A 72,089-nucleotide genomic window follows, 5' to 3' on the forward strand; every position below is an offset into this window, starting at 1 on the left:
GATAGAGTGCCCGATGAACTACAGATGGAGGTTCATGACATTGTACAGGAAACAGGGAGCAAGACCATCCCCAAGAAAAAGAAATGCAAAACAGCAAAATGGCTGTCTGAGGAGGCCTTACAAATAGCTGTGAAAAGAAGAGAAGCAAAAAGCAAAGGAGAAAAGGAAAGATATACCCATTTGAATGCAGAGTTCCAAAGAATAGCAAAGAGAGATAAGAAAACCGTCTTCAATGATCAATGCAAAGAAATAGAAGAAAACAATAGAGTGGGAAAAACTAGAGATCTCTCCAAGAAAATTAGAGATACCCAGGGAACATTTCTTGTAAAGATGGGCTCAATAAAGGAGAGAAATGGTAGGGAACTAACAGAAGCAGAAGATATTAAGAAGAGGTGGCAAGAATACACAGAAGAACTGAATAAAAAAAGACCTTCATGACCCAGATAATCATGAAGATGTGATCACTCACACTCACCTAGAGCCAGACATCCTGGAATGTGAAGTCAGGTGGGTCTTAGAAAGCATCACTATGAACTCAGCTAGTGGAGGCAATGGAATTCCAGTTGAGCTATTTCAAATCCTGAAAGATGATGCTGTGAAAGTGCTGCACTCAATATGTCAGCAAATTTGGAAAACTCAGCAGTGTCCACAGGACTGGAAAACATCAGCTTTCATTCCAATCCCAAAGAAAGGCAATGCCAAAGAATGCTCAAACTACCTCACGATTGTACTCATCTCACCTGTCAGTAAAGTAAAGCTCAAAATTCTCCAAACCAGGCTTCAGCAATATGTGAACTGTGAACTTCCAGATGTTCAAGCTGGATTTAGAAAAGGCAGAGGAATCATAGATCAAGTTGCCAACATCTGCTGGATCATCGAAAAAGCAAGAGAGTTCTAGAAAAACACCTATTTCTGCTTTATTGACTATGCCAAAGCCTTTGACTGTGTGGATCACAATAAACTGTGGAAAATTCTGAAAAAGATGGAAATACCAGACCACCTGACCTGCCTCTTGAGAAACCTGTATACAGTTCAGGAAGCAACAGTTAGATCTGGACATGGAACAACAGACTGGTTCAAAATAGGGAAAGAAATACATCAAGGCTGTATACTGTCACCTTGCTCATTTAACTTATATGCAGACTACCTCATGAGAAATGCTAGACTGGAAGAAGCACAAGCTGGAATCAAGATTGCTGGGAGAAATATCAATTGCTTCAAATATGCAGATGGCACCACCCTTATGGCAGAAAGTGAAGAAGCACTAAAGAGTCTCGTGATGAAAGTGAAAGAGGAGAGTGAAAAAGTTGGATTAAAGCTCAACATTCAGAAAACTAAGATCATGGCATCCGGTCCTATCACTTCATGGCAAATAGATGGGGAAACAGTAAAAACAGTGGCTGACTTTATTTTTCTGGGCTCCAAAATCACTGTGGGTAGTGATTGTAGCCATGAAATTAAAACACACTTGCTCCTTGGAAGGAAAGTTATGACCAACGTAGACAGCATATTAAAAAGCAGAGACATTACTTTGCCAACAAAGGTCCGTCTGGTCAACGCTATGGTTTTTCCAGTGGTCGTGTATGGATGTGAGAGTTGGACTCTAAAGAAAGCTGAGTGCCAAAGAATTGATGCTTTTGAGCTGTGGTGTTGGAGAAGACTCTTGAGAGTCCCTTGGACTGCAAGGAGCTCCAACTAGTCCATCCTAAACGACATCAGTTCTGGGTGTTCATTGGAAGGACTGATGTTGAAGCTGAAACTCCAGTACTTTGGTCACCTGATGCGGAGAGCTGAGTCATTTGAAAAGACCCCGATGCTGGGAAAGATTGAGGGCAGGAGGAGAAGGGGAAGACAGAGGATGAGATGGTTGGATGGCATCACCGACACAACGGACATGGGTTTGGGTAGACTCCAGAAGTTGGTGATGGACAGGGGTCCTGGTGTGCTGCAGTTCATGGGGTCACAAAGAGTTGGACATGACTGAGCAACTGAACTGAAATCACTGTAGGTTGTGACTGTAGCCATGAAATTAAAAGACAGTTGCTCCTTGAAAGATAAGTTATGACCAACCTAGACAGAATATTAAAAAAGCAGAGACATTACCAACAAAGGTCTGTCTAGTCAAAGGTATGGTTTTTCCAGTGGTCATATATAGATGTGAGAGTTTGAATCTAAAGAAAGCTGAGTGCTGAAGAATTGATGCTTTTGATCTGCGGTGTTGGAGAAGACTTTTGTGATTCCCTTGGCTTGCAAGGAGATCCAACCAGTCCATCCTAAAGGAAAGAATCCTGAATATTCATTGGAAGGACTGATGCTGAAGCTGAAATTCCAATACTTTGGCTACCTGATATGAAGAACTGACTTATTGAAAAGACCTTGATGGTGGGAAAGATTAACGGCAGGAGGAGAAGGGGACAACAGAGTGTGAGATGGTTGGATGGCATCACCGAATCAATGAACATGAGTTTGAGTAAACTCCGGGAGTTGGTGATAGACAGGAAAGCCTGGCATGCTGCAGTCCATGAGGTCACAAATAGTTGGACATGACTGAGTGACTGAACTGAACTGAACTGATATGAGTTCTGAACTTCATTTCAGCATCTGTGAATGGAGTTATGATCTATATAGCATTGCTTGGTCCACCGGGATTCATGTAGACACATTTGCCTGATTGTCTACCTTGACTGTAATAGACTATGAAAGTGAACTCCTCTAGCATCTCCAGACTCCAGATTCTTTTACTCTGCAGCCTAGGCAGGATTGCCTAAATCATAGGATATTTTGTTTCTACCGAAAGAATTCAAGTTATCATAGTGTGACCTGACAGTTAGCTGTGTACTCATAGAATGGAATGATAGACTCCTGAGACCCCAGCATAGCCCTGAGCTCATGCTTGGCAAATTATCTGTAAGGCAAGGCTTCTCTTTTCAAAATTACAGATTCTATAAGGTGAGTTCAGCTGAAACATGAGTCAATGTCATTGATATATTCTTATTGTACTGTAGAGATTTGATGTGATTTATTTATTTATTTTTATCTCTTTTTTTTCATTTATTTATATTAATTGGAGGCTAATTACTTTACAATATTGTAGTGGTTTTTGCCATACATTGACATGAATCAGCCATGGATTTACGTGTGCTCCCTATCCTGAACCCCCCTCCCACCTCCCTCCCCATCCCATCCTTCTGGGTCTTCCCAGTGCACCAGCCCCGAGCACCCTGTCTCATGCATCAAACCTGGACTGGCGATCTGTTTCACTCTTGATAATATACATGTTTTGATGCTGTTCTGTCAGATCATCCCACCCTCGCCTTCTCCCATAGAGTCCAAAAGTCTGTTCTATACATCTGTGTCTCTTTTTCTGTCTTGCATATAGTGTTATTGTTATCATCTTTCTAAATTCCATATATATGCATTAGTATACTGTATTGGTGTTTATCTTTCTGGCTTACTTCACTCTGTATAATGGGCTCCAGTTTCATCCATCTCATTAGAACTGATTCAAATGTATTCTTTTTAATGGTTGAGTAATATTCCATGGTGTATATGTACCACAGTTTCCTTATCCATTCGTCTGCTGATGGGCATCTAGGTTGCTTCCATGTCCTGGCTGTTATAAACAGTGCTGCAGTGAACATTGGGGTGCACGTGTCTCTTTCAGTTCTGGTTTCCTTGGTGTGTTTGCCCACGAGTGGGATTGCTGGGTCATATGGCAGTTCTATTTCCAGTTTTTTAAGGAATCTCCACACTGTTCTCCATAGTGGCTGTACTAGTTTGCATTCCCACCATCAGTGTAAGAGGGTTCCCTTTTCTCCACACCCTCTCCAGCATTTATCATTGGTAGACTTTTGGATAGCATTTACTGATGTGATTTAGAGTCAGATATAACTGAGTTCAAATCCTGGTTCTGGTTCTTAGCTGAGCAATCTGGATCAAGTTCACCTCCCTGAGTCTACGTTTTTTATTTCCTCAGCTCTGCAACAGGAGCATCAGTACCCACCTTGTAGTTTGTGACAATTAGTGAGTGGAGCACTGCGAGCCCAACATACATTAGTCTCCTTCCTCAACTCCATTTCCATATCTCCTGAAGATAAATACAACCAGGAGTTACCAGCTGAACTGACCAAACATCTCCACTCCCAGATCATTTTCATCATCATCATCATCACAGTGATAAACCAAAATGTCATTTGCACTTTGGAGTGGCTGGCACAGAGATCAGTACATGGGGATAATATGACACAACTTTCCTTTAAGAAAGGAATGTATTGTTTTGCTAGTTGGAAATATCATGGTTCTTTTGCAGCACTGGGCTGAAAAGTAACATTTTTTTTTTCCAAAATGTATTTTAAGTAACATTTTTTTTTCTCCCGAAACTTATTTTCCTGACCATGTGGGTACATTCTGTCAGGCAGGGCAGCTGCTGACAGCTGGGTAAGGGAAAGGGAGAAATTATGCAGACATTTGGCAGTGTAAATGTTAGAACAACTCAGCTGTACGTGCGTTCAGAGGAGTTCAGTAGCTTAGGTGAATGCAGATCCAGGAAATCAAGTGACAGCTTCCCTTAACCATTATGCTAATGGCAGGGTGTGAGGGGGTGTCTGTTAGAGCAAGCACTTGGGAGACAAGACTTCTGGGCTCAGATCCCACTCCCGACAACATCTCTCACTGTGATTCTGGGTGCGTTTCTGAACTTCACTGTACTTTAGTTCTATTTCTCCATCTACAATCCGAAGCTAATAATAGTTACCTCCACGGCAGGAGTGGTACAAAGATTAAAGAATTAATGAGCAGAACGTGCTGTGGAGAGAAGGAAGGCTATAGAAATGTGATCATTTCTACAAACCTCTGATTTGCACAGGGCAAGCTCAACAGCTTTTCTGAATCTTATAATGAACTTGTACATCCCCCATTTCTGCTCCTGTGAGATTCGGATGCTCTTGTCCAGGAAGTGATGAGCTCTTCCACGTCCCCCAAGTCTGTGTGCAGTGTGAAAATGATAAGGAGAGCCTGGGTCACCAAATGATGGAAATTGGAGGAAGATACAAGAGATGAAAAAGCCCTAGTTTTAAAATAAATAAATAGCTTAACCACCTTCACAATTTTGCAGTTTTATCTGAAAGAACAATAAGCAGTGATGAGTGGGAATACTTTCTAAAATGTCACAATGCAGATAATATAAAATAAATTAAATCTCATTTTAAAATTTATTCATGATGCATTATACAAAAAGCAGTATGTTGCTATTATATATAAATATATATATATGGAGAGAGAGAGAGAGAAAAACGTAGAATAAGACAGTTCCCCAACTGCAGTGTTTTGCAAGGCTTCCTGCCCCCAGCAGAGATCAGAGTTAAAAATAAATGAAGCAACACAGGAAATATCAGGTACAGATAAAAGCATCAGGCATTCAAATACAATCTAGGCTTGTGGAAACAAAGCCAAAGCCAAATAATCAACATATGAATACAGTTTTCGGAACCATATATGGAATAATTTTATCAAATAGTTGAGAATAAGAAGTAAACACATTACATCCATAATTCAAGATCCCTCTCAATCATTGGTCTTCACCTTGGGAAGTATGATACATTTTAAAAGCACTTTATAAGGACAAAGAAACTGAGGTTAGGGGATTTAATGATCTTGCTCAGAGTTACAAAGATAAAGTGATGAGCTGGGGTTTGAACCCAAGCCTCGGTATTTATGTTTCAGCTGCCTTTCCCCAACTTTCCACAGAGACCAGGACTTATAGCTTAAGACAAAGGAATTATCTGACACAGACTATATGTATCTGTTGTAAATGATTCAAAACATCTCTCCATTCACTTAATTGTCATTAAAGGATTTGACCAGCACCATCAATGTATCATGATCAGGACTAGCATAAAGAATTGAGCCAAAGTAAAGGAGTATCCACCTTTCTCTGAGCCAAGCATGCAGGACTAAGAATTGCAAAGGGAAAAGGGTCAGCATGAGCATCCCAAGCCAGCAGAACTGGGCTCTTACCTTAGAGGAGTGACTGCCTGAACTTCTCTGAGTGTAGTGTCTTTAGGACCAGAGATTTTGATCTCTCTCAGAAGAGGATTCCAGTTCATACTAACTCCATCTGAGATAGAGATACCAAGATATTATTGAAGGAAAGATACAAAACATATACTCTACTGATCATTGCCATTTCCTTATCAAAAAAAATGAGCAGTAAAAAGAAACTGCAGTGGGATGAAAGAAAGAAAACGGAGGGAACTTAGTTTACTCATGGCTAGAAACCCTTGGCTAGAAACCCTTCCTGCTCACATTCAGGCTGATTCATTGGTACCCTACTGTTTAGCAGATCTGACTAACCTCGTCCTGCTATCACTTTCAGCTGGAACTAGAGATTGAAACCCCCAAAAGGTAATAATAAAAGACATAAAAAGCACACACTGCCTGTGCTCACTTTTTCGTAGGCAGACTCTCTGTGCTCTATCTGCATAGCTTCCTGTGCTATTCAGGATCATCACAGAGGCATGTGAGCATGGAGGAATAAAGAGAATGAAATCTTTATGTATTTGGAACAGCCCTCACTGCCTCAAGTAATGAATGTGCATGACAATAATATTCCTTCTACATACATCTTACCAGTGTGTACCAGTTTGCAACACCATTTTCTCTCTTGAACTCATAGTGCTTCTTGACTCTTCTATTTACCTGATATGGAATCAGAGACTCTAAGATTCATATTTTTCTTCAGGGCTCTCTTAGTGTTGGCTGCTATAACAAATTATGGTAAACTGAGTGGCTTAAAAACAACAGAAATTTATTTCTCAAGTTTCCAGAGGCTGGAAATTAGAGATCAAGGAGTCAGAATGGTCCAGTGAGTATCCTGGACCAGAATGGATCCAGAATGGTGTGGTGAGTATCCTTTTGGAGTTGTATGTTCTGCCTTCTTTGTATATGCACATGGTTTCTGGCCTCTTATAAGGATGCTAATTCCATCCTTGAGGGCTGCATGGTCTTGACCTAATCACCTCCCAAAAGCCCTGCCTCCAAACAGTGTCACGTTGGAAAGTAGATTTCAGCATATGGATTTAAGGGAGAAACACACATTCAGTTTGTAAAAGTTGCTATTTCAATTTTTGAGTAGTTCTTTAACTTTTGCACTGTTATATAACTTGTATTTATACCTCATGATCCCAAAGCAAATTATGTGAACTTTATGTCAGAGTTTGTATCTTGTGTTTGTATCTTCTCTGTTTCTCCTCACTCTTCTGGGTGCCTGAATGCTATGTATCTTGAATATGGAATAGTTACATATTGATGTCAATCCATAATGATTCTACCTGATACTGAGGCCTGGTTTCTTGTGAAATTCTAATATCAATATTATTTGTCTTTGGTGTTCTTTAATCTTGCTGCCAAGTGACCATATTTCTTCACATAATTCTTCTAATGCAGTCCTGATTGTCAAGGTGCTGCCACCTGCTTGGAGCTGCAAGTTATTATGAAAACAATACAATCACCATCTAATATCTTTCTTATCAAAAATTATGAGTGATCTACTCATTTTTCTCTTCATTCCTTCCTTCCTTCTTTCCTTTATCAATAAATTATGTTTTGCTCATAAACAGTACAGTGCCACTACCATGTACTGGGCTAGCGTTAACTAGTTGGTCTGGGGAGTCAATCCTTCTTTAGTGAAGTTTATGTTCTAATGGCAGAGGCTCATACTACACGTGCAAAATATTTGTGAATAAGACTATTCCAGACGGGATGAGACCATGAGCAAGATAAGGAAACAGATAAGAGACTAAAGAGGGCTCAGATGACCCTCATCAAGGAGATGGCACTTAGTTGAGAAATGAATTACAAAAGATGTGCCATGTATTGATCTGAGGGAAAATTATCATCTAAATCTCAGGAAAAAAAAAGAAAAAGAAAAATAGCAGGTGTATCCAAAGTATTAATATAATTGATGAATGGGGTATTTTGTTAGAAATAAGTTGAAATAAAATAGGCAGAATCGTAGCATACAGACTTTGTAGGAGATGGCAAGGAGTTTTTACAATAGGACAAGAGAGGGCTGATAGAAAGGTTTAATGAAGGGGATGAGATGGCAGGATTATAGCTTTAAAACATGTCTCTGTCACCTATGTCCATGGGATCATTTTTTTTCTAAATTGCATTATAAGAACTAATGGGTAAATAGAAAATTCAGTTTATAGAAATTTTCTTTAAAGCCAGATTTGTTAACCTAATCTTTTGCAAAAAGAGAATATTTTCAAAGAAACCATTTAGCAAGCTTATAAGAGCCTGTATTGCAGATATATGCATCTGAAATACGTCTGCATTCTATGCATGCCTATGACTTTTTAAGTTTGCAGTTTGACTTTGAGCGTGTCACAAACTCTCTGGGCCTTAAAAATGAGGAAGTTTGAATGAGATGATTTCTAAGATCTCTTTCAGCTCTAATATTTTATGACCATGAAATTAGTACATTAGAAACTGATTAAAAAAATCTCAGAAGCTATAAAATATCTTTTCTTCAGTCTTGTGAGTGAAATGAATCAGAGATATTACTCCCTTTCACAATGATCAACATGTGTGCAGAATTTTATAGTCTGCTAGAGATACATCTTTTGTACCTGTTAGAATTATATAACACTGAGAAATAGGTGTAATTGTTATTTGTTTTACAAGTGAGAAAATGGATGTTGAGAGGAATTGTTGTAAAGAAGATAAACAACTAGTGGAAGAAGCAAGAACAAAACCAGAATTTCACTGTATAGATGAATCAAAAAAATTGTACTTTATGTTTCCTTATTGGATTTTGATGGCTATATAGGCTTCTATGGCAATCAGTTTTCTACCTAGTTACCAAACAAAGAAAAGGGGGTGGGGGGACTTCCCTGGTGGCTCAGTGGTAAAGAATCTGCCTGCGGTGCAGGAGACCTGCGGGAGATGTGGGTTCGATCCCTACATTGGGAAGCTCCCCTGGAGTAGGAAATGGCAACCCACTTCAGTATTCTTGCCTGGGAAATCCATGGACAGAGGAGGCTGGCAGTCTACAGTCCACAGTCCACGGGATCATAAAGAGTCAAACATGACAGAGCAAATAGATTACAGCAAACAAACACCTGGTTTATTTTTATACAAACAAAATACCTGGTTTATTTCTCTGCTCACTTATTAGCAGCTATTGAGAGGGAGCCTAAGGTTAGAAACTCAGCCCTTTCTTACAGTTCAAAACATGAGAAATTGTGAAATAATGATCAATCGCTTTATTACACCCACAATGTTGGTCAAGGTTTAACATACATGTTATATGTTGTTAAAGTAACTGAAGGCATTCTTTAGACAACTGCTGAAGTTTTCCTGTTTTCTGTGTAAAGAGATAATTCTGTGTGTAGGAAACAGATGTACATGTACCTGTTTTGAGGTTTTATTTTGCTTGAGGGTGCTCCTGGCTTGCGCCTCTCTCTGTATGCTGGTGTACACACACAGACTGAGCCCTCCGCCACCACCAGTGCAGACTTTGTAAGACCACACGATGACGTACCTGAGACACACTCACTGCCGGTTGAAACTGGAGGGTTTTTTTCATTTTACGTAATTTCCCTATCATCCCACCTTTCTTCCAGAGAGGATTTTTAAATTTTGATTGCATTTTTTAGCTGCACTTTGGATATTAATATGCTGTGTGCTAATGATCCTTTAAGTGCAAAGGTTTTAATCCTATGGATCACATATATCATTATACGTACAATAGATCTAAATCAGAAATCGAGCAAAGAAGCAGCCCACACATAAAATAATACAAGGTTTGGGTCCAAATTATGCTAGAATCATCGAAAAGAGTTTGGCGGTAGAAGCATTTCAAAGGCAAACCTGTTGAAATGATGTACTTTTGACAGCCCTTTCTGGAAGTTCAGCGGCTTCTTCCCCACCCTCTCTCCCTCTCCTCCCTTCATGTCAGACTAGGCCATGTTTGAAATTTTTGAGCCTACCACACTCATGCTGTCTTTATATATACACTCCTCTCTCCTGAGGAAAGATTTCAACTTCATGGCAAAACTGAAGAAAGCATGTCAGAGTGCTGTCGGAGAGAGAACCTTCTTTTCTACAACTGCTTTTGGATGCAAGCCAAAATTTCCCTTTCTGGCTTTTACTCTTGACACCATCTCCCCATGGAGTAGAAGGGATATTTTAGCAACTGGCAGGTTTTAGCAGGGCTCCTCAATGCCAGCACAAGCAGCCCAGAATTCAGAGTTCTGACTCCACCTTCACGTTGATATTAAATAAGCATGCCATTTAAAGACAACAACGGCAACTTTTGAGGCTATCTGGGGAGATTTTTTTTTAATTTTATTTTATAAAGGATTTTATATAAGACATCAAACAGTTATGAGGAACGTGGTTGTGCTTTTTATAGCACAAGAAAGGTTAACAGCAGAAATTTTTATAGATACTATAAGAATTTTCACGGGACTAAAAGGCTCATGGACTCTGAAGACAGATTTCACCTTCAGGAAGAGGACTCAAGTTCACCTGAGGAATCAGCAAGTTCTAAGCATTGGAGCCCTGGGCCATTTCCCTGTTGCTGGTTGGGCTCACCCTTTAAAAGCCACTTTGCAATTAATTTAAAGAGAATTGTTTCACGTGAAAAGATTTTTTAACAGCCCAGTATAAAGGGAACGGGTTTCTAGGAATGGCCAAATGATATGAATTTGGGTTGGAATTTGCTGGAAAGAAAATTGTTATTGTGTTTTGGCAATCATCAGTGGCCCAAGTGGAGATTAATCGACTGGGTGTGCAGAGGTGTGTTTCGCTAAAGAAGACTTTCTTTAGCTGGGGAACTCTGTGTGTTTCACTGTGGGCTACATATAGAAGAGAAACACTAGCTAGGTGAAATTCCCTTAAGCAGAAAGAACTAGTTGCAGAGGAGACAATTTCTAAAGAAAAGGATGAAGGTGTACTAAAAGTGAAAGGCAGGAAATGGAAACTAAGAAATGCCATATGAGATTAAAGATTAAGATCATTACAATCAAATTGTGTGCAGTTAATTGGATGTCTATTTCAATAAGCATATATTGTCAGAAGTTGATAATTATATGCTAATAGTATATCTTGAAAGGGCTTCCTAGGTCATGCAGTGATAAAGAATCTGCCTGCCAATGCAGGAAATTCAAGAGACATGGGTTCGATCCCTGGGTCATGAAGATCCCCCTGGAGTAGAAAATAGCAGCTATTCCAGAATTCTTCCCTGAAAAATCCCATGGACAGAAGAGCCTGGTGGCTACAGTCCATGGGGTCACAAAGAGTTGGGCATGACTGAGCACACACATATTCTCACACACACACACACACACATGCGCACACACACACACACACACACACACACAATATATATATCTTGAACTTAGCCTTCTGTCCAGAAATAATTCAATTATAAAGAATGCTTGGCCTAAACACAATGACCAAATGAGTACCCTGTGACTTTGGCCAAGATACAAGCAAAGAATTAGTTATTAATGCATTAACTAAGCTGAAATTATCATCTATTGTATCCTTAGCATTCTTATTCCCGAGGAGGGCTATCAGTATCTCTGAACTATATGTCTAGGAAGCTGATACAATTCTACCACCTTTCCTAGATCCAAGAACATCCAGACTGGAAACTAGATGGCTTGGATTGTTTTCTGGAAGGGAGAGAACTTGTGAGGAAGAGAAATATCCTGCACACCATATATAAAAGAAGCTCTCTGCACAGGAACTGCCTAGCAGTTTTGTCTTTATCAAAAATGTTCTTCAACCCCAAGGTTTTACCTTATATTTTTCAAAAACTCTTCAAGGATTTGGTTTCATTTCCAGCCAAGTCAGATCCCAGGAATTCACACTCAAATTTGGTTCTCTCTCTGTAAATTCCTCATAGTCTATGTGTAATCTGTCCCTGTGGATGTTGTAATGCAGCAACTTTTTTCATGTGAACCAGAAATTAACCTTTAGTACTTTGGTTTCAGCATAGAGATGCTGTTAGTCTTGGTAGCCATATCCCTCTCTTGCCCCATATTAAATGTATTATCTCTTCATACTTAGAATATTTTTATCAGTAATAATGATAAAAATAAAAAATTATACATGATTGTTCTACATCTTGAAAAATAGAAAAAGATTAAAAAGCACAAACAATACAAAAGTCTTTTTTTAATCTTTCTGTTAAAAATACAGAAAGATAACAATTCATAACTACTTTCCAGATACAACTATGCTAAAAATGTAATGTGCTTATTTCAAACTTTTTTCTATAGATGTATTTGTCTGTTTCTGTTTTCTATGTATGTCTTCATGCATGCATGTTAAGTCATTTCAGTCATGTCTAGCTCTTTGTGACTCTATGGACCATAGAACACCAGGATCTTCTGTCCATGGAGTTCTCCAGGCAAGAATACTGGAGTGGGTTCCCATGCCCTCCTCCAGGGGAATCTTCACAACCCAGGGATTAAACCCAAATCTCTCTTGTCTCCTGCATTGGCAGGTGGGTTCTTTACCACTAGCGCCACCTGGTAAGTCCATGGGGTCACATGTTTCTAGGTCAGAAAATTAAGATCATGGCATCCGGTCCCATCACTTCATGGCAAATAGACGGGGAAACAGTGGAAACAGTGACTGACTTTATTTTTCTGGGCTTCAAAATCACTGCAGATGGTGATTGCAGCCATGAAATTAAAAGATGCTTACTCCTTGGAAGGAAAATTATGACCAACCTAGACAGCATATTGAAAAGCAGAGACTACTTTGTCAACAAAGGTCCATCTAGTCAAGGCTATGGTTTTTCCAGAGGTCACATATGGATGTGAGATTTGGACTGTGAAGAAAGCTGAGCACCGAAAAATTGATGCTTTTGAACTGTGGTGTTGGAGAAGACTCTTGAGAGTCCCTTGGACTGCAAGGAGATCCAACCAGTCCATCCTAAAAGAGATCAGTCCTGGGTGTTCATTGGAAGGACTGATGCTGAAGCTGCAACTCCTATACTTTGGCCACCTGATGCAAAGAGCTGACTCACTGGAAAAGACCCTGATGCTGGGAAAGATTGAGGGCAGGAGGAGAAGGGGATGACAGAGGATGAGATGAGATGGTTGGATGGTGTCATCGACTCGATGGACATGGATTTGGGTGAACTCCGGGAGCTGGTGATGGACAGGGAGGCCTGTAGTGCTGCGGTTCATGGGGACACAAAGAGTTGGACATAACTGAGTGACTGAACTGAACTGAATTAGGTACGTATATATAATTAATCTAAATACATAGAACCTTATGTACATATATGTCCTTAATAAAATATAAACCAATAATATATCTAGTTATTAAAGTATAAGGACATATATTTTAACAAAAATACATTTATATGTGAAAATGAGTCTGTATCCTATTTTTAATTCAGAATTATTCCACATAAATATTTGTACACTAAATTTTCCTCCTATTTATTGCACATTAAAAATATCATTAAACATTATTATAATTTTATGTGTAATTCAATTTAATTTAACCAATTTTCCCTTTATTAGCACATAGTCTCCCCAGTCTTTACCTTTTGCTGGTACATATAATGCTAGGATAAACAAATCCTGTAAATGAATTCCACATACATGGTGTGTTTTGAATTGTTTTATTTTATTATTACTAATAAAGTTAAATATCTCAATTCAGCTTTCAGTTTATTTGAATTCTGTCAGGCTATTGTTTGTTCATGCCATTCATCTACTTCTCTATTGTTTTCTTTTTTTGAGATGTCTATACATGTCTTTCATTCATTACTTTTTATTTCTATTTATCAAAAAATTTATGTTAACATTTTCTTATTTATCATTTGTTTTTAATTCAGCTTATGATGTTTGTTGAATTTCAGAACTCTTCTATTTGTGATACAAACATATTGATTGTTTCTCACACTCCCAAATGGCTTTCTTCCATAAATTTTATGCTTAGAATAATCTTTTTCATCTTGGGAAACTATTGATCTTCTCTGATATTTTCTTCTAGCTTTCTACTGTTTTATTAAATAGAAAGGTTTAACACTTTGATATACCTAGTGTTTTCCTAATTCACATTCTCAATGACAGTTATGAAATAGAATAATCCATCTTTTTGCCATTGATTTGCATTGCTGCTTTCAGTTATATTGCTGTTATTGTTTCTGCTCAGTTTTTTTTGTTTGTTTTGTTTTTTCCTTCTGGGAGAAATCTTTCTCAACCAAAATATTTGTCAACCAAAGGTATGGGATATTGGTTCCTCTCTATCAGTGGGCAGGGGCTGAATCTTTTGGAATCCTCAGCGGGCTTCTGGTGCATGTTCCCAGCTCCTGTTCCATTCCTCTTCAGGGCAGATTGTCCTTCAGCGTTTCTCACTTTCTCCACTTTCTGGTTCACACTCCAAGGTATTTATAACTCTACACATTACAGGAAGCCTTGCTTCCAAGACTTCTCTTTCTCTAGCTCACTCGTCCGTTTCAGTGATATGTCTGCAAGTAGATAGCTCTTTCCCTTAGGGATGTCAATTGCAGCTGCCTGTATTTATCCTTGAAATCTTTCTCCAGCCTTTTCAATTCCCCTTGACTCCCCAGTTTACCGGTTAGTCAGGATCTTTATTTACAAGCCAAGGGCACCAGCAAGGAGAAAAACAGATATTGTTCTAATGTATTGACGCACACACACTCTAGCTCTTTTCATTGGTCATACCGTAAAGCCACATTAACCAGTGTGGTAGCCTTTAACTCTAAGTATCTATTTAGTTCAGTTTAGTCTGAACTAAGGTGAGTTTCAAGTTCATAATACACATTGGATTTATAAAAATGTAAAATATCTTACAAAAAGTTTGTATAATAGATTATATCCTGAAATAATGATTTGAATACCTTAAGTACAAGAGACCAAATATGTTTGTGTTTTGCCCAAAATTCATATGTTGAAAAATAATACTTAATGTGACACCATTTACAAGTGGGGCTTTTGGATGGTAATTAAGTCATGAAATGGAGCCTTCAAGACTAAGATTAGCTCTCATATAAAAGAGACCCCAAGAAACCTCCCTCATCTCATCTGCCATGTGAGAACACAGGGAAAATATGGCCATCAGTGAAACAGAAAATGAGCCCCCATCAGGCACTGAATCTTCCAGCAGCTTGATCTTGGACTTCCCAGCCTTTAGAACTATGAGAAATAAATTTATGTTGTCTATAAGCTACCCAGTCTAACAATTTGTTATAGCAACCTCAACCATGTCAATTAAGTTCATAAAATTTCTTTTTAAAAACTAGCATTCAGTTCAGTTCAGTCGCTGAGTCATGTCTGACTCTTTGAGACCTGAACAACTGCAGCATGCCAGGCCTCTCTGTCCATCACCAACTCCCAGAGCTTGCACAGACTCATGTCCATCAAGTTGGTGACGCCATCCAACCATCTCATCCTCTGTTGTTCCCCTCTCCTCCTGCCTTCAAACTTTCCCAGCTTCGGGGACTTTTCCAGTGAGTCAGTTCCTCGCATCAGGTGGCCAAAGTATTGGAGTTTCGGCATCAGTCCTTCCAATGAACACCCAGGACTGATTTCCTTTAGGATGGACTAGTTGAATCTCCTTGCAGTCCAAGGGACTCCCAAGAGTCTTCTTCAACACCACAGTTCAAAAACATCAATTCTTCAGTCCTCAGCTTTATTTATAGTCCAACTCTCACATCCATACATGACTACTGGAAAAACCATAGCTTTGACTAGACAGACCTTCATTGGCAAAGTAATGTCTCTGCTTTTTAATATGCTGTCTAGGTTGGTCATAGCTTTTCTTCCAAGGAGACAGTATCTTTTAATTTCATGCCTGTAGTCACCATCTGCAGTGATTTGGGAGCCCCCAAAAATAAAATCTGTCATTGTTACCATTGTTTCCCCATCTATTTGCCATGAAGTGATAGGGCTGGAAGTTTTTTTCATGTTGAATGTTAAGTCAGCTTTTTCTCTCTCTTCTTTCACTTTCATCAAGAGGTTCTTTAGTTCCTCTTTGCTTTCTGCCATAAGTGTGGTGTCATCTGCATATCTGAGGTTATTGATATTTCTCCTTGCAATCTTGATTCCAGCTTGTGTTTCATCCAGTTTGGCATTTCGCATGATGTACTGTGCATATAAGTTAAATAAGCAAGGTGACAATATATAGCCTTCATGTACTCCTTTCCCAATTTGGAACTAGTCCATTGTTCATGTCCAGCTTTAACTGCTGCTTCTTGACCTGCATATAAATTTCTCAGGAGGTATATCAAGTGGTCTGGTATTCCCATCTCTTCAAGAATTTTCAAAGGTTTGTTGTGATGCACACAGTCAAAGGCTTTGATATAGTCAATAAAGCAGATGTAGATGTTTTTCTGGAACTCTCTTGCTTTTTCGATGATCCAATAGATGCTGGCAATTTGATTTCTGGTTCCTCTGCCTTTTCTAAATATGGCTTAAACATCTGGATGTTCTTGATTCACATACTCTTGAAGCCTAGCTTGGAGAATTGTGAGCATTACTTTGCTAATGTGTAAGATGAATGCAATTGGGTGCTAGACTGAACATTGTTTGGCATTGTCTTTCTTTGGGATTGCATTATTTGTTTTTCTTTTTTTACTATTTAAGTATGACTACTACAAATTTTAAACCTTCATGTGATTCACATTTGTAGATTGCATTATATTTTTATTGGATGTTATTCTATAGCTGTTTCACTATTTTCATTTTTAGTAGCATGGCTATGTGTTTGCAGTTAAGAGAAATCTTCCCATGTTCTGGAAATAGGTTGATGGCCTATTTTCTGGTAATCTGGATATACTTCCTGAGATACAGGCGACTTTATTCCCTTCAAGTATGTTCTTAATGCTGCATTCTGTTGTTTTGGATAAACAAGGTAGCCGTGTTATTCTGCCTCTCCCTCTCTCTAACAAGGCTTTGTGTGTGTGTGTATATGTGTGCACACACACATGTGTGTGTGTATGTATGCACTCTTTTAGCATAATTTCAGCAGTGGATAGAGGTGTCTTTTAAAACATTTTCAATTGGATGCCAAGTAATCATGCAAAAATTTAGATTACTCAATATGACATTTACTCAAAGTATGTGTTCTCTCCCTATAGTATCACTAAGAAATGGATATAGCATGATCTTTGAAGCCATGGAGTCCTGTTATCAAGCATGGTGCCTTTAAACTTTGTCATCAATGCACAATTTACTTTATTTCTCTATCCTCTGTTAACCCAACTGCAACAGGGGTAATCACAGTTTTACTGAAGGGTTCCATTACTCTCATCACACCTGGTCTAGAGCTCTCCCTTCTTCTCTAATTTCATGCCTTTAGACCCTTTTGGCATAAGATGAGTTGTCAGCAAGCATGTTTTGGCTACATGATACCGATAATGGGGGGGGGGGGGAGAGGTGTGGTATCGAGTGATTCACTGAGGAGGAGTGCCCTGGTGACTGATAGACTAGGGCCTAATGCCAAATGCAACTGTCAGGATTTTACACGGTTTCATGCAATAGATTACAGAAAATAACAATTCAGCATGCCAACCTTGGCATCAGAAATGCCTACAGCCTGAGGGCGATATCAATCCCTTTAGGAGATATAAGGAATGGATTTGCCTTAAGCTTCTTTTTAAAAGAGCCCAAGAAATTTCAAAGCTTTCAATTTTCGCCAAATATAGCTAAGAAGCTATGAGTCTCTTACATGCCCTCATAAAAAAATATTTAGAATTTCAGCAAGACATTTGATAAATTATCATAAATGTGAGACCAATAAGTGCCTTAGACAAGAATGTCAGTCTCTTGCCAAAGGTGCAATGTGTACAGAGATGATTGCAGGGCAGCAGGTGGCAACCTGTCATGGCATGGGGCATTTTGGAATGAGGGAGGAAATAAGTACTGATGGATGAATGGTAAAATGTTCTGACTGGGTGGATAGCACCCTGGAAGGTCTAGTATCCTCCTTGCCCATTTGAAGCTGTATTTTGAGTTTTGCCAAGTTTGTTTGAAAATCTTTGAGTTGACCATTTTGAGTTTCTTATTAATATCCAACAAGTTCCAGGATGGAAAGAATGTGGGGTGGAAAGGAGATTGTTCTTTAACTTGGAATAAGGAAAAACTGAATCTTGTTGATTCTGAGCTCCAGAAACTTCTCTACTGATTAATACTTTAAAGGAGAACAAAGCTTCCAATATGGGATAGTGCTAGGATAACAGCAGGTATTTCTGTTTTCTAGTTTAGGCATATTTATGTTCTTTCTTGAGTTTCCATTGTATATGACCTCCTTCTCTCTGTTTTAGTTTTAGCCTTTTCAAGTTTCAAAGAATAGCAAGGTGGGATAAGAAAGCCTTCTTCAGTGATCAATGCAAAGAAATAGAGGAAAACAATAGTATGGGAAAGACTAGAGATCCCCTCAAGTCAAAGCTATGGTTTTTCCAGTAGTCATGTATGGATGTGAGAGTTGGACCATAAAGAAAGCTGAGCACCGACGAATTGATGCTGGGAAAGATCTAAGGCAGGAGAAGGGGACAACAGAGGATGAGATGGTTGGATGACATCACTGAGTCAATGGACATGAGTTTGAGTAAGCTCTGAAAGTTGGTAATGGACAGGAAAGCCTGGAGTGCTATATAGTTCATGGGGTCACAAAGAGTCAGACATGACTCAGCAACTGAACTGATCTTCCTAGAACTAATCTCATATCAGATACAAAGTCTGAAGCATTTACATGGAAAGATAACCAACCTAAGTAGCCGAAAGTATATGCACACAGAAGATTTTCATAGTGCAAAGTAATAGAATGTTAAGAACGTCATGGGGGTGAGTGGGTTTAAATATGCTACAAAACAGTCCAACATTACTTTGCATTATATAAATTACAAAGTTTCCTTTATATAATACACTCAAGGATTTGTAATATTTTTATACATATACATGCTCTTATATGTATGCACTCTTTACCAGGACAGTCCTCCACATAAAGTGGTTTATGCAATTGCCAGTTTTGTATGATTTAAGAGCCACTGACAATGGGTTTCTTTTCCCAAGTGACAGTCCTCACTAGTTTGTTACTGAGGTCGAAAAGTGTGCTTTGTTCAGAGAAGCAGCCCAACATAGTGGAAATAGCATGAGTTTTGAACTAAGCAGAAATGTCTGTGAAAACCATCTGTGTCATTCACTGCCTGGTTGGCCTTCTCCCTCAGTTACCTTTTCTATAAAGTGGGGAAAAAATAACTGATCAGGGAATGTCTTACAATTTGTTGAAACAATTCATTGGATATATTATGCCTACACTATGGGAGTAACTCAAAAAATGGGAGTTAACTGTACTGGTCACACTGGTAAATTGTAAGCAGCTCAGTATATGGTCCGTTATCCATATTTACCAAATGTGGATAATGGTTAGATGTTTTCGATTCCTTTAGCCTTCTGTGTTGCTGAGCCTGAGTGTGACCATGTGCAAAGGAGGGCAGAGAAAGGACATCAGTATAAATGTCGTTCCTGGGCCAGATGCAAGAAAGTCACCACAGAACTGGACACAGAACACTGGTCCCCAGAAATCAGGATGTATGCTATGGGCTTGACTTATGCATGTGCTCCTATCCTACCCTCAACAGAAGTCCTAATGTTTTCACCTATGACTGATATTGAGACAGGCTGTAAAGTAGATGATGATCAGGGTCATCAATCTTCTCTGTAGGTTCATCCCTACTCTTAAAATCTAGTCCACCCTAGTCACCCAGAATCTTTATATTTATTTCCCTTCCACCAGTCAAATCTGGTTTAGGAAAAAGTTTGGTATCTTTCTTTCCCCTTGGTATGAATGAAAATTTGCAGTTTACAGAAAACGCTCCATCCTAAGTCCAAAGAATTATACTCTTTTCGAAGAATTTTAGACACGTTGGACACACAGACTTTGTTGGGTTGCAGGAATCTTCTATATTAGCTCTCCATGCTGCTGAGTTCTTTTCACTCTATGTAGTGTATATGTGTAGTTTATATACCATAGTCATATATGGTATATATGCCTTTATTATTGATAAACTTCTAGCAGGTAACAATTTGTATCTATATTTTTTGTAGAATTTTGAAGGACAGTTTTGAGCAGGTGAGGAAGATGTGTATAAATGCAGATATGAGCCCATTTTACAGACAGACCAGAATGTTATAAAGATAGTTGCAAAATGATGAAATTGAACTTCTTTAGGGGCATTTTATTGTACTGAAACAAGGACAAGCATGAATTAAACAATACATATACTAAGGGTACATTTAAAAAGTTTCTATGTGTTCCCAAGAATATTTGGAGAAAAATTTCATGTTATATTTTATAGACATAAACAGAGGGCTTCCATGGGGTGCTAGTGGCAAAGAATCCTCTTGCCAGTGCAGAAGACCAGAAATGCAGGTTTGATCCATGGGTGCGGAGAACCTCTGGAGAAGGGCATGGCAATTCACTCTAGTATTCTTGCCAGGAGAATCTGTGGACAGGCGAGTTACAGTCCGTAGGGTTGCAGAGTCAGACACAACTAAAGCAACTTAGGACATACACACAGGCACAAGGAGCACACATTAAAAATATATAATTAGAGGAACAAAACCCAGGTAACAGACTTCTTGGGTATATATGTGTGTTAGAAAAAGAATAAAGGGAAAGAGATTGTGTAATATTGATTATTTGTTATCCTAAGGGAGTTAAGACCTAGGGCGGAGTTTGGGAAGAATTTAAGGCAAAGACTGAGAATATAAGGTGTAGGGCTTTAATTGTGGATAAAATGAGGTGCTTTGCATCTATATGTTCTTTAGGCTCCTGGACCTGCCACTTGCTAATCACTTCTACTGACCTGATCTCAATCAGCGTCGATATACCCAGTATTCATGATCACACAAGGCCTTTCTCTCTTTCAAGGAGATCCTTGAAAGTGTCAGCAATTCTCTGAGGACATTTGAATCTTTGAACAATTTTTCTTGGCTAATGAAGCATTCTTTGGAAAGATCAAGAGAGCCCTAGAGAAACCAAACCATATTGGATTTCCAGTTCCCATATTTTGGGAGCAAAACAGCCTACAACATCAGAGCCCAGGTGAGATAGCCTCTGGTTGCACACATCCAACTTTGTTCAAGATATCACCTGCCTTACTCTTGGACAAGAACATGCTTTCATCTCATGTAAATTGACATTAATTAGATTAATTTATTTCCCAAATATTCTCTTTTGAGGTCTATCCACTCTTAAAAGAAAATTTAAAAACAGTTTTCTCAAAGATACGAAAAGCTAGATAACTAAAAAGTCAAGTAATTTTACTAAATACAAAAAAAAAGTATCTTTCCATTCCAAATTCCTGCTCCTTCAAGATAATATTTTTATCTCTTTCACCTCTATCTTTTGGTGTTCATTTTCATGTTTTCAGGTACCATTTTTATTTTGTTATTTCTAAATCTTCCAGCTAAATACAGTGCCATCTAATCCTTCCTTTGAAAAATAAATTTAGCTCTGTTACATGCACCACCCTCTGTATATATACAGTAGTCTAGGCCATTCCCTTTCCACCTTCTCCCAATATAAATAAGGCATAGTTTTGAGATCACTAGGCAATATTTAGTTCATTATGACTATGTAAACATTATTCATAACTGATCCATATGGTATACTAGCTGTCTATTTTTTTAACACTGTCTCTTTTAAGTTTAATAGTTATATATATTTACTTGCTAGGATCTTTGTGTATCAATAAATAAAACATCCTTACATAATCTGACATTTGCAGAGATATCCTCTCTGTTGGTTCAAATTAATCAGATAGTCCTTTGTGCATCCTTCCATTCTTTTCATTTTCCTTCCTTCCTTTGTCTCTTTCTACTTGGCAAGAATCTGGACTCAATTCTCCATGCTTGCTATAAATCCTGGCCTCTCCCTTTGTGAGAACTCACATGTTTGAAAATGTCCTTATTTTCCCTTTTATACTTGATTGATAATTTATTCTAGCTTGAGAATCATTCTTTTCAGAATTTAATAACATTGTAACTTTCATATGTAATTACTGTGGTGCCTTTTGGTAGAAATTTTGAGGATTGTCATTTGGTCTACAATGTTGTGAAATTTTGTGATAGTATGCATTGATATGTGTCTTTTACATCTATCATGATTGGCATTCAGTGATTTCTTTTAATTCTTTCTAGAAATCTGTATTCTTTATTTCTGTGACATTTAAAGTTTTTTTTTAATATGATCTTTTTACCTTTGAGAGTATTTCTGATTTTTGACTTTGCTTTGTTTTAGACATTTGTGCTTCCGGATTTTGAATTTTTTATTTTGTTATGATATTTTAAAATTTAAGTTCTCTTTTTGGCCATTCTATGTTCCTTTTTAATAAACCTCTCTTTGTGTTTTATATATGCACTATCCATTTATTCATTGATTCAGTCAGTTCAGTTCAGTTGCTCAGTCGTGTCTGACTCTTTGCAGCCCCGTGGACTGCAGCATGCCAGGCTTCCCTGTTCATTACTAACTCCTGAGGCTTGCTCAAACTCATGTCCATCAAGTTGGTGATGCCATCCAACCATCTCCTCCTCTGTTGTCTCCTTCTCCTTCTGCCTTCAATCTTGCCCAGCATCAGGGTCTTTTCTAATAAGTCAGTTCTTCTCATCAGGTGGCCAAAGTATTGGAGCTTCAGCTTCAGCATCAGTCCTTCCAATGAATATTCAGGACTGATTTCCCTTAGGATGGACTGGTTTGATCTCCTTGCTGTTCAAGGGGCTCTCAAGAGTCTTCTTCAACACCACAGTTCAAAAGCATCAATTCTTTGGAGCTCAGCTTTCTTTATGGTCCAACTCTCAGAACCATACATGACTACTGGAAGAACCATAGCTTTGACTAGATGGACCTTTGTCAGCAAAGCAATGTCCCTGCTTTTTAATATGCTGTCTAGGTTGGTCATAGCTTTTCTTCCAAGGAGCAAGTGTCTATTAATTTCATGGCTGAGGTCACCATCTGCAGTGATTTTGGAGCCCAAGAAAATAAAGTCTGTCACTGTTTCCATTGTTTCCCCATCTATTTGCCATGAAGTGATGGGACCAGATGCCATGATATTTGTTTTTTGAATGTTGAGTTTTAGTCAGTCCTCACTAACTTCTCTGCTATCCAATCAGGGAGCTATTCATGGAAAAGCTGAATTTTAACCAAAGCCTTGATAGAATTGAAGAATGAGCCAGTCAAATAACTGGGGGAAGAAAATGCCAAGAAATAGACTTGTCAAAGTTCTTGAGATGAGCCTGTTTGAATGCTAGACAAGGTTATTTAAATCAACCCTACCATTACAAGGACTTCCTTGGTGGCTCAGATGGTAAGGTATCTGCCTCCAATGCAGGAGACCTAGGTTAAATTCCTGGGTCAAGAAGATCCCCTGGAGAAGGGAATGGCTACCCAATCCAGTTTTCTTGCCTAGAGGTTTCCTTGGACAGAAGAGCCTGATGGGCTTCAGTCTATGAGGTCACAAAGAGTCAGACATAACTGAGTGATTAACACCAGTACAAACAACAAAGCATACTGGATGAATATACTTTTAAATATTAAAAAACAGAAAGGAACTGGCTTTAGGGCAAAAGATTCTGATGTAGAAATGTCGTTTTCTACTAGAAACAACCAGAAGATTTTGGAGAACTGAAAGAATCCAGATCTAAAGCTGGAAATGTACAAGATGATCCAGGAACATCTTGTCAAATATAAAGTAAAGATGCTGCCAAAGAATCCCAGGTCATGTCAAAGGACTCAGGAACTGACATGATGAGGTTTGAGCATCAAAAAGAACAGTATTCATGATAGATTGTAGCAGACTGATGACATATAAGTGTGTCAGTTTTTAATGGTACTTAAAAAAAAAAAGCTTCATTGATTATCTTTGGAGAAATCTAGGAACCAACCTTTTATTGTGAAAATTAGTTTAAAAAGATAAAAATTAAGCACTTGTCATGACTTTCTTCATACAAATGTGTCTCAAGAATATCAAATATGCTGGAAAGTTTTACTTTAATAGAAAGAGTCCAGCTAATAAAATGAAGAAAACATGTAGAATTAGGTTATTTTGCAAACTTTAATGAAATAATGCAATTCAGTTCAGTTCAGTTCAGTTGCTCAGTTGTGTCTGACTCTTTGCGACCCCATGAACTGCAGCACACTAGGCCTCCCTGTCCATCACCAACTCCCGGAGTCTACCCAAACCCATGTCCATTGAGTTGGTGATGCCATCCAACCATCTCATCCTCTGTCGTCCCCTTCTCCTCCTGCCCTCAATTTTTCCCAACACCAGGGTCTTTTCAAATGAATCAGCTCTTTGCATCAGGTGGCCAAAGTATTGGAGTTTCAGCTTCAACATCAGTTGTTCCAATGAACACCCAGGACTGATCTCCTTTAGGATGGACTGGTTGGATCTCCTTGCAGTCCAAGGGACTCTCAAGAGTCTTCTCCAACACCACAGTTCAAAAGGATCAATTCTTCGGCACTCAAGTTCAGTGATTTTTCAAAGGTTAAAACATCACAAAAAGGTAGACACCCAAGCACTACATCCCTCCTGACAGAAGTATATATCATTACCTATAGAGAATTCTTGCTCAAATATTGAACTTGAGTTTTGCTAATTCTCTAAATTTAATTACTAATAAATAGGAATTACCAGGGTAGAGAAACATGTTTAATGATACCAATTGGATGTAATTGCAAAATCCATAGTGTGAAACACACTACTAAAATGAAACAATTTAATAAAAAATAAATTACAAGGTAAATAAAAAGAGGAGAGAGATAAATGAAGAGAAGCCTAGTTGATTAAGCAATTTAGTTGACAATCACGGTGCCACAATTTGAATCTCGATTTGAACAAACAATAAATAAAACATTAAAAAAAATAAGCAACCAGATAGATTTGAAATCTGATTTTTTGATTATTTAAAGAATAATTATTAATTTCTTGGTGTGATAATGCTATTGTGGTTAATCTTTTTTAAAGTACTTATCTTTCAGAGGTATGTCCTGATAATTATGTTATTATTCCAAGATCTTCAAAATAGTCTGGGGAATGAAGTGGGTGATCTTTTAGAAGTAAAATAAATGACTATAAGTTGACATTTTAAGCTGACTCATAGGTACACAGGCTCGGCTTCTCCGGTAGCTCAGCCATTAAAGAATCTGCCTGCAATGCGAGAGACCTGGGTTCAATCCCTGGTTCTGGAAGATCCCCTGGAGAAGTGAATGGCAACCCATTCCAGTATTCTTGCTTGGAGAACCCCTAGGCAGAAGAGCCTGGTAGGCTACAGTCCATGGGGTCACAAAGAGTCAATATGACTGAGTAACTAACACACTCAGACATGCTGCTGCTGCTGCTAAGTCGCTTCAGTCGTGTCTGACTCTGTGTGACCCCATAGATGTCAGCCCACCAGGCTCCCCGTCCCTGGGGTTCTCCAGGCAAGAGTCCTGGAGTGGGGTGCCATCACCTCCGACACACATACATAGGTACACAGAATTCATTAAACTATTCTTCCTACTTTAGTAAATGTCTTCAATTTTCATAAATATTATTTTTCTTTAAAAAGGGATTAGACATTTTTTTTTAACCTATGAAAATATCAGTGATAGTGTTTTAAGTTTTCTTCTCTTGGCAAGTTTTTTCTTCTATTTCCCTTTGTTGTTTCTATTTGAGAGTTTGTTTTGGAGGTTACCCATGCTACCTGGAGGAGCTTCCCTGGTGGCTCAGGGGTATAGAATCTGCCTGCGATGCAGGAGATGCAGGGGACCCAGGTTCCATGCCTGGGTCAGGAAAATCCCCTGAAGGAGGAAATGGCAACCCACTGCAGTAATCTTGTCTGGAAAATTCTAGAGACAGAGGAGCCTGGCTGGCTACTCTCCATAGGGTCACAAAGAGTCAGAAGCAACTGACCAGAGTACAGCACACCATGCTACTTGGAGACCCCAGGCTCTCTTTTCAGAGCTGAGCTATTGAGATTCTGTGTGGAATGGGGCCTACTCGTCCTGAGTTCCACTGTAAGGACCTTGGAAGGTTTTGAGCCCCAGAGTCTTTATAGATTTCTTATTGAATTTGCACATTCTCCCCTAAGAGTGTCTTTCAAACCCCTTCCCCTGGAAGAAGTGAATGAGATGGTTTAGAGAGGGTAGAAGCGGGTATAAACCTAGTTGCCAGTGTTCTGGAAGCTAGAAATGGACTTTAGTTTCTAGTATAGACTTTCAGCTACTTTTATTTTTAAGACTTTCTTTTTAGCAGTAACATATACTCTCTTAACTGGGTATAGTATTCCTAAATGTGAGATAAACAGCTTTCACCTCTCCCAAGATACTTTCTAGTCTTCTATTGGGAAATGGGAATGAGCAGTCTCTAAATATTATTTCTAGCAAAGAAAATGCTCATAGAATTTTTAGAATTTAAGGACCAGAAACATTTTCAGATATCATGAAGCAAGCCCTCTCATTATCTCTCTAACCACTATAATACCAGCTAAAATATAATAGCCAACTAACCAATATAAAACTAATATAGTAACCAACTAAGCAAGTGTAATAGTCATAGCCAGTGACCTGTGGTTAGCATTGTTAGCATAGTTTCCTACATTTTCATCCTTTCTATAGCTAGCCTATAAGGGCAGAGTTTTCCAGTGTTTCTTTTTCTTGATCCCCTCTCCCCAACCTAAAACACAAATCTGAGAAATTACTAGGTGCACGTTAAGTATTTATTAAATAATTATTTTTCCTTGAACCTGGAGTTAGCTGTCTTCTGAAGGTATTGTTCACACCACTGGCAGGATAGACCTCAAGGTTTGGCTCATTATCTGTAGTTGTGAAGCTCCCATATCTTTGGGTAGGAAGGAGTGCTTATTCATAATTATCCTTTCAAGCTCATCAGGCAGCTTTCAACTTGCCCTGAACCTCCATCTTCTTTTACTTCTTTATAATACTAAATCTTTTGCATCCTTGCTAATTTGTGGTGTTCATTACGTAAGTCACCAATTTTGTTTTGGCAGTGCATTCCTGCAATTCACTCAGGCACACCGTTCACCCTCTGTACACCATCAGCTGTCTTTCTCTCATCCCTGATCTATGATTTTGCATGAGGATTGGCTGCTGTCTAAAAGACAGAATGCCAGATTTTATAATATCTCTTGAAAGCAGCCCTCCCAATATGCCGCTTATCTCTTCACATATGTAATTTAATAATATGTTCCTTCTTTTTTATCCCTCTCACTGAAATGATACCTTTAGAACATCATTAATACCTCACATTTATATGGTACTTTGAGTTCTTCAAAGAGCTCGTTCATCTATTATCATGCTGTGCTTTATTTCATACAACATCCCAATGAGTGGGTAGAACAGACTATTGTTATTCTCATTCAGAGATACAAAAGTGCAGGTAAAGAAAGGTGAAATGATTTCCTGAAAGCTATGCAGATGGTTAGTAAATCTGGAATAAAAATTCCACTTTTCTGACTCCCAATGTCACCCTCTTTTCTTTATCTGCCTCTTCCAAACCTGTAATGTAGTTTGCTCATCTTCAGCATTTAGATTCCAATCTGGGGCTGAGTGGTGTGGCTGTTACCACCCCAGAGTCTACTGCCTGTTGCTTTCCCATTGAGTTATTTCTTCATTTATCATCTTACCGTGGCACTGACTGTGGCTCTAGACTCACATGTGGGAAGACCTTTTAAACCTTCCATAAATCAGATATATTTTACCTTGCTGTTGTCTGTGGTCTCTGAAAAATCTATTATTTAGTTAAGACATTTTTCTTAGGCGAGTAAAAGTCTCTTCTCACTATGATGAAAACATTAAGCTATTCAATGACATATTATTTTTCCTATGTGATGAGGTCCATCTGCAGAATATTTCTGCCCAACTACTGACAAGGTGCATCAACTTACCATTACCTTTTCCATTGCCCTTACCCCCTCCCTCAGTTTTTACTCCAATCCTTTTTCTTTTAAAGTGTTACACTTCTAGAAATTTATGGAACTAGTCTGCATCAGCAATAAAACACTGTGTAGATTCATCAAAACTCTCTCTGCATTTTTCTTCATCTATTTCTGTCCCATTTACCTGGAAAGAAAACAAGAGCCAACACCCTGATTATGACACCTCAATGAGAGAAAAATAACCACATTTCTCAAGAGAAGGTCAATCTGGCAGTAAGACAAATGCACAGGATTTCAAGAGGATATAGTTCCATCAGGTACACATGTCCATCCTTGGGCAGTTTATACCTCTCTCCCTTTCAGTATGGCCATTTGTGATATTTAAGTTCTCTAGTGGACTGTGCAATTGTATCTAGGTTATGTACAGCGGCCTAGGGGATGGGCAAATATCTTTAGAGGATACAAGGTTAATTAGGTGATGAAGACAGTGGTCCAGGCAATTCAGGCCCAAATGTTACTTTGATATATCATTTTATATAATCAAGAAAGGAAGCCCCACTGTTAATTCTTTGTTTCTTTGCCTTAATTACTTATCATTTAAAAGAAGGAACAGTGTGTGGTCTGTCCTTAAAGAATCAAGGACATTCTGCTTGTTTAGGACGAAAGGGATGAGTTTGTGACAAGTGTTGTGTGTCGAAGGCCTCTTGTATGACTAACGTTGTGCTAAGCAATGTGAATGCTAGCTAAGGTAAAGTTGAGTTCTACCTTGAGTTTACAAGCAAGTTTCAAGATAAGAAATATGTAGTCTGACAAACAGTGTCTAAACCAGGGCTAACTGGCACAGGGTTCAAACAATGTTGGATTGCAGACAGGGGAGAAACTGTGTGGCTGAAGAGATGAGACAGCTTCATAGAAGAGTTACCTGCATATCGTCTCTGAAGAATGGTCATCTTTGAATCAATGATGGGGCATTTCTTGGCCAGCAAATGACACAATCTTAGACATGGAAGCTTGGAAGACAGCAGCATTGCAGGACACCAGGGGGAATGGCATGTGTGGGGAAACAGTCAGCTCCTGTGAGACCTTCAAAATCTCCAGAAATGAAGCCTCTAAGGACCTTTTCAGAGAGCTTTTCCTCTAACTCCCAGCAGATGACAACCAATTTTCAGGGAGCCTTATTTGAGTACCAAACTTGGAAAATGACATTCAGCTGACATTTAACAATTTGCACACATTTTGCAAGGGCATTTTTTCTTCTTTTTTTCATGTGTGAAACCAAACTGAGAGAAGACAAAATAAGACTGTATGGCAACACCTCATGTAAGAGTAAATCAGAATACTGATTCAGCCAAAGCATTCTCTCTTTTTTGAGATTTCATAGGTGAGGATGATCCAGGGAACATAGGAGTCCTACCAGAGAGATTACTAAGTATTACTTTTCATAAAAAAGAAAAACCAAAAAAAACTTAAAAGGTCTAGTATTGGGTGATTATTTAAACAATACTCATTTGCATAGACTCCAAGGGCATAAACAGCAGAGAGAAATTCAATTACTGCCCATTTCAGTTCCCTAGTTGTAAAGAGAAGGAAGCCCAGGAAGGTGGTGTGCTCCGCTAGTATCACAGGTTAAGATGTAGAGCCAGATGTTGACATTTTGACTTACCATTCTGTGCTCCTTGAAGTTTGTGTGTGTGTGTGCATGTGTGCGAGCATGCAAGTGTGCATGCACGCATGATTATACACAGACACACAAAATAACTCAAAGTAAAATACATCAAAATATCTCCAAAGAACAGAACTTTCAAACCTCACATTTATCTTGTGCCTGCCAGGTCCCACAGGAAATTGTTGCTGAGTAAGTTTGATGAAATGTTTCGAACAGTAAAAAGATAAACAATTTAACTACATTCAGAATGAAAAGATTTTTTTTCTTGACTTTTAATTACATTATATTGATGTTCCTCTGGAGACATTATTTATTGACTGTGATTATTTCTCTCCACTCTGTTTTATTTTCTTTTTCCTTTATTTAACCTGAAAAACATCATTATATGCCTCCAAATCCATAATAAATGCTGATTTGACCATGCTAATGCAGCAGAGAGTAACTTCCAGGCAGTTTTGATCTAGTTAACCAGTAATTGTTAAATAGCGTTTCTCCAATATTGGTAACTGGCTTGGAGACAATGAGAGATTTCATTTCTCCTACATGTTAATTTATTTCGCCCTAATGACTTTCATTTTATTTAACATACTAATTTTTTTCTGTCGGTTTCAGAGACTACAGAATGTAAGTTAGGTAAGTTAAGGCCAAGCTATTCTAGGTAATACACATTTAGTTCAGGCTCCTACTTGCTGCAAGTCACTTACCAGATCCTGCCGAGATTTCAGATACATAAGTTACAATCTTTTCCTTGAGGAATTCATAACCTGATGAGAAAGGCAGATATGTCCCCAAGTAGCTTTATTAACAATCTTCTAAAGTCTCTTTGAATGAGATGAAAAAACCATATACTGTAAAATTTTCACTAGGGCACAGCACTGTGGGCCCCCCAAGGAGGTGAATTTGATATGATCGGGCACTGGGTACAGCTTCAATAAAGAGATGTTCTTTAAGGCAGAATTTCATTAGGTGAAAATGTGGCCAAAGGGCATTCCGAGTGTCAGTGTGTGAAGCAATGACAGAGCAGTGTGCAGGAAAGGTCTGACAATGGCCGGAAGCTCCGTGAACTGCAGAGGTCAGGCCTGTGTGGGTAGTTGGGCAGAGAGGGTGGATAGTCGGAAGGTAGGGGTTGAAAGGATATCCACTATAAACCTTAAATTGCAGAATGAGGGGAAGCACTGAAGGAGGAGGGGCTGAGCCAAAGAACACTGGCTTTGGGGTCAGACAAACTCAGATGCTCTTGGAGGGACATGCGGTGATTTCCTTCCCTTTATATCTCCTGTGCCTATATTGATACCAAGCAGGACCCTGTGAGGTTTCTGGGCACAAATGCTTTTCTGTATCCCCCATTTCTTAATTATAGAAAATAGGCTTCATTCAGTCTCCATGACTTTCTTTGAGTTCCAACAGGCAGGTTGAAACAGTTGCTAGTGGCAAAAAGGAGGGCATGTGGAGACAAGGGAGGAATAGTCAAAGGAAACAATAATGCAGTCTTGGGGCAGAGTCCTGGTCTTTCTCCCACCTAGAGCTATATATAACAATATTTTTGAGCTATTTTGCAGATACTGAAAGCCCCACCTGGTGCAAGAAGTTAGCTCCTCTGCTGCCCACAAGTCTATAGACCCTGGATAGGTTGAAACCAGAAGACTGATGATTCTGACTCCCTCTTACCTCACCATCAATTAACCAGAATATTGCCCATGAACTGATCATACCACCTTTGAACCATTAATAAAAAACTTCTCACTACCTCCTCTAAATTCTCAAGGCATTAGCCTGCTGTGGCCCCCCATTGCCTGGCAACACAATAGTTATTCTTTTCTACTTTATCCAAAATTATGTCTCTGAGATTTAACTCAGTTTGGGGGTACTGAGGCTGGATTCAGCTTCAATACTTCTGCCTAATTTATAAGATAGAAGGACTTGTGCTTCTAGACCAAGTATGCTTGTTTTGAGTCCCTGAACTCCAGACTGAATCTTCGTATTTGTTTCTCTAGTCACTATTTGACTCTGCTTCACTCCATGTCACACCAGGAAAGTCGACATTTCTGAAAGCTTTTTTCTTTGTGCAAAGAGTGCAGAATATATCATCTTCTTTCTTCCCTTCTTCCTACAATCCCTGTCTCCCTTCTTGGCTCCTTTCAATATTTATTGAATCCCATCAATTTGTTAACACCACAAAGATCCCTAGAGAACTGGGGAAGAAATGTCTGGATTTAGGACACTTCTAGTTTTAGTTTTAAGTCAACATATACACTTGGCTAACACTAATTCTCTTGACTTTTCTGGGATACATTTCCCTAGCTATAAAATAAGGTTTCTAAGCCAGATGAACTTAGACCCCTTCTAATGGTAACAGTATTTGTCAATATGTATTTTTTAAAGTATAGCCTTACACTTGTCCATCCTAAAATACTTCATCACTAGTGACAACACTCACTGCCTTGAGAAGTCTCTTTTATCTCCAGTGATTTAATCTCTTTTCTATCATTTCATAGGTTGCCTCTCTGTTGGTGTGGCAAATCTCCTCTTGCTGGGTGACAAGGAAATACTCTCAGGGGTACTAATATACAAGCCAATGATGGGTAAGTGTGAATGTAGAAGGCAGCTACTCAAATATAAAAGTAGAAGAAGCCAAAAGTTGAACACAATTTCCACAGACTCTGAAGGTCAAAACTAGCTGCTAGATAGTGATGGAGGAGGGGAGCAAAGATGGGGCTATAAATAGGTAAACGTGGTTAGAAGAACAAAGGGTACAAAATGAGACAGTTGGATATTATTGCTGTGCATTGGTCTATGAGCAGGACATGTCCTTTATTGTTGTTGATTTATTGAGTAGCTAAGAGAATTGACATTTCTTAAAAAGACAGATTTTGTCTGTTTAGGCTGTAAGCAAATTGATATTACCCTGATATAAAAGCAAAGCTCGGTAAATTAATTAAAAAAAATTCATCCTACTATAGACCATTTCTTCAACCTAACTGATTTTCCCTCACCCTCCTTATGTTGTTGAAGAAATTTCAATTGAAGTATAGCAAGTTTCCTTTTATTTTTCTCTCCTAACTGACATCACTGAAAAGCTTCAAGCTTTAATCTGTAACACTTAGCTCTTGTTTTGTATGCATGTTTGTGACACAATCTGAAAAAAAGTGCTACTTAACACTGGGATGGGCGACTGCATTTTTCCAATCGACCTTCATGGGTCCTGAGTTTAGAGCTAAACTTGAGCTTGTCTGTGTTCCAGTCCAATTATGCCAGTGAAACGTGATTTCATTGTTCAAAAGGAAATGGCTTCTTTTTTTTTTTTAAAGGCCTTTAGACATCAAATAATTTCTTTAAAAAATAAATTGCAAATGAGTCAGACCACTGAAGAATTAAATCCCTGAAATATATTTGAGTTGCACAATTAAAGAGGAAGAAACCCTGATCAAATTATGCAAAGAACTTAAGAAGCCAGTCAATAGCACTTATTGACTTCTTACTGTATGCTGTGTCCTGGCATCACATTGTTGAGGGAGGCAGGCAGAATGGAAGACTGCAGTATGTCTCTGAAAATCCCATCTAATGACTTTCATGGTTAAAAAAACAAAACAAAACAAACAAACAAAAAAAAACACTTCTAATGTCACTTCACTCACCCCAAAACTCTATCTCTTGAGGATTGTGAATATAGCTCCAAACAAGACAAAGACAATTCTGACCTGGGTAACCCAATTGTTGTTGTTTAGTCACTAAGTTGTATCTGACTCTTTTGTGAACCCATGGACCATATATAGCCTGCCAGACTCCTTTAACCATGGGATTTTCAAGGCAACAGTACTGGTGTGGGTTGCCATTCTTCCTGACCCAGGGATTGAACCTGTGTCTCCCTCATTGGAAGGCAGATTCTTTACCTCTGAGTCACCAGGGAAGCCCATGGATAACCCAACTCCAGGTGTAAAGCACATTCTTGAATTGTAATACTCTGATTCATCTCTGGAATAGGGGTACTGGTAAAGAACCCGCCCTCCAGTTCAGGAAATGCAAGAGACGCAGGTTCAATCCCTGGGTTGGGAAAATCCTCTGCAGGAGGAAATGGCAAACCACTCTAGTATTCTTGCCTGGAGAATCCTGTGGACAAAGGAACCTGAAGGGTTACAGTTCACAGAGTTGCAAAGAGTAGGACATGACTGAAGTGATTTAGCATACACACACACACACACACACACACACACACACACACACACACACGCAGAATGAGGAAACAGGAAAACAAGCTTCCAAGAAGAGTGACAGGTAGATGAAGATTAGTGAGGAAACTAGACAGTGAATGTAAAGATGGGGACTGAATCTATTATGCATCCAATGGGGCACAAGATACTGGAGATGTATATACATATATATAAGAGCCTAGGTGATAACAGAGCATAATCTGGTCTAAACATTCTAGTTTGAAAGCTTATGCCTATTGAAGTTGCTTTAATCTGTTCAGGCTCCTATAACAAAATACATTAAATTAGAGTCTTATAAAAGCAGGAATTTATTTCTCACAATTTGCTGATTAGGAAGTTCAAGATCAGCAGATTCAGTGTATGGTGAGAATCTGCTTCCTGGTTCACAGATGGCCATCCTAACATGGTAGAAGGAGTGAGGAAAACCTCTGGCCCCTTTTTAAAAGACATTAATTCTATTCATGAGGTTTCTACTCTCATGACTTAATTACCTCACAAAGGCCCCACTTTCAATTACTATCACACTGGGGATTAGATTTCAACATATAAATTAGAGGGGAATACATTCAGTCTATAGCAGAACAAGGAAAAAAGGAAGGGAAACAGAGAATCCATTAAGGTCATCTATCTCTCCATGTTTGGGCTTCCCCAGTAGCTCAATGGTAAAGAATCTGCCTGCAATGAAGGAACCTCAGGAGACTCAGATTCGATCCCTGGGTGTGGAAGATCCCCTGGAGGAGGGCATGGCAACCCACTCCGGTATTTCTACCCAGAGAACTCCATGGACAGAGGAGCCTCCAGGACTATAGTCCATAGGGTCACAAAGAATCACTGAATAACTTCTCTCTCTCTCTCTCTCTCTCTCTCTCTCTCTCTCTCACACACACACACACACACACACACACACACAATCTCTCCCCCTTCACCCTTCAGATGAACCTTGGTAAGGCTCATGGACAATTCAAGACTTCTATCCAGGTCTTCCACTGAGCTACTTTTAAAACAGAGAAGAGGGAAAATAAAGTAGAAGTGGGTAGGCTCTGTATCCAGATTGTCTAGATCTGGGGCCTAGCTTTACATCATACTAATTGCATGTCCTTAGGATATTTACTTAACTGACCTCTAAAAAGAAGAGAATAGTGTGATTTGTCTCACAGGACAGTTGATAGGCTTGAATGGGTTATTTCATGGGAAGTACTTTGAAAAGTGCCTAACACACAGTAAGCATTCAATGATATTATGTTATGAATTATTACTTTTTGGGGAGGAGTTGAGGGGGAGGCTGCTGAGTCATCTGCTAGGCTGTGGCTTAGTGACTGGTCTGTGTAGGAATTATTATTATTGATTGGTGCAGTATTATTATTGGCTGGTGTAGTATGAGAATGCCAGTGAATGATGTCAGAGAGAAGCAGAACATTTTCTTAGCAACAAAGTGTAATCTCTACTTCATCAGTCAATATTTTAGATCATTAAAATGGGGACAAGATTCATCAAGTTATGATTGAAGGAAAGATTCAAAAGGCAAATTTTGTCATTAAATGTGTTTTAAGCCATGGATATCTTTGTCCTCATGTTGGATTTTAATAATGAAAAAGCAGAAGATACTGAAAGAAAGACGGGTTGGGAATAAGAGCTACACATTGCATAAAGCAGTTCCATGGAAGTGGAGAAGCTACCACTGCCAAGGCCTGAGGCAGGGACACAAACATTGCTAACCTTGTGGTTTTGCCATAGGGTGATCTGAACCCACACATGACTATTCATAACACTTACAGTAACACATAAAAAGAAAGGCCTTTATGGAGTTGAAGACTGAAAGTGTTGAAAAATAGTTTCCCCCCTTTTTGTTCTTCCTTAAGTCTTCAGTTTCAAAATGTGTTTGGTGATTTTTCTTTTTATGCCATTGTTACTTTACATTTTGCCAGTGGTTTTTATATGTGCTGAATATTTATAGAGAAGCTCAGTACACTATAGATCTTGTAAGTGCCTCGAGGGCAGGACCTGGGTTAATAAAGTCATAAAATTATTCATAACCATTCTGGGTGAGCGCCATATAGTATTACAAAAGTGTATGAATGTTAATAAAAGACTTGGGAAAAGTTCTAAATCACAGATCATTGAAGCCAAAATCGTAGCCATAGGACATTCTAGTGTTCAAACCAGCCTGAAACCTTGTTTTAGAAGATAAGATGGTTTTATATACTACTGAGAGCTTCACAGGTGGCTCAGCGGTAAAGAATAGCTTGCCAGTGCAGGAGACTCTGGGTTCGATTCCTGGATCAGGAAGATCCCCTGGAGAAGGAAATGAAAACCCACTCCAGCATTCTTGCCTGGGAAATCCCGTGGACAGATAAGGATTTGGCAGGCTATAGTCCATGGGGTCGCAAAGACTGAAATGGACACAACTGAGATGACTTAGCACAAACCCATGAATGAGTGAGTGAGTGAAAGCCCCTCATGATGACATCTCACTGTGGGTAGACCACTCAGGCTAACAGGGATAGCATTTGCCGAGGAGCAGGTGGTATGGAGTCTGCTAGTGCTGCCATAGTGGGAGAAGCCAATGGCACCCCACTCCAGGGCTCTTGCCTGGAAAATCCCATGGACGGAGGAGCCTGGTAGGCTGCAGTCCATGGGGTCGCTAGCACTTTCACTTTCATGCATTGGAGAAGGAAATGGCAACCCACTCCAGTGTTCTTGCCTGGAGAGTCCCAGGGATGGGGGAGCCTGGTGGGCTGCCGTCTATGGGGTCGCACAGAGTCGGACACGACTGAAAAGACTTAGCTGCAGCAGCAGCAGTGCTGCTATAGCAAGGTACCACAGACTGAGTGTCTTAAAGAACAGAAATATATATTTGCATAATTCTGGAAGCTAGAAGTCCATGAGCAAAGTGTCAGCAGGTTTGGTTCCCTCTGAGGGCTGTGAGTAAAAATGGTTTCATTCATCTTCCCCAGCATCTAGTGATTTCCGGCAATCTTTAGAGTCCTTTGGCTCATAGAAGCATTATCTTCACTTTACTTTCATGTTCACATGGCATTCTCCCTGCGTTCATGTCTCTCTCCAAATTTTTTCTTTTTATGATGACATGAGTTACGCTGAATTATGACCTACCCTAATGACCTCATTTTAATTTGATTACTTCTATAAAGACATAAGAGAAGCAGAAGATATTAAGAAGAGGTGGCAAAAATACACAGAAGAACTGTACAAAAAAAGGTCTTAATGACCCGGATAACCACAGTGGTGTGATTACTCACTTAAAGCCAGACATCCTGGACTGTGAAGTCATGTGGACCTTTGGAAGCATCACTATGAACAAAGTTAGTGGAGGTGATAGAATTCCAGCTGAGCTACTTCAAATCCTAAAAGATGATGCTGTGAAAGTGCTGTACTAAATATGGAAGCAAATTTGGAAAACAGCAGTGGCCACAGGACTGGAAAAGGTCAGTTTTCATTCCAGTGTCAAAGAAGGGCAATGCCAAAAAATGTTCAAACTACCACACAATTGTGCTCATTTCACATGCTAGCAAGGTAAAGTTCAAAATCCTTCAAGCTAGGCTTTGACAGAATGTGAACCAAGAATTTCCAAATGTTCAGGTGGGATTTAGGAAAGGCAGAGGAACCAGAGATCAAATTGCCAACATCTGTTGGATCATAGAAAAAGCAAGAGAATTCCAGAAAACCATCTACTTCTGCTTCATTCACTACACTGAAGCCTTTGACTGTGTGGATCACAGCAAACTGTGGGAAATTCTTAAAGAGATGGGAATGCCAAACTACCTTACCTACCTCCTGAGAAACCTGTTTGCAGGTCAACAAGCAACAGTTAGAATTGGATATGGAACAATGGACTGGTTCCACATTTCAAAAGGAGTATGTCAAGGCTTTATATTATCACCCTGCTTCTTTAACTTATATGTAGAGTACATCATGTAAAATGGCTGACTGGATGAAACTCAAGCTGGAGTCAAGATTGCCTGGAGAAATATCAATAGCTTTGAATATGCAGTTGACACCACCATAAAGGCAAAAAGCAAAGAAAGATCCTCTTGATGAAAATGGAAAAGGGAAATAAAAAACTAGACTTAAAACTCAACTTCCAAAAAGTAAAGTTCATGGCATCCAGTTACATCACTTCATGGCAAATAGATGGGGAATTAATGGAAACAGTGACAGATTTATTTTCTTGGGCTTCCAAATCACTGTGAATGGTGACTGCAGCCATGTAATTAAAAAACACTTACTTCTTGAAAGGAAAGTCATGACAATCCTAGACAACATATTAAAAAGCAGAGACATCATTTTGCCAACAAAGGTCTGTATAGTCAAAGCAATGGTTTTTTCAGTAGTCATGTACAGATGTGAGAGTTGGACCATAAAGAGGGATGAGCATTGTAGAATTAATGCTTTTGAACTATGGTGTTGAAGAAGCCTCTTGAGAGTCCCTAGGAAAGCAAGGGGGTCAAACCAGTCAATCTTAAAGGAAATCAACCCTGAAAATTCATTGGAAGGACTGATGCTGAAGCTGAAGCTCCAATACTTTGACCACCTGATGGAAAAAGCCTACTCATTAGAAATGATCCTCATGCTGGGAAAGAGGGCGACAGAGGATGAGATGGTTGGATGGCATCATCAACTCAATGTACATGAGTCTGAGCAAACTCCAGGAGATAGTGAAGAACAGGGTAGCCTAGCATGCTGTAGTCTGTGGGGTCACAAAGAGTCAGACACGACTGATAGACTGAACAACGGCAACAACATAAAGACCTATATCCAAATGCAGTTATATTTGGAGGTACCTGGGCTTAGAATTTAAACATGGATTTTTGGGGAGCACGTTTCAACTCATGACAGGAAAGAATAGCATAAATAAATATTCTGAGGCAAAAACATACCAAGAAAAAAAAAGAAGAACAGATAAAAAGCACCTATTTTATGTAAAATTACAACCAATATGATATTAAAATACACAAAGTAGCTAAAAATAGAGATAGATGCCAAAGTGTCTTGCAAAGCAAGTTGATTGGTCTGTCTTCTGAGTGCAGTGGGTAATAAAGACCACTATAAAGGAATAATCTTGGGGGGAAAGAGAAAATGTGAGGGATTGGGTGTCAGAGAAATGTTTGGGTGAATGTGCAGGGATGAGGACCTAGAGCATTGTTGATAGAAGAGAAAGTAACAGTGAGCAACAGTCATGAGAAGACTTTGCAAATTACAAAAGCCAGGATTTAGTGTTAGCATATGCTGGAAAAGTGGAAAAGAAGTGTTATAAATGACACTGAGGAAATGTACAAGGCTCTATCCAGGTTTAGCCATGGAAATTTGAGAAAGAAGTGAAAGGGAGACACTTCCACTTTAAATTTCACATCACCCTTATTATTATTTTAAAACAATTAAACGATGAGTATCAAAATCTTCTTTTTTTTACTTTAAGAAAATTTGAGGGTTATTTTCTTAAAGTCATGATATTTTGTATTGTACAAATTGAATTTAGGTAATTCTAAGATATCTGAATAGAGATGCCTGATAAAGAGAAAAGATTTGAGGTCACACAGAAATTATTCACAAAGGACTGATTGATATAGTAAAGATTAACAGCAGGATGATGGTAATTATTTAGATGCTGCCAAAATAATAGCACTTACTGAATGAATGCCCGCCGGGTGTCAGAAACTTTATATATATATTGTCTCATCTAATCCTCACAATTACTCTAGAAGATAGATATATTATTTCCTCTTTACAGATGAGAAATCTGAAGTTTTGAAACATTAAGCAATTTGCAAGGGATCATATAGCATGTAAGAGTTGGGGGAGCCAGACTTCAAACCCATCCCTGTCTGACTTGAACGTTTATGTGCTTCAACTCCACTTTACTTGAGGATAATTACTTCATCTAAGGATAATGAATTCCTTTCACGGGGCAGAGTATTAGGAATCACACAGGAAATAAAACTTAGCTGTTTTCTACAGGTGGGTGGAAATTACATTCCCTCCTCTTTATGTGATATAAGCCAGATGAGAGGCTTGCAGAACACGAGATGTCTCACAACGAGAAATCATCACCAATTAAGCTACAAAAGTTCTGCTCAAACCGAAGATAACCTTACTCTTGAATGAAGAGAGAGACTTCCCTGGCAGACACAGTAAAGTTACTGGGTGCAACCTCTAAATTTCCTATACTATAACTGTTAGATGCAACCGTTGCCTTTCGGGAAGAAATCTTGCATAACACTATGTCAAAGCTATTCTGAGCAACTATTAACACTCTGAAATGGGCGTGTAAATTTCTCATTTCAACAAAAATATCATTGTCCTATAGAAAGAAATGGAGAGCTAGATTAAATTTGCTGCATTTTTGAAATGGACAAAGAAAAAAGAAGCTAAAGAATTACTCTGTTTTGGAGTTTCTATATAATGAATAAAGTAGACATTTGATATCATCTCAACAAGTGGGTAAGGGATAACAGAAAAATTAGAAACAAAAATGGGGCTTAAAATACTCTGTCATCATAAATTGTTTTACTTAAATATGTGGTAAAAATCATTAAATAATTACTGTTTTGAAAAATAATTCTAGTCCATTCTTGATGACATTGATCAAATCATCTGATGTTTCTTTGTGGTGTACATTCAATTCCTTTGTGAAGTGCAAGAAAGGCATAGGCCCTAATCTAACATTAGGAAAGCTAGTGAAAGAGTAGAGAAAGAGTAATTTATACCACATATCTTGGTATTAAAAAATTAAAAGTCACTTAAAGTGGTGAATATGTTAAAGACCAGGAGCATCAGGTTTGAATGTAACTTTCTCAGACTTCTTGGATCCACACAGATATCACAGGTGGAGATGCAGCCCTGGCCCCTGGCTAATGACCCTCCTCCTAGGTCCTGTTCTTCCCATCCCCAGCTCTGCTCCACACTGCTGGTGCAAACACGTTTGCACACCTCATCCTGCATATCCAAACTGCACCCTCAGCACTGGATCTTCTGGGCCCAGGAGGGACACGGGGTGCATACTAAGATTGTGGGTGGCCCTGGAAAAAAAAAATCTGAAGAAGAGGCATTTTCAGACTTTGGACATGGATTTATGGTTGATTGAACCAAAAAAAAGAATTCCTGGCTTCTGCTTATCTGTAGATGATGTTAGAAGGGAATTTACTAGGGAAAAATTTAGAAACAAGATATACAGATTGCCTGCCTCTAATGGTCCCTGGCTTGTCATCTTGAATCACTTAAAGAAGAGAACTCAAGCAGAATTGTTGATTCCACCAAACAAGTGGAAGAAGGAATTACAGAAATTCACTTGCGTATTAGTGAAGAGAAAATGGTACTTTGCAAATACTTACTGGAAAGAAGGATTTGTCTGAAGGCCTTTATGATAGAAATTCACCTTAATTCTCAATCTTGAGTATAAGGAAATTAGAAATGATTTTCCTCTGGTTAGATCTTTTATAAGAAAAGAGATGATGCAACTGCAATGTTATTCTTTTCAAACTCTACATTTATATCTTTTCATTGTGTCATTGTCAAAAAAGAATGTGGATAAAATAATTCATCAATGCCCAGATCTTCTGGTTTTTCTAGTCACACTTTTCTCTGAAGAGAAAAGCACATTTCCACTCTGCTTCAGCAAACATGTACTGTGCTGCTGGTAGTATTGAGGGAAGTTCTTGGAAGGGCTTGTTTTGTCAAAACATCCTGATTTCATCTTCATTCTGCCATTGATTTGCTACATGGCTTTTGGAAGGTCACCTGCATCTGCCTTTCTATTTTAAAATGAGACTATACATCTTATTTTTATTTAAGTGGATAGAGTATTAGGAAGGTATTAAGTGCAAGAGAGACACTGGGACTGAATAAGTGCTGGAAAGTCTCACAGGAGAGAAATTAACATCAGAGAAGTTGAAAGATGATGAGGTCATAGACACAGTGAACTTTTTTTTGTTTGTTTGTTTTTATTAAGATTTCTTTTATTTATTTATTTATTTTTTTTTTTTTTAAATTTTATTTTATTAGTTGGAGGCCAATTACTTCACAACATTTCAGTGGGTTTTGTCATACATTGACACGAATCAGCCATAGAGTTTTTTGCATTACTGGATATGTGCCGTATTTACTATACTGGTCCCTTTTCTTGACAGGTGTGTGCAAACACAGAAGCACTTTAGTAACAAGTTATACTGTGAGGCATGAGAGGATGTTAGGAGAAATATGTTACATGAAGCTGAGGGAAATGAAGGATAAATGCCAGGAATTCTGGGAATAAATGGAAATGCCCAAGATGAGAAATTTTCTTGGATTTATGTATATGGATTAAATTAAGAATTAAAATGCATTTTAGTGATCACAAGTACTAACGATTTCCTATTCCTTATCACATTTAATGTCTCTGAGTCAAACATAAGCCAGTACAGATGAACATTAAACACATATTTCAGAAATGTTAGCATTTGGTAGAAGAGAGAGTGCTGAAAAGTTTAATCTGGAGAGTTTCAGGGTTGTCTGCAGGATGATGAATGACATAGCTCCTGATTCTTAAGACTGAGAAAGAAGACTTGATGCTTCAAAAAATAATGTGAAATTGCTTCTGAATGTCCTGTGATTTTGTTCAGTCTTGGTTTGGGTACTGTTGAATGCAGGCCAGATGGGACAAACTGATAAAAACCAAACAGCAGATGTTGGTGGGTACCCTGGCAGCTGTTTGATATCCAGCCACATGAATTATCAAAATAAAGCCTTATATTCCTGGATTTTGACAAGAATGAAAATATTTTGGAATAGTGCTATAACAATGGATTATGCTGTGGAGAAGGATGGAAGTTCAAGTTTCTTAGGGCAGAACGTGGATTTATTTGGAGGGAAATAAAAAGCAAACAAACAAACATCTTCCAGACTCCAATGTGATACTGAATAAAACTATGTAAGAATTTAATCTGATTTGGCTAAAGAGATATTTAAGCTTTCTTTTCCTAGAGTAATTTTGTATTTCTGGAGTTTCCAGTAACTCAGAGAACATTCTAGGAATATTCTTGGTAATTCCCAAGACTCTCGGGAACTGGTAAGTCCAAAAGATTCTTAGTAACACTGTTATGAACAGCAAATTGATTTTCGAAAAAATTGAATTTTATATTTGTCATTGTTTCCATTTTTCTTTGTAGACACAGATATTATTCACATTTTTGGAAAGACAAACGTACAAGATACAGTCTAAGCCACTTGTTAGCTTTTTTTCCCCCCACTTTCTAAGATCCTTCTAAAAAAATAATCTATACCAACTAAAGGTATTTCTGCCCACCCACCCCACCCCCCATCTTGGTCATTGGTACCCTGGACTGTTGATTGCATCATCTCTTCTTTCACATCAATTATTTCCCATTCATATGTTAATATTATTCAGAGATATGAAAGGTATTTCTCCACTGAATCAATATACTGAACTACTTTGATTCAGATCTTTGCTTGATCAAAACTCCTACAGGAAGATTGGTGTTCTGGTGTCAATCAAACTGGCCTTATACCCCGGAATCTATTTTGTGCATCTTTCCCTACCCCAGGGATCAATGACCTCATGTTGGTAGTCTGAAATTGGCCATTGTGGGAATATTTGCACTGTGGAAATTGGCAAATACTGTAAATCTGGTTATTTTTCCCTTTGAAAAGTTAGTTGTTAAACATTTGCCAAACTATAAATACACCAAGAATTTCCTGTTTATTTTGCACTGCCTTCGATTGTCAGTTAATTGTTCATCTCTCCATGTTTTACTCCCCGGCAAGACTGTTGGGCATTTAAAAGTAGGATCCTTTCCTTACACTTTTTATATTTCTCACTGTACTTTATATAGTGTTCTAGAGCACTGACTATGTGCTTGATAAATATCAACTGATTACAACACTAAAACTTTAAAGAGAAATGAAGATACTTTTTTTCCCTCAAAAGAACTAGATTAAACTTGCTACATGTCTCCAGGAAACATATTTAGATTTCTTAACAATTGGTGTGATCACCAGTTAGCTCTTTAATTATGTATAAATAGATGAGGTAAACTACAAACTGGATTAACGAAACTCAGAACTGACAATAAATACTTTCTCAACTCAAGTATCTACCCAAATAATAGCATTATGCCAAGGTTCAAATAATAGGGTAGATACAGATAATACAGTAAAGAACTTACTCCTAGTTATCAAAGCTAGAGAGGGCTGAATCATAAGTGTTAGGTTGGAAGGAGTATTCTAAAAAATTGTCTCTTTCATTTTCATGAGCAAAGATATGCAAAACTGAGACTAATTATCTTGCTTCCAATAACTGAATTTTTTTTTTTAAGTAATCTACTTTCATGCTCAAGCTCAGTCACTCTGTTGCATCCGACTCTTTTGAGACCCCCATGGATTGTAACCCCTCCAGGCTCTTCTGCTCATGGGATTCTCCAGACAAGAACACTGGAGTGGGTTGCCATGCCCTCCTCCAGGGGATCTTCCTGACCCAGGGATCAAACTCCTGTCTTCTGCATCTCCTGTATTGTCAGGAAAATTCTTTACCACTGAGTCACCTAAAGAAGCCCATTAATTCTTCTGTAAAACATTATTTTGCTACTTAATGAATGTAAAGGGAATAATTTCTTTGTTCTACCAAACTTGGTTGAATCTCTTCTTTTCAATTGCATTTCAGTAAAATAATCTTAAAGATGTCTTTAGCTAGCAGAGCCTAAAGCTTATTTTTCCTAAATGAACAGCAAATTATGCCAATATGATTTAGAATGAAGCATGTCAGCCAGGAGTATGAGACTTGAATTCTAGACTCTGCCACTCGCATATATAAATACAGGCTCACTTATGCCCATATGCAAGGTCTATTTATCCATGAGGGTGATTGTGAGGATCATAATCGGATCTCAGACATAAAATTACTTTGAAAAGCAAAAATGTAAAAAAGTGAAGGAAAAAGGTGAACAGTTATTATTAGAGGGGCATTTGTCTAGCTTCGTGAGAGGAAGCAGGGATCTAATAAGATTTAATAGTATTTATATTTTATTTTTATCTGTGCTTCTAAAACCAACCTACAGTGAAGCAATAAACCCTATACAATTATTTTATTAAGAGTAGGACATGTGCCATGCCATGCTTTAGGAAGAAAGAAATATGGTTATCATTTCCCAAGCTAAGGCAAAAATCAGCAAAAATTCAATTAAATAATGAATTCTACAATATGGATCAAAAAAGCTTTAGGAGTTTACTGAAAGAGGAGGTGAATGAATAAAGTAATGGGGTTAGAAGCACATCTCTGGATTAAGAGGAATATGACTGGAACCTTAGAGATAGTGCACATTTTTTACATAAAGGTGGAGAGCTATTGCAAAAAGAAGAAAGAAGAATTTTAACCTTCTCTGATGAATCCTTTCTCAAAAGACTTTCATTTAAAACGAAACTGGTTTTTTTTTAAAGTTTGCACTTGCTTTAACGAAAAGACGTTGGTTTTTAAATGATCCTGTTTAAATGAGCATCTCAAGCCTTTGTGGCATATACCTCATTCTTGTCTTCCAGCTATGTCAGAGTGAAATAAACAAACAGTGCAGGAAGTAGTCTTCACCTTTAGTTAATTCCTTGGCTAAAATTATGCCATTGGAAACTCGGTAAAACAACCTCGCTCGTTCTAAACTTGCAGAGGCGCCAAAGCAAACCAAGACAGAAAAACAAAGGGCGCATCAACATAATGTACACATTATGGGGATTGCTGAAGGTCAGAGCGTGATCTTTTACTTCCTAGTGACATATAACGCCAATATTTGTCAGATCTTGCTGAAGACTAAAGCTCAGGCAAAGGGAAAAAATGCATTGCATGACATTTGTTTTCTGTCCTATAACATTAGATATCCTATTGTTATAAACAACCAGCTGTGGTGATTAAATGGTTGGTGTTACTGTTATTTTTTTTTCATGAAGCACTATCCAGACATATTTATAATGAATTACAAGGTGACAGACCAACATTCTAAACTATAATGAATCTCTTCTCAAATGTTACCACTAAAAATTTGAACATCTATTTTATAGTTATTTTCTTAAAAAAAAAAAAAAAATGATCTGAAAAGAGGCACATGAACCGAAAAGAAGCTGTCTTCCTTCTGTTTGGGAAGATGTGTTCTGTAGATCTCACACCTATCAAAGGTGTAGAGTATAAAGTTGAATTGGACATTTGTTCCTAAGTAAGATTGGAATGTGCCATGATTATTTGTGAGTATATGGTGCTTGAATTGGGGCCCACATGGAAGAGCTGTTAGTCTAACATCCATATTCTAGAACTAAATGAAGACTAAGATTTATTTCTAGTTGGCATCTACATTAAAAAAAATATTCAAAGTTGGGGTTGAAATTTGATCAAGAATCCATAGGCGATGAATCTATTCAGGGAGCAAGTTTTGTGGATTGAGGTCTCCACTCATTTAACAAAACCTTAGCCAGAAATAATGAGTGCAAAGCATAAGTTTACATTTGCTGGGAGGAGCTGACTAAATCTGGCCATAGACAGTGAAGGGTGTGATCAGCAACCATTGGAGCATCTAGGATCATGCCAGTCAGTGAATCTGGGCTTCCTAATGCTATCTCTTCTGTGCAGCTTCCAGATCTTGGCGACACCAACTGAACACCAAGTACTAAATATCCTTGCAAACTACCACCAGGAGCAGGAGTAATGAGGTTAGTATATTCTATTCTCTCAGCAGAGGAAACTAATCACATAGCACCAATTATACAGATAATCTGGTGAAAAGAAGGACATAAAACACAGAAGTAAACTATTTCAAATCACTTCCTGAACATAAAAACATGTTGTTCTTTGAACTTGAACAAGAACAAGAGATTGGCCTAAATATTTTAAGACTGTGAGGATACTAGATCTTAGTGTATTGATAAAATAGACAGTCCAAGAAGGTGTTTTCTGTTTATCCTTTGACTTCTCACTTACTGCAATACCACTGCCTGTCCCTGAGAATCTGTATACCCACTTTGGAAAAATCAGAGCTGGACTTCATCTAGATGTAAGGTAATCTCTTTTCCCAGAGTCTGAGTTTCAATTGGTTTGCATCTGTTGCCAAGGATAAAACTGTCTATATGGACAACTGCACACTCTTTATCACTGTATTCCTGCTGAGTTACTAGGGAGTGTGTGAATGCTAACATATCTTTCACTTTTTTCCTTAAGATCTGTCTCATGACCCCCATCTTGGCCTATATGTCTCCCAAGGGCAGAAGACACTGTTTTAAATGAGAGTAAATTTCCAATTTGGCTTAAGACAACTATGACATAGAGCAAGTAGAGTCAAGGCAAATCAGAAAGGGGTTTTCTAGCAGAAAATGAATCAGGAAGAAAAAAAAAATATTTCTTAACTTGTCCTAGCAAGAATTCCATCAACTATATTGGCCTAATTTTGTAACCTTGATCAGTATCAGAGTTCTTTCTACCAGGAAGTATAGTTGATGTCAGTGACCATGACACTTCCTAGAGGGAAAACTGTGATATAAAAGTTTGCAAGCTGAAAAAATGGCTGAAAATTATTCAAGTCCACATCACAATCTACCATAATTGAGTAGCTGGCTTGAAACAATTTATATAGGGAACTTTGAGTCTACATCCTCAGCACAGTTCTCCTTTCCTCCTGAGGGGTGGGGTGCTGGTGTGTCGTTTCCAGATTCTTATGCATGAGTAATCTCACCACATTCAGTAATATATTCCTCTTATGAGAAAGTCATCAAGTACAACATAACTGATGACTTTCTTGATTCAGTAATCAGTAATTTGTGATCAATTTTATCTGATGGTGACAGCTTGGTGTATAAGTTAGTGCTAATGTATATTACTGCACTTTATTTCTGTGGAGGCTGTCAGCAGAATAAAGGAAGGAGACTGGAATGGAGAGCTCCTCCCCCTCCATCCGTAAGTGGCATACCACTGGCCTCCTGGTGTTATTAAAAGAAAATTGGAAAAGTTTCCAGAAGATTAAGCAGAAAGCTTACAACTTGCACAAGACTCTCAATTTTCCAGTGGTTCTGACAGAAGGATAAATCTTCGGGTGTTTTAACTAAAATGTAAGCAAACCCAATGTCTAACTACAGTAAACAAAATTTATTATGATTCGGACGTGGCAGCGGTGTTTACATCTAGGTTGACAAAATTGCCAATGTTGGAGACCCTTAGTTAAGAAAAATGTAGCAGGCGGTTTCTTATCCATCAGGCAAAGGAAAGGGGGATTTTTCTTGAAACCTATGAACATACAAAGTGACTTTGAACTGTACACTTTGATTATTTGTGCATTTGAAACCTAGTTCAACTGTAAACACAAATGACGTAAATATCTTATTATACGGTATGCATTTCATCCACCTCTGTTATAAAATAAATTCTTGTGATAGATATAAATAAGGTATTATTTCATTTTTTAGTCCTGAACTTCTTTTCAATATGGGGTTTGTTAAACTGTTATTGCCCATAACTGAATCTGCCTGCCATGCAGGAGACTGAGGTTCAATCCCTGGGTTGGGAAGATCCCCTGGAGAAGGGAATAGCAACACACTCCAGTGTTCTTGCCTGGAAAATCCCATGAATAGAAGAGCCTGGAGGGCTACAGTCCATGGGGTCGCAAAGAGTTGGACATGGCTTAACGACTAAAACCACCACTCTTTGAAGAGATATGTTAAAGGATAGATTAAAGAGAGAGGTTAAAAAAAAAAAAAAAAACCACCCAGAATTCCAGGTTGTCTGGGCCATGCTGCTCTGCAATGTGAAGCCTCTGAAAGCTCATGGAGATCCGCCTGAAGAAGGATGTGGTTGATAGGAAGGCCTTTGGTTAGCTTCACATTTTTGACTGATCCTAGCAGTATTATTTGACTAAGTTAAAAAGCACGCTGGGCACAGCAAACTAGCAGCATTCAACCCTGGGGCAATAATGTTCCTTGCACACTGCTCTTGCATCAGGGCTCACCGGCCTTCCAGCCGTGGAGCCACTTCCATTGTAGGGCTGTGGGGAGCGAGCAGAGGTGACTGGAGGTTCTGATAGGTGTTCACTGGAGCTCAAATATGAAGATTCCATGAACCATATAAAGCCTACATTCTCTCCTGTAAAACCTCAGTTTTCTGCTGAAGATGCATGAAATCTTTTCAGTAGGAAAGTTTAATTTTAAAACTAAAAGAAAAAAATTAAATCCCGCTTGAGAACTTGGCCACGATAATTTATAATAATATGGAAGTATATTTTTCTAATATAAGAAACTTTGTAAAAATCATTGTGGAGCAGACCTTTAAGAGTTTGGATGAAGAAAGAAACTAAAGCAAAGTGGGTGAAAGAGAGAAAATGGGGAAAGGGTTTTTTATTTTCCTCACATGTCTGGCACTACTGTCAAGGGGTATGTGACTTTTTCAAATTTATCTTAGAGTGCAGATCCCCATGAGCAAAAAAGTTGGTTCCAGATGGAGCTCTTCCCAGGCCTCCAAGCTTTCAGTCCCAAAGGCTTTCTATCTTGGGTTGGAAAGAGATTACATTCATAGACAATCAAAATTAGTCCTGCCAAATACAACACAGGGTACATTGTTATACCAAAGAGACGTTAAGAAAGTGTTCAACTTGTTGAAATGCAGGCAACACAATCCCAAATATGTCTCATGGTTCTAAGAATTCAGCGACAGATTAGGTGTGGTGTTTGCCATTCAGTTGATGGTTTCCTGTTAGTTACCTCAATATTTACATTACCATAACGTAACAAGCATTGGGCAATTTAGGGCATACACATACTTGTCTTGAAGTCTAATAGCTGGTGAGTTAGGAACATTATTTCACTAAAATTTACTTATTTATTAGAAATCTCCATGAAGTATACTGTTTTTAATTTAACATAAATTTATATAATCCTGTTTTAGATTTGTTTTCCTAAATCATAGTTTATTCCATGTTCATATACATGCTGTGCTTCAGTCATGCCTCTTTGTGACCCCAAGGACTGTAGCCCTCTAGGCTCCTCTGTCCTTGGGAATATTGGAGTGGGTTGCCATTCCCTCCTCCAAGGGATCTTCCCAACCCAGGGATCAAACTCCAGTCTCCTGCATTGCAAGCAGGTTCTTTACCACTAGGACAACCTGGGAAGCCCATTCTCCCCATCAAATCATGAACTCTAACAAATGTATTATATAATTTGTTGTCTTTTTTTTTTCACTTTAACATATATTCAATGTTTTTCTTTGCTTCCCTTTATTTCTTCCCTTTTCCTTTCCTCTTACCTTTCTTCCCTCACTCGCTTGCTCGCTCTCTTTCTTTTAGCATAATGATCTATTTGGTTGCTTTTTCTCTCTAGGCTTGCAATTTGCAACACTTACTTATTTTCATAGGGTACAGACTCATTATTCTGATTGCTGCATTTACTTCTCAATATTTTATGTACTAGTTCTTTGAGTTGCAATTTCATTTTATTATGGAAATAAAATTTGCCCATTCAAATACCTTTAAAAAATTAATGATTTTACTTTACTCCCTTTGACTCCTGTCTTTTTCTTCCTCTCAATATCAACTATTATCATTCTACTTTCATATTCACCTTTTATGGAGTTTACTTTCTGATGTTTTAGTTGACCTAAATTTTTTGAAGTCTTAAACTTAATGTTCAAAAATGAAGCAGATTTTTTTTATCATGTTGACCTGAATGTAATCATTCACATTGTTCGTTTTCTTTAGCTGTTTTACCTATCTGGAGTCTTGGCTTAAATTTAAAAGATTTAAAATTAATAGCAGCCCAAATATATGTGCTATATTACCTCAAATCTGAGTTATAGTTAATCACAAAACATGTAGATTTTTCAGAGAATATGTTACACATACATCACATACATTCATATTCATATAGAAAATAGCATATATCTTTCTATATAAATAATTTCTTCATTATTTCAATCAAACTCTAAGCCTTTCTCACATTTTGATTCTAAATAATTTTCTGAAAGATTTTGGCCAAAAGCAATTATTTATCAATATGATATGCTGATTTTAAAAACCCAACCTTAAAATCTTAGCCTATTATCACCTTTTAAGACATAACATGATGTGATTTAATCCACATTTACTATTTGCCATATTTAATTCTTATTTTCCATTTTCTCTAATCATTATAATATTGCTCGAAGTTAAATAGCTGCTCTGGTGGTAAACAATCTGGCTGTAATGCAGGAGACCTGGGTTTGATCCCTGAGTCAGAAAGATCCCCTGGAAAAGACAATGGCTGTCCACTCCAGTAATCCTGTGTGGAGAATTCCATAGACGAGGAGCCTCGTGAACTACATACAGTACATGGGGTTGCAAAGAGCTGAGACCATCTGACATAATAATACTAAGTATCAACTGAAAGTTTTTGATTGATGGACAATTGGTGGCTCAGAGATAGCTCTTTAAAGCTTTTTGTCAGTCACGCTAACTTTCCTAAGTCTAAAAGAATCTTTAATGTGAGCCAAGTGATTGGGCAATTTCAATTGTCTAGAGTGCATTGACTGTATATGTAATACTTTTTTCATTTAGTATCACCTCATTGCACAATTTCATAAATTGCATTGTAAACAACTTCATGTAGCACAACTATTATACAAGTAATGCAGATAATTCATCATATTTTCAACATTAAAACCACCTTTAACAATTTTCTATGTGTTCTATATGTTAAGCAGAAATGTTTAGGCACTCTGGCTAAAACTCTAGGGTAGTTATCTAACTAACTAGAGCTCTAACCTATTTTCTCATAAATATAATAGGGGGAATAAAGTCTATTCTACAGGGAATAAATGAGAAAATAAAATGTGTCCTCAGCATGGTGCGTGACATAAAATAAGTGCTCATTAAATAGTGATTTGAAAGAATAACAGCAATAATTCCAAATAATATTTCAGTAATTACTGTAAATACTAGAGATTTTCTTATTTTATCAAGGTGTATTAGCTTTCAGTGTAATAGTTTATCTCTATAGTAGCTGTGTGAGTTACAGAGGGGGGGGGGGAATTGACTATCCATTGAATTAAGCAGAAACCAACACTCACACAATTACTGATTTACTTGAGAACTGGGACTAGATCCCGTGTCTCTGGTTGAGTTTTACACTGTTCCATCATCTCCCTGGTTAGGAAATATTACGCCAAAGGAGAACCCTCAGGATCCTAATTACATCCATAAGGATAAAGAAATGTCTTAGGTTCTCCTTACCAAAGGGAAAACATGAACTGTTTCGAAAGATTTTATGAAATTTGAACTGCAGTCCTCAAGGATGGACTGAGACTCCTGGCAGTTTGCGCTGGTTTTAACTCAGATGTGGCAGATGAGGCTGGTGTCCTTCATCATGGAGCGAAACACACCTAGCTGAGTCAGAGACACTGAAGGAGGATGTGGGGGGAGATGGAACAGTTGCAGGTCCATTTGCTACCCATGTGAAAATGGAAGCCAGCAGGTAACTGATGTCATGTATGAGCTACAAAGTGACTGCTGCTTTACTGTCATCCTGGAAATATCAAAAAAGGAAAGAGAGAGAGAGAAAGAAAGGAAGGAAGGAAGAAAGAAAATAAAAGAAAAAAGGGGGGGGAAAGTGACTCTTTTGGCCTACCCTACAATGGAGAAAGAAATGGCAACCCACTCCAGTACTCTTACCTGGAAAATCCCATGGACAGAGGAGCGAAGTAGGCTACAGTCCATGGGGTCGCAAAGAGTCGGACATGACCGAGCAAATTCACTTTCACTACACTGGAACTTACAGGGAAGACTTAAGATAAGTGTAGTTCAGCCTAGCAAAGTAGACATTTTACAAAGAGTGTAGAAAAATGTAGATATTCATTAATGCTCTTTGGTACAGCTATTAATGCAGTGGTAAGAGGGCTTCCCCCGTAGCTCAGTCAGTAAAGAGTCTGACTGCAATACAGGAGACCTGGGTTCGATCCCTGGGTTGGAAAGATCCTCTGAAGAAGGAAGTGACAACTCACTCCAGTGTTCTTGCCTGGAGAATCCCATGGACAGAGGAGCCTGGCAGGCTACAGTCTACAGGGTCGCAAGAGTCGGACACGACTGAACGACTAGGCGCACAGTGCAAGAGGAAAAACTATATACCCAGAGATGAGGCTGTTGTATGGGCTATACTTAGAAAATGCTTCTCTGATTAAGTCTTTTATTCATCCAGCAACATTTTCTTAGATATCTACCTTATGTAAGGTACTGTACTAGGCAGAATTTTAAAAATATATAATTAACATTATTAATCCATTCAGCAAATATTTGAGTGATGTAAGGCATTACTTGGTGCAGAGACAAGATGCAGTTATTTCTTTTTACTTACATTACACCAAATAATGGCCAAGTGAGCTGTAAAACTCTGTTATCTCCATCTTCTGTTTTAGAAGACTGATGCCTTGGAATTATTAAATAACTTGCCTTGGACCACCCAGCTGGTGAGTGATAATGTCAAAACTTGAACCCAGTTCTGTCTGAGACCGAAGCTAGAGCTTTCAATATTTATGTGATACTGGCTCCCTTTTGTCATTTATGAACATTGCTGCCTTATCCAGTAAACTCTAAACTCCTCTGAGGCTAATGCATGTCACATTTATCGTTTTACACTCGTTCCCCAGTGTCTGCACAGTACAATATATATCCATCCATCAAAACAGCCTCTTTTGTGCTACAACCGTGAGACAAGAATCCATTGGGAACTTCTCAACATTCTTTTAAGTATTTTTGAAGCCCCTCCTACATTCCTGGCCCTGCTCTAGGTGCAGTGGTAGAAATCACACAAAAGAGAACTCCCCTTGACAAAGAAGTTATAAGAATACTGCAGTGAACCCAGTTAAACAGGCTTCTTTACCACAGCATTTCTCAGAACCTTTACGTGCTAGTAAGCATTTGAGATTCTTTAAAAGAGACAGAGTGTATATGATTTTCCCAACCTGTCTGAACAAATGTCTCTCTCTTCTTTGGATACTCTTTGAATTATCAACACCACTTTAAATATGAGATTTCTAGGACTTTGCACAAAATCCACATCTAAAGAATCTGGCAGATAATATGGTGGGACTCTCAACTTTGGAATAGAAACCTAAATGGTTCACAGTGATTCACATTCCAAACACTGATCCTCACGTCTGACTCCAGGGGCGGTTTTTGTTCATAAAATTATACCTCTCCTTTCAGGCTCCAACACCCCAATAATACCTCAATTGTTTAGGTTTTTAATCAGTTGTCAAATAATTCCTTTAGCTAAAAGGTATTTAATAAAGGGCAAATCTTTCCATTTCCCAAAACAAAATGTTTGCTGAAATCTAAAATAATATATTTTTAATCACCTAAGTGTACCTAAGTAAATGGTGTTGGGGCAATTTGTGAACAAGCTCCTCTCACCATGTAGGTACCTACTCACATTACAATTTAGGTCTCTTAGGGCACAACCCACTGGATCAAGTACATGAGACAGTGGGACCCTGGTGCCACTGCTAAAAAAGAAAGAAAAAAACAAAACAAAGCAAACAGAATGGTTTCTGTCACTGCTGAACCAAAACCATCACCAAGAGAAGCATCAGAGCTCATGGTTAAAAGGAGGATTTAGAACCATGTCACTAAAGCCTTAACCTATTATTAAGAGTGTGACCTTGGTAAGATTTATGATTTCTCTAGACCATATTAAATAAGATAATATATATGAGGTATATATGTTCAAGGATGGCTTTTTTCTAAGAAAAAGTGCTGATAATCATCAAGGCAAAAGGAAAACAACAGATTCAATTTGAGCCTCAGCAACAGGTTTTTTTATATGTGTATTTCATGAAATGTGAGCTACACAGCAACATATTTTTTCTTGGCATACATTGAGATGGAAGCCTAACTGCATTAGTGGTTTACTCTCTAAGCCTTATATATATGAAATTATCGCCACTTAGGTGAGGAAACAGTCTGTGGGGTTTGCCTATTATGACACAACACAAATAGAAGAACCAAGAAGGAAAATCAAGTTTCTTTCCCTCCAAAGAACATGCTGTGAATTCTCTTATTCTCTCAAAAATTAGTGACTTATTTCCCTTCTTTCACCTCATTTTTTGTCAGAACAGGCATGACCTACATAATTTTTTCAGTGTCCCTTTCAGATCTAATTCTCTTTGAAGAGAAATGTAATTCCCTTTAGTTATAACATCTCTTAAGAGACTGAGGAATATATTTATATCATCTCTCAGTTCATTCTCACCAGTTTTGTTATTGCTTTTTTTTCTCTATATGCCTAGTCCTCCTGGGTCCAGCACCCCTGTCTTCCTGTCAACTTTTCAAGTGAAGTAATGCCTTTCATTATATTTTGGATGCCAGACTAGTTTAATCCCATTGATAGAGGGCTATGCAATCAAGCTGACAGTTGGATGATGATTTGAATCGTCCCTGACTCATTACTTTGTGAAGGATTTGGCATGCCAATCAATGGGGAATGATGTGCTGCGCCTTGAAGAATGACAGTAATCCATTTTCCACCAATTGACGTGATGAGTCCTTGACAGAATCACAAGTTACGGGGCCAAAGCCAAACATGATTTGGCACATGCCTCCCAGCACTGCCATTTTGCAGACCCGCAGGGTATTTATCAAAGCAGTAGCCTTCTTGCCTTCTGCTGTCATCAGCCACACATTCCCAGGAGGCAGTGCAACTTTACCAGGCTTTCACAGGTGAGTAGTGGGGCGACTTCCTTGACCTCACCTGGAATACTTATCCAAAGTGTGTGTATGTAAAGAAATAAATTGGATCTCCTAATTACTCCCACCCCTGTCAACACACCTAAATTTATACATCCAAGTGAGAGCTGTCTTTCAAAGTAGTCATTTTGGGAGTAGACACATTTATTCTAACGAGGCTGTCAGCATTCTAAATGCATTTGAAATTTTTTTTCTGAAATTGTGTTTAGACCTAGTATTCAAGTCTCACTGTTTTCAAAGACACCTTTTTGAGGTCAGAATTGTATCCTCACCTTGTTCATCCTCCATTAGTCTAATTTGCATCTTGTCTGTTTTCCAAATCAGTTTATTCTTAGTGTATTGAAAATATTCATACAAAGTACCTACAGGGCTAAATGAAAAATACAGAAGTTTAAGGAATTTTTTTAGTAATATCTTACCATTGGATTAACAGTCTATGTTGCTAAAGTGATTAATTTGAAAGCCTTGATATGATAGGTTTTAATAATGTAAATTATCATGTAGTTTTTAAATTTTAGTAGCTCATTTCTGATATAGGATGTTAAGCACTATCAAATTACTTAAATTATTTTGTAAGCTACACTCTTCCTCCATTTCAGTGCCTTATGTACAGAATGTTTCAAGAACATGTTACCCTGTCATGAACAATCAAATCCATAAGCATTTCCCCCATAAAAATAAAAATTGATAGCTAGTCCCACAGGCTACAGATAAAAGATTTGAGTGTTGTTTTCTATATGTTGATTAGCCCAAGAGATAAGATTCCCTATAATAGAAATCTGGGATTCATTATAAAAAATTAGCAGAATCCTTGACCAAATACTCATAAGAGAGGCTTAGAGAAACTCACAACTTCTCACTTGCCCAAGTGTACTGAGCTTTTCAATTACTATTTTAGTGACTCATTTTTTTCCCCCTCAAATTGATTTTTATTTTTAAAAATTAATTTATTTGTATTAATTGGAGGCTATTTATTTAACAATATTGTAGGGGTTTTTGCCATACACTGACATGAATCAGCCATGGGTGTCCATGTGTCCTACCATCCTGACCCCCACCTCTCATCTCCCTCCCACCCCATCCCTCTGGGTTGTCCCAGAGCACCAACTTTGAAAGCCCTGCTTCATGCATCGAACTTGCACTGGTCATCTATTTTACATATGGCAATGCACATGTTTCAATGGTATTCTCTCATATTGTCCCACCCTTGCCTTCTCCCACATAATCCAAAAGTCTGTTCTTTACATCTTTATCTGTTTTGTTTTCTTGCATATAGTGTCATCATTACCATCTTTCTAAATTCCATATATATGCATTAATATATGGTATTGGTATTTCTCATTCTGTATAATAGGCTCCAGTTTCATCCACTTCATTAGAACTGACTTAAATGTGTTCTTTTTTAATAGCTGAGCAATATTTCATTGTGTATATGTACCACAACTTACTTATCCATTCGTCTGCCAGTGGACATCTAGGTTGCTTCCATGTCCTAGCTATTGTAAACAGTGCTGCGATGAACACTGGGGTGCATTTGTCTCTTTCAGATCTGGTTTCCTCGGTGTGTATGCCCAGCAGTGGAATTGCTGGGTCATATGGCAGTTCTATTTCCAGTTTTTTAAGGAATCTCCACACTGTTTTCCATAGTGGCTGTACTAGTTTGCATTCCCAGCAACAGTGTAAGAGGGTTCCCTTTTCTCCACACCCTCTCCAGCATTTATTGCTTGTAGACTTTTTGATGGCAGCCATTCTGATCAGCATGAGATGGTACCGTATTGTGGTTTTGATTTGCATTTCTCTGATAATGGGTGATGTTGAGCATCTTTTCATGTGTTTGTTAGCCATCTGTATGTCTTCTTTGGAGAAATGTCTGTTTAGTTCTTTGGCCCATTTTTTGATTGGTAGTGACCCATTCTTAAATGTGAACCATCAGGAACTACTTGACTCTTGAGGAAAAAAAAATTAACCTAAAATTGAATTTACCAATACCTCTATAATCCCAAAATCTCTGTTAGCTTTAACATTCTTTTCGTGCAACGTTTGTTGGGTTTTGTTGTCATTTGTCAATTCTTACAAACTCATTTCTCTCATTCCTTGAATTGATAGTATTTTATCTTTTGTCATTTTTTCCTAATTATCTTAGTCAGAAATTAAATGATTTTTCCGATCTCAAAAAAATCACTTGGGTTTCATGTATCTGTTATTTTTCTTCTTCATTTTTTTTAATGTGGTCTTTATTTTTTTTCTTTATTCTGCTCAATCTGCATTTAATTTGCTTTTCTTTTCCTGGTTTTGTTGTGAAAGCTGAAGTCACTGATGTGAGACTTCTTTTCTCATATAGGCATTTAATAGTGTAAACTTCCTGCTAACTACTGCTTTAGAGGAATTCCACAAAATCTAATGCCTTTTCATTATCATTCAATTCAAACTACTTTATAAATTTCCTTTTAATTTCTTCTTTGACACATGGACTACATCAAAGTATGTTATTTAGTGATCAAATATTTCAAAACAATTGTCCAAACATCTTGCTGTTATTTAAACTTGATTTAATTCCATTTTATCAGAGTACATATTTTGTGTGACTTATATTCTTTAAATGCATATTTAAATATTTTATGAACCAGAATATTTTATATCTTGATAAATTAGATGCCCCATGTGCACTTGAAAAACATGCCCATTCTTCTGTATAGGATGTAGAGCATCCTATAAATACCAACTGGTCAAGTGAATTGATTGTTGTTCAAGTCTTCTACAATATATACTACTGATTTTCTGTCCACTGTTCTACCAATTACAATAGAAGGGTTTTGAATGCATTGATTATGTGTATGGAATTTTTTATTTCTCCTTTATCATTATAAAATGACTTTCTATATCTCTAATAATGTACTTTACTCTGTAATTTACTTTGCTGTTAATCTAGAACTTCAGTTTTCTTTCGATTAGAGTTAGCAAGGTATATCTTTTACCATCCTTTTACTTTTAACCTATTTGTATATTTTATATAGAATGAATTTCTTATAGGTATCATATAGCTGGGTCTTGTTCTTTTTGCCTAATTTTACTTTAGGTCATTTCCATATAATGCAAATGATTATTGATCTCTAATTTTGGATTTTGTTTTCTATATATCTCAACTATTCTTTGTCCTTCATCCCTCTATCTGATTTCTTTTCATTAATTATATTTTATGATTTTCCTTTGTCCATTTATTATCTATTATTCTTTGTTATTTAGTGATTACATTATGATTTATAATATAAATTTTTAATTTTTTGCAATCTTCAAATGATGTACTAATTCATATACAGTGTTAAGAACGTCATAATAGTATACTTACTTTTCTCTTGGTTTTTGTGCTGTGGTCATTCATTTTATTTTATGTTATGAATCTGTCTGTTTTTGTGCTATAGGTGTTTTTTTTACTTTATTTTATATTAAAATACATTTAATTAAAGATAAACCTGTAATATTTTATTTAAAAAATAAAAATTCTTGCATATATATCTTACATAGTTATGATTTCTCATGTATCAATTCATATTTCTGTCTGATATCATTATATCATTTTTCTTCTATCTGGTAGAGGTTCTTTAACTTCTGTATGAAGTTCTACTGATGATAAATTCTTTTAGCTGTTATGTGCCTCAAAAATTCTTCACTTGTCCTTTATTTTTTTCTAAGTATAACTCTTCAGGGAAATAATGAAGATATCATATCCATGAATCAAAGATAAAACACTAAAAAAAGAAAACAAAAAAAACTCCTGAAAATTAATATGACAGCAGAAACTTTAAAATGTTATAGAAAGATTGGAAGATTAACATGAGGAAATTTCCCAGAAAGATCTAAATTTCAGGAGAATGAAAGGTAACAAAAAATAAGAAAATTAGAGAGTCAGTCTAAGAGATCTAAACTTGGCTAATTAAAATTTCAAAAAGAGAAAAAAAAATTGAAGGGAAGAAATTATCAAAGGTATTGTTTGGTTTATATTGAATGGATCCATTGAGTGCTTATTGTAATAGATGAAAAAGTACCACACTAAGAACAAAGAGCAGTTTCCAGAAGCGCTGATGTATTGGAGAAAACTAGTTTTCACATAAAGGATCAGGAATTAAAATGTTACTAGAGTATGAAACATTCATTCTGGAAGCTAGAGGACAAGGAAATCATACCTTTAAAATGCTGTACCTAGACAAATTATCAATCTGGTGTGAACATAGAATAAAGTAGGAGTCAGCACAATTTTTATTTTTGCTAAAGGACCAGATAATAAATATTTTAAGCTTTATAGTCCAAACAATCTCAGTTGCAGTTATGTAACTTCCCTGTTGTAATGTGACAAGCAGTTCAGTTCAGTCACTAGGCCATGTCCAACTCTTTGCGACCCCATGGACTGCAGCACTCCAGGCCTCCCTGTCCATCACCAACTCCTGGAGTTTGCTAAAACTCATGTCCATGGAGTCTGTGATTCCATCCAACTATCCCATCCTCTGTCATCCCCTTCTCCTCCTGCCTTCAATCTTTCCCAGCATCATACTAAGTAAACAAATGGGCATGGCTCTATGCCAACAAATATAAATTATACAAATGGGAGGATTTTGGCTCAAAAGTTGCAGTTTTCCAATCCCTGGAATAAACACATATTCAAATAAGCAAACTAATAGGGAAAAAATCCTTTGTTTGTAACTTTCTCAAAAACGGCATTGCATAAATATGCCCACCAAAATTAGGGTTGATAGCAATAGTTGATGAGAAAACAGAGTTTTAGAGAGGAAAATAAAGACAAGTCTTAGCAAGGACAGATGGCCAAAGAGCAAAGGAAGGGGTCCAGTTGGGCCCCTGACCCACAGTGGGCACTTCAAGCTGTGAGACAACTGCCTTTTGGGGAAGTTTTCAATACCAGGTATTCATGAAAATTGCACCAGCTTCTTAAAGCCAGTTCCTTTGTCCCTTCTCAATACTGACAATGGTTCCTTAAAGTAATTCCACTAATAAATGTATTTTTTCTCATATCTGCTTTAATTATGCCATTTTATTTTAACTTTCTCTTGAGTTTGGCATGAATATCTTGCTTTTTACTTGAACTTTTTTGGAAGTATTTTTGAAGGAAATGCAAACTAAGTGGATAGGCAAAAGCATTCACTTTCCTTTTTCAGGGTAAGAAAAGCATGAGGACTTATGAGGGCTAAAGGAGAAATGTTTATTGGGGTAACGGTGAGTGGAGAGACATGAATAGGTGAAGAGACACAGAGAAGGGAGAAAGGGACAAAAATAACAGTTGCAAGGACAGATGCAAAGACAAAGGAGAAGGAGATAGAATTGTGCTTTTGGGGGGAAAAAAGAGAAATGAAAAGGGGACTAAGTGGGTGGAGCAATGCATGATTGATGCACTTTATTAAAAAACATATGGAGTATAGTTAATACAGTATTCTAGAGCTTCCCAGCTGTTGCTAGTGGTAAAGAACCTGTCTGCCAATGCAGGAGACTTAAGAAATGCGAGTCCAGTCCCTGGGTCAGGAAGATACCTTGGAGGAAGACATGGCAACTCACTTCAGTATTCTGGAGAATCCCATGGACAGAGGGGCCTATGGGCTACAGTCCATAGGGTCACAAAGAGGCAAATGAAGTGACTGAGCACACACGCCATACAGTATTGCATTAGCTTCAGGTGGACAGCATAGCAGTTTGAATTTATACACATTGCACACTGGTCACAATAAATCTAGTAACAATCTGTCGTCATGCAAAGCTATTGTAATATTATGTATTATATTCCCTATGATATACCTTACATCTTTGTGACATTTATTCTGTAGCTGAAATTTTGTACCTCTTAATCCTCTTCATTTACTTCCTCTAACCTCTAATCTCTCACCCCTCTGGTGACCAACAGCTTTCTTCTCTGTATCTATGAGTCTGTTTCTCTTTTGACTTGTTTATTCATTCACTTTGCTTTTTAGATTCCACATATAAATTAAGTCATAAAGTATTCATCTTTCTCTGTCTGACTTATTTAACTTAGCATAATTCTCTCTAAACACATATATGCTGTTGCCAAGGGCAAGATTTCATTCTTTTCTATGGCTGAATGTATTATATCATATGTATAAATATTCCATTGTATATTTATTCCATATTTTCTTTATTCACTTATCTATTGATGGGCAGGGCACTTAGGAGCTTCCATATACAGGCTATTGTAAATAATACTTCAATAAACATATGGATACATATCTTTTTGTTTTGTTTTTGGTAAATACCCAGAAGTGGAACTTCTGGATAAATATCCAGAAGCAGAATCAAATGATATTTATATTTTTAATTTTTTGAAGAATCCTCATCCTGTTTTCCATAGTGGTTGTACATATTTATGTCCTTAGCAATAGTGCATAAGGATTTCCTCTTCCCTAAATCCTTGTCAACACTTGCTGTTTCTTATCTCCTTGATAACAGGCATTCTGACAGGTATAAAGTAACTCATTGTAATCTTGATTTGTTTTTCTTTGATTATTAATGATGCTCAGCATTTTTATCTGTTAGCTATCTGTATGCCTTCCTTGGAAAATGTTTTTTCATATCACTTTTTTCATATTTTAATCAGATTTTTAAAAATATGAGATGTGTGAATCCTTTATACCTTTTGTATAAAAGCCCCTTATGAGATATATACTTTGCAAATATCTTCTGCTATTTGGTAGGTTTTTTGTTTGGTTGATGGTTCCCTTTGCAGTACAAAATATGTTTTTGTTATTGTTTAATGTGGCCCCATTTGTTAATTTATGCTCTTATTACCCTTGCCTATGGAGATAGATCTAAAAAGCATTTGTCTGACTCCTGTGAAAGAGTGTACTATTTATGTTTTCTTCTGGAAGTTTTATTATTTCAGGTCTTACATTTGATTCTTTAATTCATTTTGAGTTTATTTGTGTATATGGTATAAGAAAGTGGTCTTGTTTTATTATTTTGAATAAAGTCATTCAGTTTTCCCAGAACCATATATTTAAGAAATTATCTTCTCCTCAGTGTCTATTTTTTGTTCCTTTGGCATGAATTAATTGACCCTATAAGCATGGATATACTTTTGTGCTCTCTATTTTGTTCATTCATAGGAATGTCTGTTTTTGTGAGAGTACCATACAGTTTTAATTACTGTAGCTTTGTAGTATCATTTGAAATCAGGGTGTGTAATACTTCCAGCTTAATTCTTTCTTAGGATTGGTTGCTTTGGTTGTTTGAGATTTTTCATTGACTCATGCACATTTTAGGATTATTTTTCCAGTTCTGAGGAAAATGCCATAGATATATTGAAATAGATTGCATTGAATTTGTACATTGCTTTAGGCAGTGTGGACATTTTAACAATATTAATTCTTCCAACTCATTAGCATGGTATATCCTTCCATTTACTTATGTTATCTTTAATAGTTTTCACTAGTGTCTTATAATTTTCAGAGTACAAGCTTTTACTTCCTTAAATATGTTTATTCCTAGATATTTTATTCTTTTTGATACAATTTTAAATGGGATTACCATCTTGATTTCTTTCCTGATAGTTTATTATCAATGCATAGAAATACAACAGACTTCTGTATATTGCTTTTATACCTTGCAACTTTACTGAATGTATGTGTTAGCCCTACTAGTTTTTGGTAGATACTTTAGGGTTTTCTATTATATCTGCAAACAGTGACAGTCCTGCATTTTTCTTTCCAATTTACCTATTTTATTTATTAAATATGGCTTTTAATCTCTCTTGTATAAATGCTGTGACTAGAACTTCCAAAAGTGGGTTGCATAAAAGTGGTGAGAGTGAACACATGCCATGTTTCTGATCTCGGAGTAAAAGATTACAGCTTTTCATCATTGAGTATGATTTTAGCTGTGGGCTTCTCCTATATGGCTTCATTATGTTGATGTATATTATTGCTATACTCACTTTGTTAAGAATTTTTTATCATAAATAGATATTGAATTTTTGTCAAATGCTTTTGTGCTTCTATCAATCCTTCATTTTGTTAATTTGGTGTAACATTTTGATTGATTTATAGATATTGAACCATCCTTGCATCCCTGGAATAAATTCCTCTTGATTATGGTATATGATCCTTTTAATGTAATTTTGTTAAATTCAGTTTGCTAATATTTCACTGAGAATTTTTGCTTCAGAAATATTGGCCAGTAAGTTTGTTTTTTTGTTTGTTTGTTTTTTGTAGTGTTTTCACATCTGGTCCTGGACTTTTCCTTGTTAAGTTTTATTTGATTATTGATTCAGTTTCATTACTGGAAATTGGTATATTCATATTCTATGTTTTTCCCTAATTCAGGTTTAGGAGATTATACATTTTTAGGAATTTGTCCATTTATTCTAGCTTGTCCATTTTATAGGCATACACATGTTCATAGTAATCTCATAATTCTTGGTATTTTTGTGATATCAGTTGTAATGTCTGCTCTTTCTGATTTTATTGATTTGAGCCCTATCTTCTTTTTCTTTGATGAGCCTGGCTACAGGTTTGTCTATTTTTTTCTTTTCAAATAACCAGCCCTTATTTTCACTGATGTTTAAGTTATTCTACCCCAGTTTTCTTTTTGTTTATATTTGTGTGGGATATATTTTACTATCACTTCACATTTAGGCTGTGTGTATATTTAAACCTGATGTAGTCCCTTGTAGGAAGAATATATATGGGCTATTTTTGTATCCATTCAGCCATGCTTTGGGCTTTCTTAGTGGCTGAGAGGGTAAAGCATCGCCTGCAATAAGGGAGACCCAGGTTCAATCCCTGGATCAGGAAGATCCACTGGAGAAGGAAATAACAACCCACTCCAGTACTCTTGCCTGGTTAGCTCTAGTCCATGGGATGGCAAAGAGTCACACTTGACTGAGTAGCTTCACTTCTCATGAATCAGTCTGCTTGCTACTTCTTGCTGCAGCCTTGCTTTAATCTTTTAAATTCACTTATATTTAAACTAATTATTAATAAGTATACAACTATGCCATTTAGTTAATTGTTTTCTGGTTGTTTTTATAGTTCCTCACTGCTCCTTTATTCTCTTGTTCTCTTCCTTTGTGATTTAATGACTTTCTTTAGTGTTGTGTTTTACATCTGTATCTTAAATAATTAATTTATTTTTGTATCTAAGTTTTTGGTTTGTAGTATCCATGAGGTTTATGTAAAACAACCTATGGGTTTAATCATTCACCTTAAGCTGATGGTTGCTTAAATTCAAGTGCATTCTAAAAGGACTACATTTTTATACCCCCAAGCTTTATATTTTTGACAAACATTTATTTTATTTTGCGTACTACTTAACTAGCTATGGGCTTCCCTGGTGGCTCAGAGGATAAAGCATCTGCCTACAATGCAGGAGACCTGGGTTTGATCCCTGGGTCAGGAAGATCCCCTGGAGAAGGAAATGGCAACCCACTCCAGTATTCTTGCCTGGAAAACCCCATGGATGGAGAAGCCTGGTAGGCTACAGTCCATGGGGTCACAAAGAGTCGGACATGACTGAGAGACTTCACTTTCACTTTCTTAACTAGCTGTTTTAGATACAGATTATTTTAGTGCTATTTAACTCTTAACCTTCATATTAATTTTATAAGTGGTTGATTTACTACCTTTATTGTATGGTTTCCTTTACTAGTGAGATTTTTTTTCTTTTATAATTTTGTTGTTTCTTATAATGACCTTTTCTTTCCTATTTGAAGAAGCCCCTCTAACATTTCTCATAAGGCTAATTTAATGATGAACCCCTTTAGCATTATGTTTATCTGGAAAGATTTTTATTTCTCTACTTATATCAAATGATAATCTTACTGAGTATTATTGGCTATAATTTTTCCTTTTAGTACGTTGAATATGACATGCTAATCCTTTCTGGGCCATAAAGCTTCTGCAAAAATCATCTGATAGTCTTATGTTCCCTTACATGCAACTAGTTTTTGTTTTATCTTGTTGCTTTTAAGATTCTGTCTCTAACTTTTGACATTTTAATTATAACGTGTTGGTGTGGGTCTCTGTGATTCATCTTATTTGAGAGTCTACGTGCTTCCTGGACTCAGATGTCTATCTCTTCATCAGGTTAGGAGAGTTTTAAATTATCATTACTTTAAACACATTTTTTGTCCCTTTTTCTCTCTGTCTTATGGGACTTTATATAATGTTAATGTTGGTGCATTGGATATTGTCTCAGAGGTCCTTTAAACTCTCCTCATTTTTAAAATTCTTTTTACTTTCTGTTATTTAAATTGGATGATTTTCCTTAACTGTCTCCAGATTTCTTATCTCTTATTTCCATCTTCTAATTTGCTGTTGATTATATATATATAAACATATAGTTTCAGTTATTGTATATATACATATACATATATATAGTTTCAGTTATTATATTCTTCAATTCTTTTTTTTTTTTCAATTCTTATTTTTTTAAAACATATTTTCTATATCTTCATTGAATTTCTCACTGAGTTCATCCATTCTTCTCCTGAGTTCAATGAGCATATTTCTGACTATGTCTTACTATTTATCTGATGTTTCTTATCTCTATTTCATTCAGTTCTTTTTCTGAGGTTTTGTGCTTTGTTTGGAAAGTATTCCTTTGTCTTCTCATTTTGCCTATTTTTTTTTTTTTTGCTTGTTTTTATATATTAAGTATATCTGCTATACCTGTGGTCTTTAAAAATTGGCCTTGTGTAGAAGGTATCTTACGGGGTTCAGTGGCACATTTCCCCCTGCTCATCAAAGCCAGGTACTTCTTGGTATCCCTTGTGTGGACCATGTGTAACCGCTTTGTGTGGTTGGGCTGCAATTGTTGCAGGTACATTGACAGGAGAGGTTTATCCTCTGGCCCAGTTGCTTGGGACACATTGGTGGGTAAGGCTAGCCCCCAGGCCAGCTGGCTGAGAGGGTCTGATCTTGACTGAGGCAAGAGTGCTGATGTTTGAGGCTAGACCCTGGCACAATGGCCTGCAAGGCTGGGTTGTGATTGTTGCGGGCCTGTTTGTGTACTGGGTTTACTCCCTAGAGCAGGAACTGCTCTGAAGAGCTGGCTAGAATAGGTGGTTTGAGTGGTGCTAGTCCTCAGAGGAAGACTGGGGTAGGGTGCATGATATTAGCTAGGTTGATGGACAGTGACAGAAATGATAGAGTCAGTCTAGATAAACAGAAGGAGAGTAAAAAGGAAAAAAAAAAAAAAAAATGCCAGTACTTCTGTCCTCAAAGAAAGTTCCACTTGAACTTCCCTGGTGTCCAATGATTAAAAATATACCTGTCAGTGCAGGGGACACAGTTTCAGTCCCTGGCCCACAGAGATTCCACGTGCCACAGCAACTAAGCTTGCATCGCAGTTACTGAGTCTGAGTGCTCTAGAACCCATATCCCACAGTAAGAAAACCACTGCAAAGAGAATCCTGCACACCGCAACCAAGAGTGGCCCCCGCTCACCGCAGCTAGAGAAAGTCCACAGGCAGCAACGAAGATCCAGCACAGCCAATAAATAAATAAAGAGTTTTAAGAAATTTCTACCAGATTCCTTCCCTTCTGGCCCATGCCCTAAAACTAGTCAATGAATCTCCATATTATGTGATCCAGGCACTTTTCAAGCTGCTGCTTCTTTGCGAGGATTCACAGTGAGCTAGTCTGTGCATGAGTTAGTGAGTTAGTTTGCTTAAGAGCAAAGTCTTGGTTTCCCACAGCTTACTATCTGACTTTCCCAGATGTAAGCTTCACTCTTTTTTTTTTTTTTTTTTTTCTTTTGGCTAGACCATGCAACTTGAGGGATCTTAGTTCCTTGACCAAGGATTAAACCTGAGCCCCAACAGTGAAAGCACCAAGTCCTAACCACTGGATCATCAGGGAATTCCAAGCTTCACTAACTTTGAAAGTCAGACATTGTCGGGACTCACCTTCACAGGACAGGCTCCCCAGGCTGGGGATTCCAGTGTGGAGACAGTAGACTTTCTCCTCAGGAGGAACTGCCGCAATTGTGCTATTTGTCCACTTGTGGGTTGCCTCACCTGGGCTGTGGGCTGTAGTAAGACTACATCTCTGCCCCTCCTGTCCATAACAATGTGACTTTTTCTTTATATCCTGAAAGTGAAAGTGAAAGTCGCTCAGTCATGTTTGACTCTTTGTGACCCCATGGACTATACAGTCCATGGAATTCTCCAGGCCAGAATACTGGAGTGGGTAGCTTTTCCCTTCTCCAGGGGATCTTCTCAACCCAGGGATCAAACCCAGGTCTCCCTCATTGCAGGCAGATTCTTTACTAGCTGTGCCACAAGGGAGGCCCAAGATTATCAGAGTAGGTAGCCTGTCCCTTCTCCAGCAGATCTTCCTGACCCAGGAATTGAACCAGGGTCTCTTTGTATTCTGAACTGTACAAAGTCTGTTTAACTAGTCTTCAGGTTGTTTTCAGAGATACCTACTTTACATGCAGTTGTAGTGTTGGTATGTCTATAGGAAGAGGTAAACTCAGGATCTTTCTACTCTGCCATCTTGATCTGCCCTAGATGAACCTTAGATATGTTAGCTGAACACAGATCTAAGTATATATATCATTTTTAAGTAATGAATTTTTATGAAATTAGGAAAATAACTGTTTTTTTTCCCTTTGATTTGGAGTTGATTATACAACTTTGTATTTGCAGAGTGCTGGCAACAGGGCCATGTGGCACATTGTGACTGCACATCCTGAAATGTTCTACTAAGCAAATGTAGGATTACCTTCTCTTGTGTCATTTAAATATCATAAAATTCTTATGAATAAAAAGAATTGGGAATCACAGAAAAATCTACTAAAATCTTTGCATAGTCAGTCAACCAACCAGGCAAAGATCTGTCACTTGACAAAAGAGATTTATTAGTTCTTTTTTTTTTTTTTTTTATCATTTTTTTCTTTTCTCTACCCTTTCTTCCCAAAGTCTGAATTGTAAAGGATCATCTGTAACTAGAATCTTCAAGGACAGGAGTCACATACTTCTATTCCTTTATTAAAAAATTCTTGGTGTTATATTTTTAACTGAAGTTCATATACCTGGGATGGGACATCAGACCCTTTTATTACTTTACTGATCTCTTGCATTATACCCTCTCTGAAAAAAGGCTCCTGTGGCCTAACCTCCTCTTCTTTTCACTCTTTAGATCCAGTTTCAGAGACAACTCCAAATGTCTGTTTTCATATAAAAGAAAATAAATGGGTGCAAATAAATTGCAAGGTTATAAACCAATCATGATTTTAAGATATATAGGGCATGGAAATATTACTAAGGTCTCATATAATCAACATGTAGAAATAATCATGAAAGATTTAGCCTATTGAAGATTCAAATATTATGTTATTATTACCATCAATGTTGCAGGAGATCACAAAAATTTTTATAGAAATACTGGATGCAAGCTACATAAATATTCCTAGTGTCATCCTCCACATACATGTAATTTGTCTAAGTCTCCAGTTTTCATACTGTAAACCCAATGTCATCACATGATTCATTTTCTAAAACTTTCTTTGAATCCTCTTTGTTCATAGAAGTAAGTAAAACTTTCAGGCTTTTGGCATTTTACCCACCTGTTGCCCACTTCCATCTTCTCGTCCATTAACCTTATCCTCTGTGTGTGTGTACTAAATTGCTTCAGTTGTGTTTGATTCTTTGCAACCTTATGGACCATAGCCCACCAGGTTTCTCTTCTCCTTTCCAGGCAAGAATACTGGAGTTGGTTGATGTACCCTCCTTCAGGGTATCTTCCTGACTCAAGAATCAAACTCAATGTTACCCCTCCAGGTGAAATCAAATATTTACCATCCATCCTCCAAATCAAAAGAATTTTAAATAGTAACAACAGTAACTGTCACCAAAAATTGAAATAAAGCCACTTTAAGCTCCTTTACATTTCTGCAAGTTTAAATTACCATATTTTTCATCTGTTCCCAAACACCAAATGCAGTTTGGACCAGGATATCTGGTGACTTGTAAGTAAGTTCTCTATAAGATGGATATGAGAGAGTGCTATGATCTATGACATAACTTGGCCAATTTTTCATGTCATCAAAAGACCCATGTTTGGATCTTTTGTGTGAGTGTGATGAGTTCTTAAGGTTTCCTACTTATCACTGGAGAAAGTAGACCCTTTATTGACATTAACAAAAATGTGTCTTATATCACTGATTACAATAAGACTTCCTTCTTTGACCTCCTAGGTCAGTTGTTTTCAGATCCACTTATTTGAAATTAGTTATATATCAACTTTTGACAGCCTTTCCACAACATGTGTTAGATTTCCATTGCTATTTATATTTCCAGTGGGCTTATTTTGAATTTCCCAACTATATTTTAAATACTTGATGGTCTAGATTCATGTTGATTACAAGGTATTCTGAAGTGTCTATTTTGATTTCAAGTATCTCTTGATGCAGCTTAAAAGCAAACATTGAATTACTGGGAAGATGAGTTTATGATGGTCTAGGATTGAGATGAAGGATGATCAATTTCAAAGATTATATGAGGTTCAAGAGTGGTATGAAGAATGGTGACAGGCCTTAGACACGAATGTCATTCAGATATGAGACAAGATAACATGAATACATGTCACTTGCAAGATTAATTAGGTAATTTACATGTTTTAGTTCCATTATGTGGCTATTTACATGAAATGTATAAAAATGCCAGTCACAATGTTCAGCTTTAGAACGTGCCCTGAGCCTTTTGAACTCTATCTAAATAATAACTAGCTTCTCTAAAATCATGTATCACATGGAGTATTAACTGACTCACTGTAGGGCTTTCTAGAAAAGGCAATTCTTCTATCATACTCATAGTCATTCATTACCTTGCATTATGCTTATATTCTGGGCAAGCAATGCAAATGATCAACAGTAGTTAATATACTTCAGAATCATTCATGTGAGTGCATGCTGTTGTTCCAGTTGCCCCTGACTCTTTGAGACCCTGTGGACTATAGCCCACCTCTGTCCATGGGATTCTCCAGGCAAGAATACTGGAGTGGGTTGCCATGCCCTCTTCCAGGAGATCTTCCCAACCTAAGGATTGAACTCACATCTCTTATGTCTCCTACATTGGCTGGCAGATTCTTTACCACTGAGATACCTAGGAAGCCCCAGAATAATTCATACACTGTTCTTAAACTACTCAGAGGTTGGAAGTAAATGTGGCCATAAATGTGGGAATCATTAAGGAAACTCCAGTGGAAAAATATCCTTAGGTCATTAAGATGTCTTCCTAAAGTGGGGCAACCACATGTACATAATGAGAATGTTGCGTCTCTCCGTAACATATGCAGGCTGATGGGTGCATTCCTGGCTTCCTCTTGTTTTCTTAACTTATTCTTTCGTTTGTTTCAGAGCATCTCTATGTGGGTTGGTTTCAATCCTCATCCCCACCTCAGGCTAATCCAAGTTAAAATTGTCTTACTGGAGGATAGATTTGTTTGGACACAGCTTTGTTTCACTGGTGACAGTAAGTTCTAGGATCTGGACAATTTGTTTTCAGGAGATATAAAATTTCTCAGGTTGTAGCTGCTGTTGCTAATAAGAACTGTCTGAGTTAGAGATCATTTGAGATTCAGCATGTAGAGAGCTCTTAGAGAATTTTAAAAATAATTTGCTTTTCTAGTACCCTGTAGTTTCACAGATTTTTGTGTGAATTGGGAAAAACATGCCTTCCTTCTATAAATGCATAGTGGGAAGAATGGGTCATACCTTACTGAAATTAAAAAGGTGGGCCTCCTGTCTGCTGTATGCTTCTTTACATCAGATGCACAGCTTGGTGACTTACCACTCACCTTATTGGATATGCCTAGTAGACCACACAGTCTGCACAAACATACATGTCAGCCCTGTCTGCCTAGTGCAGCATTATAGTCATTGCTATTGTTTAGTCACCCAGTCATGTCTGACTCTTTGTGACCCCTGGACTACAGCAAACCAGGCATCCCTGTCACTCACCATCTCCCGGAGTTTGCCCAAGTTCATGTCCATTGCATTGGTGATGCCATCCAGCCATTTCACGCTCTGATGCCCTCTTCTCCTTCTGCCCTCGATCTTTCCCAGCATCAGGGACTTTTCCAATGAGTTGGCTGTTTGCATCAGATAATCAAAATACTGAAGCTTCAGTTTCAGCATCAGTCCTTCCAATGAGTATTCAGGGTTGATTTCCTTTAAAATTGAATGGTTTGATCTCCTTGCTGTCCAAGGGACTCTCAGAAATATTCTCCAACACCACAGTTCAAAGGCATCAGTTCTTTGGTGTTCTGCTTTCTTCATTATGATCCAGCCCTCACAATCATAAATGACCACTGGGAAGGCCATAGTCATGACTATACAGACCTTTGTCAGCAGAGTGATGTCTCTACTTTTCAATACACTGTCTAGGTTGGTCACCACTTTCCTGCCAAGAAGCAATCTTCTGATTTCACGGTTGCAGTCACCATCCGCAGTGATTTTGGAGCCCAAGTAGAGGAAACCTGTTATTGTTTCCTTTTTCCCCTTGTATTTGCCATAAAGCAATGAGACTGGATGC

The sequence above is a fragment of the Muntiacus reevesi genome, chromosome 4 (genome assembly GCF_963930625.1).
Source record: "Muntiacus reevesi chromosome 4, mMunRee1.1, whole genome shotgun sequence".
In the NCBI taxonomy this organism is placed as follows: domain Eukaryota; kingdom Metazoa; phylum Chordata; class Mammalia; order Artiodactyla; family Cervidae; genus Muntiacus; species Muntiacus reevesi.